The sequence below is a fragment of the Cryptomeria japonica genome, chromosome 9 (genome assembly GCF_030272615.1).
Source record: "Cryptomeria japonica chromosome 9, Sugi_1.0, whole genome shotgun sequence".
Lineage (NCBI taxonomy): Eukaryota > Viridiplantae > Streptophyta > Pinopsida > Cupressales > Cupressaceae > Cryptomeria > Cryptomeria japonica.
The window spans coordinates 602,120,246-602,192,334 of NC_081413.1; the positions used below are offsets into that span (position 1 = coordinate 602,120,246).

General features: G+C 36.4%; 2 protein-coding genes across 2 annotated transcripts; one reads left to right on the forward strand and one right to left on the reverse strand.

Moving 5' to 3' along the window:
* Positions 1-11,105: 11,105 nt before the first annotated feature.
* Positions 11,106-14,507, forward strand: LOC131074483 (laccase-12-like). The gene is made up of 6 exons (XM_058011103.2): positions 11,106-11,223; positions 11,436-11,587; positions 11,662-11,906; positions 12,941-13,069; positions 13,257-14,198; positions 14,302-14,507. Exons 1-6 carry the CDS (start codon positions 11,119-11,121, stop codon positions 14,430-14,432), a joined length of 1,704 nt encoding a protein of 567 aa, XP_057867086.2. The 5' UTR covers positions 11,106-11,118; the 3' UTR covers positions 14,433-14,507.
* Positions 14,508-30,072: 15,565 nt separating this feature from the next.
* Positions 30,073-55,938, reverse strand: LOC131042201 (receptor-like protein kinase At3g21340). The gene is made up of 12 exons (XM_059211823.1): positions 55,698-55,938; positions 38,480-38,741; positions 34,740-35,218; positions 34,308-34,440; positions 31,993-32,189; positions 31,611-31,831; positions 31,402-31,528; positions 31,236-31,304; positions 30,902-31,091; positions 30,681-30,816; positions 30,331-30,599; positions 30,073-30,214 (listed from the first exon to the last, which is right to left on the reverse strand). The coding sequence occupies exons 1-12, from the start codon at positions 55,936-55,938 to the stop codon at positions 30,073-30,075; spliced, it is 2,466 nt and encodes an 821-aa protein (XP_059067806.1).
* Between the last annotated feature and the right edge of the window lie 16,151 nt (positions 55,939-72,089).

Here is a 72,089-nt window from a genome sequence, read left to right on the forward strand (position 1 = left end):
CGATGCAGAGGATGCAGACGAAGAGGATGATGGCGACTTCGAAGCCGTGGTTGGGGTTGCCTATACCTTCTCTAGGTTGGTCGTTGGGGGTGCCTGCTTTCTAAAATTCTGTTGGTTCCGTCTGGGCGCCTTCTTTCTAGTTGCAGCTGGTTGTGTCGTTTTTCTTCGAGGCTTCCTAGGCGCGCTGAGACTAGGCCACGTTGGTTCTGCTTTTCTCAAGTGCGTGCATAGTGGGGGTGTTTGGGATCTAGGTGGAGTTGCTAGTGCTGTTTTATTTGCTGCCCCATCCGGTGTTTTTGTTTTCGGGTTTTCCTTTGAGCCTGGGGGTTTTTCTCTTCTTTTGGGTTCTGTTCTATTCGGAGATCCTCTGCTCAAGGTTTGGGTGCTGGTGCTGTTGGAGGCTTTCTCCCATGTTCTCCTCTTTTGGCGGCCTCTATTTTTTATGTTGGGGGTTTGTTTAGCCTTTCTCTCTCTACTTCAGGGTTGCTTCTGTCAGAGTGGATTGTTTGTTTTTTCCTTGGGCCCTTTGTGGTTTTGCTCTTTGTTGTGGGTTTTGGATCTGATTCTTCATTGGAGTAATTTTTTTATGATCTATTTTTTTATGCCTCTTGGAAGCCTTTTCTGTCTTTTTGGGTGCTCCCTTTTTGTGGTTTCTAGAGCTTTGGTTTGGCTTTTGGAGGGTGTGGTTTTCTATTGTTGTTTTCTCGCTTTCTCTCCTATTCTGTGTTGGCTTTCTATGAGGGGATGTTCGAGTGTTTTTATCCCCTTGTTGGTGTTTGGTGTTCCTTCCTTTTGGGTTGTTATGGCTATTTCTTTCTTTTTCGGCACTATTTTTGGCATCCTCCCTCTTTCTTATTTGTCGTTTGCCTTCTTGCTTCTGCCTTAGCTGCCTTGGTTTTCTCTGGTTCTTCCTATAGAGGTGGTCCTATCTTCTTTTGAGGTGGAGATGGATGGTGCTAGAGATAACCTTTCTCCTAGTTGGATTTGGGTGTTGTGATTGAGGCGGGGAGGTGCTGGTGGGAGGCTAATAGCATCCTATTTTTTATCTGTATGGGAACAGAGGATGGTTTTTTTATTGTTTTCTCTCCTTCATCACCTATTGAGGTGGTGATTGAGGGTTCGATGTTCTTAGCTATGTTCTTCCTCAAGTTCAAGGTTATGGGAGCCTATAAAAAACCCATTGTTAATGTTGGGGGTGCATGGAAAAACCCTATGGTTATGCTAGACCAAGATTTGTACGGAGCTAAGCTTTTTCTGCTAATGGTTTGTGTCTCTTCAGTCCATATAGAGGTGGGTTCCTGTTCTATTGAGGGGGAGAGGAGTTGGGCTGGATGGACGCTGACTTTTAGAAGGATTGCGTTTGTGGGCTTCATCTTGTTGGTTTTGGGAGCCACTTCAAATCCCAACATGAAGGTTTGGGGAGCTTTTGAAAAGCCCCTGGTATTAAATTATTAATATTTTTATTCATGGATCTGGTTGTTATGTTGTTAGGATCTTCGCTTTCAAAGTTTTAGGTTATGGGTGCTTGGAAAAACCCATGGTATTTGTTGAAGGTTAAGGGAGCCTTGGTAAAACCCTTGGACTTTCCTATTTAGTCTTATCTTGGCAAATGTTGTATGTGTAAGGATTTTGCCTACATTTCTTTTCAGCTGGCTCTTTAAATACTTTTCTTTAGTGTTTTGGCTAAAGTTGGGTTGCTGATTTTCTTTGGTTGTATCTTTTTAAAGTGTTGTTCTATGAGTTCTAGATCCTAGTAAAATCTGAGGGTTTCGGGTCCCTTCAAAACTTGTTGTAAGGGGTTTTGGGTCCCCTCAAAACCTGTTTTATCCTTAATCAAAAGTTATAATCATTGTATCGTAATTTAATTCATAATGAAGTCTCATACAAATAAAGTTCATTGTAAAGGTAAAATCAACTATAAACGAAATAAATCATGTTCATAGCTTATCATCGACTAAACTAACTAGTAAGAATAATGATCCACAACATAGCATTATCAAGATGTCCATAAAACAATTCATAAAGTTAACAACTCAAAGATGGTAACAATAGCATAAGGATGATATGGTATTGCTTCACAAAATGTAGGGTCTTGCACAAGATTTATTGGCTCATTAGGACACATCAAAATATTTTATAATAACTAATAATGCATTGGGTTAAGATATCAACATAAGGAAACATACAATATGAGTCTTAATAATATTATTATTTAGGGTGTCATTGTGCAAGTATTGCATTAATTTATTAAAAAAATATTTGGTGTGGATAATTTAATAATAGTGTAATAAGAATAAAACATATTGATCAAGTTTTGTCTAGGTGTCGAAATTCTTACAATTTAAAATTAAAACTAGGAATTATGTCTTGTCCTACAAAATGAATGGGAAAATTTAAAATACAATCAATATATCATCTTCTAAATCTTCCCATCTCAAAACTTACAAACCTCTCTACATTTTGTAATCCTAGGATAATCATGGATCTTTTACCAACTTTGCACGAAAGAAACCTAGACACAAAATTTATAAATAATTCTAAAATAAAGATCAACCAGCAGTATTTGTTGGAGAGGACCCCCCCCCCCCTGCCCGCTCGACATCGATTGGCTAAAATTGAATTTTGACAGGTCTTCCCATGGTAACTCGGGTCGAGTGGAAGGGGGGTGGCATGATCAAAGACTCATGTGGTGACTTAATCCTTGCCTATGTGGAAAAATTTGGTCTCCAAACATCTAGCGTGACTGAAGTGGATGCAGTGTTTCATAGGTTAGCTACTATAATGGAGAAGGGTCTGAAATAAATCATTGTTGAAGGAGACTCTTGTCATACAATTATGATGCTTAATTGGGTGGCTAAACTAGAATGGAAGATGACCTCTGTCATCGCCAAGTTTCATGCTCTCCTTCCTACTCTTGGCAACATCAAATCCTACCACGTGTGGTGTGAGGGCAACTATGTGGTAGATAAGCTGGCAGGATTTGGTGTGATGGTTAATAATGTTAAAATATGGTCTCACTTGCATGAAATCCTGATTGTGGCTCATGCCATGATCTGGAATAACTTACCTATTAATGATGCATAATCCCAAGATTGCCTTTTTGGTACTTTCTATTCTTGCCTTCTCCTTTCATTGTTGGATAAGGCGGTGGGACCTCAATATTGTTGGTACCTATTACTATAGCTATTAGTCCTAACACTTTCTCAATTCAGCTTTTGGTTTTTCAAGATGGGAGGTGATTTGAACTAGGTTGAACCTAATGATTGCTCTGAATTCAAGAACAATGGGGAGCTTTGGAGTAAGGTGATTCGGGGAAATTTGGACTCCTATGTGGAGGAGATGAGTGGCCATGATCCCAAACTTTCTACGGCTTGTGTTCAAGCCTCGGATAATAGAGTTGTTAAGATTAGGAGTGTTGCATTTGTGGTTTTTGAGGAGACAATAGTGAAAGTTATTGCGTTGGCCCTCAAAGGCATCTCCTTTCCAAAAAGGCCCCAAGGAAGATTTTGAGCGTTTCTTTGAACCCGGGGAAGGGGTTTCCAGGCTCCAAAGCGGCAACAATAGGGAAGAGCTTCCTAGTATCATGAAGGAGGTATCCCTTCTTCTAATGAAGTACTTCACTCTGGATGGAAGGAAGAGGAGATTCCACCTTCACCATAGAGTAAGAATGAATTTTCCCTATTGGGTTTTGTCTTATTTATCACAATATATTTCTAAATCTTGTGTTAAGGATAAACCCCCTCTTCATCAAGGTCTCATTCATAGGTTATATAACTTCCATTTGGCCTTAACCCACTCTCAGGGGATCCCCACTATTGATATTAGATGCTCTTATGACCCCAACTTATATGTTGATCTCATTGTCACCCCCTCCAATTTTGGTGAAGTGTCATATCCATGTTAAAAAATTCCTACAAGAAAGAACCCTACATGTATGGCCAAATTTAAAGCCATTTCTGCCACTAAAAAGAACCATGATGTGGAATCCCAGACTAAGATGCACAAAAATGTGGAGATTATTGAGGACTAGGGTTTTGATTCTATCTCCTCTGATGAATCAGATTACTTTGAAACCACAGGCTCAGATTGGTCTCCTTCCAATGATGTTAATGTTAATGATAACCCTAGCCTTCCTCCCACAAACCCTCCCACCTCTACAAATATCGAGCCCCCAAGCTCAATTATGGTCCTCACTAAAATTTTGAATGACCTGCATGATGATGTGCAAAGGTAGGATGACTTGTTAAAGTGTCTATTTGGATAGATGAATGTCACTATAAGGAAAATTAATCAGTTGGAGGCTACGATTGAAGCTAGGGATAATACCTGGCTAGACGATTTGGATGAAGACAGAGTGTGAAGATCTGCCAATGATCTTATTGGCCTCATGGGGTAGTGGCATAAGGTGAATGGGAAGATTGAAGATTTGGATGCCAAGCTCAAAGTGGCTTAGACCAAAATCAAGTAGGAAGAAATTAAGAAATCCTATGAGGTCCTCAAGAAGAAAATTGAGGAGGCTAATCTTGCTTGTAGGAATGCAGATAATATGCATAATGCCTCCCTGCAGGATATCCAAGCTATCCAAACTGAAATGAATAAGTTAAGGGAGAAGAAACGTAAACGCATAGAGGCCCTGATTGTGGGTTTAGGCCCCACAGAGTCCCTGGTTAAAGCGACCCCTAATTCCGCTTTCGTGTCCTCTGGCTCTAGGACCGAGTCTTGCAAAAAAGTGTCCTTTTCGGATAAAGTGTTAAGTTTGTGCCAAGATTGGTAGGATAAACATTCTCCCATGTAGTTGGCCATCTCTTTGTGCCTTTATTGGGTGGTTGTTCTAGTATTTTATGGTTTTCTGACTCTTTCTGTTTCTGTTGGTTATCTAGTTTTGTAGCTGGCTCTCAAGTTGCCCTGCTGGGTTTTTGCTTTGTTAAGGTGGGGGGTTATTTTGTTAGTTGTGTATCCCTCATGCGCTCTTGGTGTTTCTATGTCGATATGTAGCCATATGGTCATATTCCACTTTTATTAATCAAAATAGTATTGTTTGGAGAATACTTCAAATGGTAAGATATCAAGAAGTTTATTATATTATATTTTAACACTTACAACTAAACCTGTATACCAAAAAAACCCTAAATCCAACCCAGTTTACCAATACAACAATAGACATATAATATAAATTTGTTTGAATATTATTCCAAAACTAAAATAAATTCTTAAATTGATTAAATTCAATTAAAAACAAGAATGGCACATATATGAAAATAGACTACAATTAATAGTTTCTTTGAAGGATCAACTTAAGAATAGTATTTGAAAACTTGAATCACTCACTCAATAACCTTGTGCTTGTCTAAATAAGTTATAAGAAAGTAGATCATTTAAACAACCTCTCTTTTATCCAAAATCCCTCTCATCATAACTTTACATACATTTTTTGATTTTTTGATTTTCAAAAATGTATGTTTCCATATACTTTAACAAATATAAAACAATGCAAGCTTCAACGTATTAAGTATTGTGCTAGTTCTTGAATTCTAGACCTACTTGCCTACACTTTGCTTTGTCTCGAACTCTCTTTTGAACATCCCCCTTCTCATGCCTTCATGGGTGTCTTGAAATTGTGATAATGAGAAGAGGAGGGGAGCCATGCTTTCTTTAACATTCTTGATCCCCCTGATAAATTTTACTTGGTTTTTACTTATCTTACTGTCTACGTAATATTCAACATGAAATCAGGCTGCTCTAAGAAAGTGACAGTTATCTTGCACTACCATGACCTAGTGATATAATCCATGAAGTAGATTGATTTCTTTTACAAATGAATTGCCTTTCAAAAGGATAAAACGATCTTCTAACTTTATAGTCGAATGTGTTGAAACACTTTCCAACAAATTGTTCACGAAATATAATATACTCTGTTTCATGCCAATACCTATGTTTCACATTAGAATGCATATTCAAAACATTCTATGATTGGGTCAGCATATTTAGAACTACCTGTACAAAACAAGTAAAACATTTTAAATGTTTACACAAGACAACAGCATAAGACTAAATTTTCATTGCCTAAAGAATTCTAACTTCTTGTTACCACAATATAGGCCCACCACATTTTTTATTCAATGAATTACAATCACTTTGCTAACCGATCGAATACATCAGACAGTGGATGACAGAACGGAAGACAAATTTTGCACTCCAAGGTAGACGTATGATGCAATAATGGGCAGCCCTGCGAATAATTTATGTTTACTTTCATTTGCAGACTTCTTCCATGGGGGATAGATGGAATAAAAATGTTTTCTTACATGTGGCTATATAATATTTTTATTATTGTGCCTAATCAATTGTAGCTTATTGGTATTCCCAACATATCATTATCTGTAATAAAATAAAATGACAGGAACTGGAAACTATCGCATTGCCCAAAGCCATTAGCAAGTGGGAAGAAAAGTAGAAAAACATTGGAGTAAAACAGAATAAAAAAATATATTTTTGTTTCTTTCAAGATTTCAGTACTTGAGTCTGTCACTGAGTAGGGTTTTAAAAAATAATTTAACACTTATCTTAGGCATCATTAAATGCTAGCAATTAATTTGAGATTCATATTCAAAATAATATAAATAGACCTTAATTAGCAGTTGGGTTCCTGGGTTGGGTCTCTGGATATTTCATGATATCAAATAATAATAATAATAAATTTTCATTCAAATTATTCAGAAATTGTCAATATCAGAAACATCACAATCCAAAACTCAAAAACATAACCATCATACCAAATTGAGAACCAATACTGAAATACGATAGAATTAATAGATACCATTTGCCCCTATTAATTTATTGTTCATCATTAAAATATTATTGAAAAAATAGAATTACAAGAATTTTTCATTTTCTTAGAAATTTTCTTAACCTTGTATTCATCTTTACTTTTCTGAAAACTCAGTACTTTAAGAAATGTTAGAATGGAATTTTTGCATTCCAAATTCAATAAGGATTAAATGAATGTGAGAAAACAAGATCTCAATAACATTAAAACCACATTTGTCTAACTGTAAATTCAGTGTATGAGAGTGCAATTTTAGCTGCAATTTTGTGATTTCATTTAAACTGTTATTTGACAATTACTATATGAATGGTGGACCAATTGTACCTAATTATTTGCTATCGTGGATCAATTACTATAAGACCTTTTTCAAAATTTGAAGTGGAGGTAAATCTTAAATCACCACTTTTAAAAATTCTAAAATTTTCTTTCAAACTATTCACAAATTGTCAATATCACCGACATCACATTTCAAAACTCAAAACATAACCATCATATTAAATAGAAAATTGATACTAAAATATATTTAGATACCACTTAATCTTTTTAATTTATTGGTTATTATAAAAACATTATTAAAAAACAGAATTACAAGAATCTTTCAATATCTTTTAAGTTTTCTAAACTATGTATTCATTCACATTTACTTTTCTGAGTATTCACTATTCACTAAATGAAAAGTTAGAATATAATTTGTGTACTTTAAACTTTATAAGGATTAAATGAATCTGAGAAAACAAGATCTCAATAACATTAAAATCATGTTTGTCCACCTCTAATTTCATTGTATAAGAGTGCAATTTAGGTACAATTTTGTGAATTTATCAACTTTTTAAATTGTTATTTGAGAATTACTATATAAATAGTGTACCAATTGTACATAATTATTTACTACTGGTAAATCAATTACTATATGAATGGTACACCAATTTCAATGTTTACATTGTTGGGAATATGAAGCTCAATAGTCACATGACCATTCGTCTTCTCCAAACTCTTCATTTCAAACCTGAATGTGAATGTATATATATATATATATATATATATATATATATATATATATATATATATATATATATATATATATATATATATATATATATATATATATCTGTGTGTGTGTGTACAGTCATGTATTGCAGATTGATTAATAAATGATTCTCCCTACTTTCTGGTGGATGTAGCCAGTTTTGGTGAACCACGTAAATCTTGTTGTCTCGTGTTTTTTGTTTTGTGTCCATTATATGTTTTATCTGCTTGTTTAAACTTATGATTGGTATTAGAGCATAGGTGTAAGTCATTGAACAGAGATGAAAGAAGATGAATTGATTATGTCATCGAAGAATTTCTCAACAATTTAGACTCGGAAGGGAGTGAAATTGGGCAAGTGAAAGCTAAAACAATTCGCCATGTACATTGGTGGGATGGCCGGAAATATGGAGAAGAAGATGCCAAGTTTGTGGACAAGATCCAAGAATATGATGATGAAGAAAGAGGGAAAAGCGAAAGCAATCGTGAGAAATCACGAAGAAGGTCAAACTACAAACCTAGAGATGGTGGTTGCTGGTTTTGTGGCAAGCAAGGCCACACCAAAAAGAATTGTTGGAATTATAGGAAGATAATAGACCAATCAAATGAAGAGGAAGATGCTAGATTTTTTACTTTCTCGGCTCTTGAGATTTTTTACTTTCTCGGCTCTTGACGTAGCTATAGAAAATGGTTTGAGCAACCATGAATTTGTTGGCAAAGAAAATAAAATTAGTATCGAGAGTAAAAGGGAGGTTGAAAGTTGTAGGAAGAAGCCCAGAGTGGTTGTGGATGGGCAGGTGAAGTATCGTAAGGAGTGGGAGGCCTGTGATGTGAGCCTCTACAATGGCGACCTCCACGAGGGCAATTGTTTTTTCGTCAAATGCTGTGAGGATGAGGGTTTGGCAGTCGCGGGGAGTGCTAGTAATGTTGCTTGTGTGCTTGAAGGAAGTGAAGGCAGAGGTCTTGATGGTCAAGGTTCCCCACGTACAGGTTATGATGTCAATTTACCTCCTAGACTAGATTATAGTTCTGAAAAAGAGCATGTTGGTATTTCTTCTTGGGATGCAAGGAATGTGAAGCGTCGCGAGGATTCTGAATTTGAACAGTTGGAAGAAAATTTGACGACTTAAAAGGTAGAGGGATCTGTCGGTTCTTTGCAGCTATTGGTCTCGGTGTCAAGAGACAGAAAGGGAGTCTCGTGCGTGGAGAAGAGCTTAGGGTACCCCAAGGAATTCTTTAGACAGAAATGGATGATTTGCATCAACGGTGGTAGAGGCAGAGGTCTGGCGGCACTTCAAAGAGATGGGATCTCTGGACCATGAGTCGCTCGAGAGAACAGAGCGGGAAACTTTTCTTATTAACAAACTTGATGACAAGCTGTTTGTGTAGTGTGAGAAGTGTATGGAGTGGTCGGAGGCCATGGGCATACATTATCCCATAAAACCTTTTTTGTCTAGCAGCAATTATGGAGGTGCGCCTTACACAAGGAGCAGATCTAAAAAATAATGTTTGTAAAATACCAAGGACGAAGATAATACTAGCTATGATGAATGCATCGTGCCTGTAGAGAACATTGCGAATTTATACCATCGTTTGATGATTTTGACCAGTAGTTTCCTTGGTGGCACAGAAGGGAGCATTGAAGAAATGTTCGATTGCATTCTTGAGAAGGAATGTGTTGATGATCAATCGACAGTATTACCGACTATGGCTGGGGCTAAATTTGAGCACAAGAAAGTGGAGACTGAGGACGATTCTGAGACTTCAACAACACCGATTATGGAAGATGATGGTGGTGTTATTTTGACGAAGAAACCTCCGCTGTATGTAATGGATCAGGTGAAAATAGATCCAATAAATAAGATCGTTGTCCTTAGCATTGAGGTACAGTTTGTGGTGGGAACAAAGTGTAGAAGGGTGTTTGCTATGCATGCTGTGCTGATAGTCTGACGCAAGAGTTTCAGCAAGCAAGAACGGTATATGATTGCAAGAAGGCAACAAATAGTGAACAAGTGCAACGACTGCAGTTAATGAAGAAAGTGACCAATGGAGTGGAATTGGAGGAGCTGATCAAAGGAGATTTGGGGTGCTTGGCGAGGGAAGAGTGGACAGCAGAAGTGTTCATTTTTAAATTAATGAGGTGCCAGAATATTGAAGAGATGGTTCAATTGCAGCAAATTGTTGACTCCGACTTGGCATGGAGAAGATTAATCTGAAGTGTGGTGAGCAAGAGTTCGCAAAGCTTAAATCTTGCAATCTAGTTGTAATGTGAATTAGGAGTGGAAGCAGGGATGTCACTGTGCATGGCTATACTGGTTGGTCTTCACGGGGAAGATTGTTGGGAATATGAAGCCAAATGGTCACATGACCATTCGTCTTCTCCAGACTCTTCATTTCAAACCTGAATGTGAATGTATATATATAGATGTGTACAATCATGTATTGCAGATTGATTAATAAATGATTCTCCCTGCTTTCTGGTGGATGTAGCCAGTTTTGGTGAACCACGAAAATCTTGTTGTCTCATGTCTTTTGTTTTGTGTTCATTATATATTTTTGTCTGCTTGTTTAAACTTACATACATGACTCTTAAATTAAGATTTAACTTCTAATTTTGAATAAATCTGTCTTCATAAACTGAGATAATTAAATTCTACCAACATTTTTCAGTCAAATTTACTGATTGATGATAATAATTGTTCACAGAGATGAACAGTTTATAATTGAATTCTAATAACACATCTTTGAAAACATATCTCCTACTAATGATGACCCCTAAATTTTCTGGCCCACAATTGAAAATAGCAAGTTGCAGAAAAATACAAACTAGACATGGACAAGAACTGGCTGTTGAATATTTCGCATGACTAAAACCTGAAAAACTTTTCGTGCAAGAGTATAATTAGTATGAAGGTCCACTATATGTTGAAAAAAAACTAAAAGTTTACACTTAGCCATGGAATCGCCATCACACTATAAAATATTAAAAAGTCGACATTATTGCAATATGGCTTCCACCCATGTGATTTCTAATGTTAGATGATTGAAAGTAACATGTTAAGACATTATTCACAACATTACGAATCTTCTGTGATTAACATATTAAAATACCACGATTTTTTTTTTTGCGTGTTCGGCGTTGGAACATTTGCTGTTTCATTCCACTACTTTGTTTCGTTTGTGCTATATAAACCACCCAAGCAAGCAGCCTTGACACGTTAAAATTTAGTTTGAGCTTTCCATATTGAAAGAGTTTGCAGATTAAGATGATGTCAAACCTTCACCCGGCGACGTTTATGGTAGTGCTGTTTACATGCATTGTCTTACTTGATTCTCTAGCATGGGCGAACCTTCATACCTACAAATTCGTTGTGAGTAGATTTTTATATGATTGTGCTCTTCCATAAATTAAAAATTGATTATAATCTATTGAAGAATTTGATAATTCCTTTTACATGCTGTTTTTCATTCATTGATTATATGGAGAATCAAGGGGAGAGCTGTACACACAAGTACAATCCAAACCATATTTCTATTTAGGAGTTCTAACGCAAGAAACAAAATTTGTTATTGATTTTCACAGCTTGAAGAAACAAATATTACTCGGCTATGTGAGAATTATACCATAGTCACAGTGAATGGACAGCTTCCGGGTCCAACTCTGCATGTCCGAAATGGGGACACACTTAATGTTACAGTTTATAACAAAGCCAAGCACAACGCCACCATCCACTGGTATATATATTTCTTGTAGACTGTCAATTCCATTCCTGATTCAAAACTCTTTAACGAAGAACTTGATTTTTCAGGCATGGAGTGAGACAGATTCGCACCGCGTGGGCTGATGGACCTGGGTATATTACGCAGTGCCCCATCCAATCAGGGGGGAAATTTACGTACACTTTCACCATTATTGATCAGGAAGGAACGTTATGGTGGCATGCCCATGTGTCATGGCTACGTGCAACAGTTCATGGAGCTATGGTTATCTATCCAAAGAGGGGAAGCCCTTATCCGTTTACCCACCCACATGCAGAGTTTCCTATAGTGTTAGGTAATGGAAAGTAGAACCTTACAAGATATTTCTTTTAAAGTTTCTGGATTAGATTGTGTGTACAAGATATTTCTTTTAAAGTTTCGAATTACATTCCGTGATTCATTATCACGATGAGAAAGAGTTCAAAGGAGATGAAAAATGTCAAGTTGCAGATCTATACTGAATATGAATCATGGATCTGCAACTTGGCATTTTTCCTCTCCTTGGAACACTTTCTCATCCTGATGATGAATCATGCAATGTGATTGGAAACATTGATGCTAAAAATTTGTAGGACACAATCTAATCCAGAAGCTTTACAAGAAATATAATATGAATTGTGGAAATCTAATAGCATTAACCTTACAAGATATCATATTTATTCATCAATCTAGCTTACATGAATCTCTTAATCATATTATAAAAATATTAAACCAAAAAATTATTTTTAATGTGCTAAAGTAACACCATTTACTACAAAATCATAATAAAAAATATTTATAATTGAATGAATTTTTTTAACATATTCTTCATCTTATTTTTTAATATGAAAACAATTTAAAAATCTATACACCATAAAAATTAATGACCTGTACCATTTTCAAACCTAAACACCTTTATTCCCTCCACACCTAATTTCCATTTGAACTTAATATTACAATACTATCACTCCGATAGCTCATGGAATCATTAGTGTAGGTTACTTTATACCAACTCATATGCATTCCATTTCCGAATGTTATGATTATACGATGCATAACTGCTTTTGAAATTTTTTTTTTTATTATTATTCTTTAAAAAGTATGCTTAATATTTTACCAAATGGAATCTTGATATAGGTTACGCTAACTACAAGTTTAGAATTGAAATAACAATGCTTTCAGCTGTACTTAGCACTGATTATCTGTAAAACGTAGGTGATTTTGAATAGGAAATGTGATTATGATTCAAAGTTTTCCATCTTTTAGACTTTTCTCTTGTATGTTCATACTGGATTGTCCTTGAATTCATAATGACTCTAATCGATTGACTTAAATAATCAAATTGAACAGGGGAGTGGTGGAACAGTGATCCCATCGAAGTCGAAGAGGAAGCGAAACTGAGTGGAGGTGCACCGAATGTTTCAGACGCTTTCACTGTAAATGGACAGCCAGTAGACCTCTATAACTGCTCAAGCTCAGGTACCAATTTTTCTTTTGGATTCTGAGTGGATGGGTAACCCATTAGTAAGACTCAATCGATTAAAAACAAATAATCCTAGGCAGTTAAATCCAGAAACGGGCACCATGAATATAACTAACCCAATTCCGTTTCTCACTAATCAAAATCAAGACTGCAATCGACTTTACTGAAACTTTTTGTATGCAGAAACAACAAAGTTCTCTGTACGGAAAGGAAAAACCTATCTTCTTCGCATCGTCAATGCTGCAGTCAATAATCACCTCTTTTTCAAGATCGCGTCACACAATGTGACAGTGGTAGCCGTGGATGCCTCCTACACAAAGCCATATACAACAGACATTCTGGTTTTATCATCTGGTCAGACTGCAGACGTTCTTCTCACAGCCAATCAGGCCAAAGCCAAATACTATATGGCAGCCAAATTATACACCACTCAATCTTTAGCAAATATTGATAACACCACAACAACCGCCATTCTAAGCTACAGGGGCTCTAGTTCATCTGCCACTCCAATCCTTCCAGACCTTCCAGAATACAACGACACTGCAACTGTGACCAACTTTAGCCAAGCCTTGCGAAGCTTGGCTTCACAGGAGCATCCGGTGGACGTTCCCCAAACCATAGACGACAGTAGCCTGATAACCGTAGGACTCGGTTTAATTCCTTGTGAAACAAGTGGTAACTGTAGCGGCCCTAACAATACCAGATTGAGTGCCAGTATGAACAATATATCTTTTGTGCTGCCAGATATCGCCGTTCTGCAAGCTTATTACTTCAACATATCAGATGTCTATACCACCGACTTTCTTTCCAATCCACCCATTGAGTATAATTATAACGGCGATGTAGACAAAATTCTGTGGGCTCCTATTTCTGGAACAAGGATGAAAGTGATTGAATATAATGCCACAGTTCAGATTGTGTTCCAGGCAACGAATATCTTCCAAGCAGACAACCATCCAATGCATATTCATGGTTATGACTTTTATGTGGTAGGAGAGGGTTTCGCTAATTATGACAATGAAACAGATCCGAGCTCTTTCAATCTGGTCGATCCGCCTCAACGAAATACTGTAGGGGTTCCTGTCAATGGATGGAGTGCTATCAGATTCAAAGCTAACAATCCAGGTAATAAACATAGTGATAATCCTGTTATGATTCTAGATATTATGTATGGTTTGAAATTGAAATCTGGGAAATGGAGTAATGAATGATTGTTGGATTTCTGCAGGTGTTTGGTTCGTACATTGTCACTTTGATGATCATGTAACTTGGGGGCTGAGCATGGTGTTTCTAGTGAAGAACGGTCCCAGTGAGTCCGAAAGTTTGAAGGCACCTCCTAATAACCTCCCGGAATGCTAGAGAAAGTTATAGTATCAGAAATTTATTTCTGGTGTTGGTCACCATAGTATATGGATTTTCTTTAGAGATGATGTGTTGGGACATTATGCTTTTGTTTTTCTTCTGTATATCCGAGTTGAATCGGTCCATCCTTACGATTTAGTAAGTGATGCTTGGTATTAAAGAGAAGGATAAAGGCTATCCTTTTATTTAGTTGAAATCTATTATCTAGTGAGAATATTTTGTTTGCAGTTTTTAAGATTATAAAATACAATTATGGTAATCAATGGTGATTTACTATCTTATAATGGCCCAACATAAGGAGCTTTAACGGGTGATAAAAATAAGTGAAATTTCAAAGAAGTCTGAAAATGTGAAAGGCAAAAAATACCGCGAAATCAATCATAGGGTTTTTTAGTCATTCCTTCCTTTGCCACAAAACCAAATAGGATTCCACTCGAAGTTGACAACATAGATAGGAAAAAGTCCATGAAAACAAGACCTCGGCAAGAAAACAAAGCAACAAACAACAATGTAACATTTGGCATCAAAGGATGGAAGGGTAATTGGCATTGGGGAGCTAGGGCTAATGATAAAAAATGTTTCAAGCTAGAATAGATAAATTCTAGGCTTGGGAGGGGCAGAAAACAAAATACAAAATTCGACAAGGATCTGGATGGGAGTCAAGAAAGAATAAGCCTTGCAAAGCTTGCATCGCAAAATCCAAGGTCCTTGTGCTAACTTGCGCTCAGCTGCAAAGTTGTGCATTCTTTGTTAAATGTTGTGGTGGAAGTTGTTCGGCTGACCATCTTGCGGAATGGTGCATTGAGCATTCATACCTTCAATGGTCGTGTAAGAATCAGACCTTAAAAATTATGTATGGAAAACCACTTTTTTAAGGGTTTTAGTTTCTACATGGATCAAATAAGCACATCATCAAGAAATTTTCTACATGGATCAAATTAAAAAAATCTACCTATGGAGTACTGGATTATCGAAGCCCTAAGAAGAATTGTGGAAGAATGGGGATCATTCATTGGGGTGGATGAAGATATTTTTCTTTTCACAAGTGTTGTGAGGTAAGGAAAGCGTCTATTCTTGGTTATGGGAGTTGCTATGTTGAACATGCATTGCATTTGGCAAGATGACCATGTTGGGTGAGATAGGTGTTAGTGCTTTGGAAAGTTGATATGCATAAGGTGTCATGTAAATGGTAATTATGTTATTTTGACACAAATTACCTCTTCAATGTTGAAGTTGGTTTTGGAAACCATGATAGCCTACTACTTTTTGTTGAGCTCTATAAATATGCGGTGTCTTGTCTTATTATTTATGAGAGGTTGAAGATTTTGAGAGAAATCGTTATGTTGTCAAAATTATTTCTAAATCCTATTATAGTGTGAAGACTCCTGAAGAGCATAGCTAAGAGATTTATTGTAACCGTTGTTGCTATTGATTAATACAATTGAGCTGAGTGTTTGGAGTGTGGGTTTTTTCCCGAAAGAGTTTTCTCACATATATGCTATGTTACAAGTTTATTTTGTTTTGAATATCTGTTAATATTTATTTAGATGTACATCTGAATATGTAATTGTTAAAGAGTTTGGAAATCTTTTTTCATTCACTCTCCTAATAGTTCGGTGTAGGAAGTTGTATTTCACTACCTGGTTTCCTTTTAGTTGGTATCAGAGCCTGATCACCTTTGATCTCAGTTGTAGGTACTGATGGGTTTTTTGTACTAATCTAAGTTTCAATGGGAGTTTTGTAGAAGTGATTTTCTTGATATCTTATTGTAGAAAAAGATGGCAAGCACATCTGGAAGGATTGAGATGGAGAATGGTTATTTTGGTGAAGCATTGGTTGTAGCTTTGACAATGTAAGCATATGAAGATGTGTGGCTAATAAACTCTAGGTTATCTTTTCACATGATGTCACATAGATATTGGTTCTCAAAATATGAAGAATTTGATAGTGGAAAGGTGTATCTCGGTGATGATTCCTATCTAGAAATAGTTGGTCGTGGAAGATTCCGAATTAAACACCCCAATGGTAGAGTGAAGAGAATTGATGGTGTGTTGCATATCCCTAGATTGGCATGAAACCTCCTTTCAGTGAGTAAATTGAATGATGTGGGTGTGCAAGTTTTCTTCTCGAGTGGAGGATGTAAGATGACTAGAGGAGCTATGGTTTTGGCTAAAGGAGTTTGGATAGGAACCTTGTTCAACCTAGATGCATGCACTATTTAGTGCAATAGTTCTTTTGATAAGTCAAAGAAGAAAAATCTTTAAATTATTCATCCTCACCATTGGATAAATAAAGCAATGAAGAAATTTGTTGCATCTATTTCTAGTGGTCGTGCTTTTTGGGTACCTAGGGTGCTCATTCTTTGGAAATGAACCTTCTAGTAAAGAAGACAATGTTATGGCACTAGAGACTTGGCCATATTGGTGAGAAGGGTCTCCAAACCTTAAAATCTAAGAGTCTTGTAGAAGGCCTTGAAGACTGCAATCTCAAGTTAGATTTCTATGAACATTGTATCTTTGGTAAACAAAAGCGTGTGCAATTTTATAAAAGTTCTCATAAGTTTGAATTGGGGTGTTGGACTACATTCATGCTTATGTGTTTGGTCCTAGAAATGTTCCTTTGTTATCAAAATCTGTACATTTTGTATATTTCATAGATGATTACAGTAGGACATTTGTTTATTTCCTTAGGAGTAATGTTGAAGTCTTTAGTCAGTTTAAGGAGTTTAAATCTTTTGTTGAAAATTAGACTAATAGAAAGATTAAATGTTTGAGAACTAACAATGGTGGTGAGATTTGTTCTACAGAGTTTGATAAATTTTATAAAGAGCACATGATTTAAAGATATAAGACAAATCCATACACCCCTCAACAAAATGGAGTTGTAGAGAGAATGAACAAGAGGTTGATGGAGAGGGCTAGGAGTATGTTGAGTGGTGTTGGCCTTAAGTAGAATTTTTGGGCTGAAGTTGTAGCCACTACATGTTATCTAATTAATAGATCTCCTACATCATCTCTTGTTGATAAGACACCTATGGAGGCATGGTCTGGTAAAAATCCTTCATTAAGGCATCTCAAAGTATTTGGTTGTGAGGCATATGCACATGTGCCTAGTGAGAAGACTTCTAAGTTGGAAAACAGGGCAATTAAATGTATCTTCATTGGCTATGGTGTCGGTGTGAAGGGTACAAGCTTTGGGATATAGCTAAAAAGAAGTTTCTCTATAGCAGAAGTGTACTTTTCAAAGAGATGAAGCCTTCCACTATATTATTGCAGCTAGAGAAAAAGGAGGAAAGGAAGGAGGTAGTTCAAATTCCACCCACTCTGGCGAGAGATGAACTACGCACTCCTGATGGACCTAATGATGAGGAGAGTTTTTCTAGAAGCTCTGAGCATTTTGAAGAAGGTGAAGAACCTCAACTTCAATAATTGAGGAGGTATATGCGTGATAGGCGACAACCAGATAGATTTGGTTATTCACCAGAAAGGTTTAGTTATTCGTTGTTGGATTCAAATTGTGTTTTTGCTTTGATTGCTAACAATGATGAGCCTAGGATTGTTAGAGAGGCTATGGGTATGGATGATGCAGATTCATGGAAGAAAGCCATTGAAGAAGAGATGGCTTCTTTGAATAAAAATGATACTTGGGATCTAGTACCTTTGCTTGATAGACATAAATCTGTTGGTTGTAAATGGGTGTTCAAGAAGAAATTAGGTCTTGATGGAACTTATGAAAAGAATAAGGCAAGGTTGGTCACGAAGGGATATTCACAGAAGGAGGGAATTGACTTTGGTGGGATTTTCTCTCCTATAGCAAAGCCGACATCCATTCATTTTGTGTTACCACTGATGGTAGCATATGATTTAAAAATTGAGAAAATAGATGTGAAGACAACTTCCCTTCATGGTGATTTGGAGGAAAAGATTAATATGTCACAACCTGAGCATTTTGTAGTTGAAGGTAAAGAACATATGGTATGTAAGTTGAAAAATATCTATATGGTTTGAAGCAATCTCCTAGGATGTGGTACCAAAAATTTGACACCTATGTGTTGAGTTTGGGATTTCAAAGATTTAAATCTAACCATTGTGTGTATTTCAAAACTGAAAATGGTTGCATTCTCATTATTACATATATGTAGATGATATGTTGTTTTTTTGGGGAATGGTAATATGATTTCAGATTTGAAGTTTCAGTTGTCAACATAGTTTGATATGAAATATTTGCGTGTAGCGAGGTATATCTTGGGGATGGAGATCAAAAGAAATAGAACTACTAGAAAGCTTTGATTAAATGAGAGAATGTATGTGAACTCGATGTTGGAGAGATTCAACAATTCATCTTGCAAATCCTTGGTAGTTTTTGTTTTGTAAGGAATGAAGTTATCAGTTGAGGATTGTCCAAAATCTCTTGTTGAGATAGACGACATGACCAAAGTACCGTATGCAAGTGTTGTAGGAAGTTTGATGTATGCCATAGTATGTACTAGGCCAAACATTGCCCAAGAAGTGGGAGTCCTAAGTTGGTTTATGTCTAATCCTGGATGAGTAAATTGGGATGTAGTGAAGAGAGTGTTTAGATATTTGCACGGTACTTCTGAGTATTCCCAATGTTTTCATGGTTATCCTTTTGGACCTCGACATTTAGTTTGTATTCATGGGTTTGTGGATTTAGATTGGGCAGGTGACATTTGACAATAGGAGATTCACCAGTGAATATGTTTTCACGATGTTTGGTGGTGCTATCAGTTGGATGAGTAAGCAACAAACTGTAGTTGCTTTGTCCACAACAGAAGCAGTTTACATGGTAGCTACTCATTCTTGTAAGGAAATCATTTGGCTTAAGAGTTTGTGTTTTGATATTAGATTTGATGCAAGACATATCGCTATATATTATGACAACTAGAGTCATTTTCTCGGCAAAGAATCCCACTTTCCATGCCAGAACAAAGCATATTGATGTACAATTTCATTTTGACTGTGATGTGGTAGAAGATGGAAAGGTGAAGTTGGAGAAGGTTTATACTTTACCGAATGTTGCATATGCATTGACAAAGCCAATGAACACTGAGAAGTTCAGATGGTGTGTCAATTCGATGAGCCTTGGGACCTGAGCAGATTATGATGTAGACTCTTGATAGGTCTTCGACAAGTGGGAGAATGTTGGGATAAGGTGTCTCAACCTTTGAGTCCTAACATTGGTTATTTAATTATTGATTTATTCCATTTTTTTAATTTCTTAAATTGCCATTCACTTTTGGGTCCTCTTGGTGAGGTGGCATCCTACAAGGCAGTCATGAGATCTGACATAATCATGTTCTTGGGAAATTGGTATCCACTTGGAAGCTTCTACATTTTGGGAAGGTGTTGTCATATATTTCCAATTTGAAGTGGAAATTGAAATGGCAATTTCCTATGTTGACTAAAGAGTCTTGGCGTGTGTTTTCTATTATGGATTGCAGTTGTATTTGAGTAGCTAATATTTAAGGTGGAGTTCACTTTTAACAAGTGGTGTGAGGTAAGGAAAGCGCCTATTCTTAGTTATGGGAGTTATTATGTTGAACATGCATTGCATTTGGCAAGATGACCGTATTGGGTGATATAGGTGTTAGTGCTTTGGAAAGTTGCTATGCGTAACGTGTCATGGAAATGGTAATTATGTTATTTTAACACAACTTACCTCTTTAGTGTTGAAGTTGGTTTTGGAAACCATGACAACCTACTACTTTGTGTTGAGCTCTATAAATATGTGATGCCTTGGCTTATTATTTATGAGAGCTTGAATATTTTGAGAGACATCGTTATGCTACCAAAATTATTCCTAAATCTTGTAATAGTGTGAAGACTCCTGAAGAGTAGAGCTATGAGATTGTATTGTAATTGTTGTTATTGATTAATACAATTGAGCTAAGTGTTTGGAGTGTGAGTTTTTTCCCGAAAGAGTTTTCCCACGTATATGTTGTGTTATGAGTTTATTTTCTTTTGAATATTTGTTAATGTTTATTTAGATGTACATCTGAATCTATAATTGTTAAAGGGTGGAATTTTTGTTTTTTTGCATTCACTCTCCTGATAGTTCAATGTAGGAAGCTATATTTCACTACCTGGTTTCCTTTCACCCCAAACCATAGGTGACAGTAGCATCATAACCGGAGGACTCAATTTACTTCCTTGTGCCACCAGCACTACCTATAGCAGCCCTAACAATACCAGAGTGACATCCAATATGAACAATGTATCCTTTGTGGTGCCAGAATTTCCCATCCTGAAAGCTTATCACTTCGGTGTTAATGGAGTATTTACCATCGACTTTCCTTCACACCCACTTGTTGTGTATAATTATAGTGGTGGTTTACCCTAAACTCTATGGGCGCCAATTCTGGAATGAGTGTGAAAGTGATTGAATATAATGCCACAGTTCATATTGTGTTCTAGGGAACCAGCATCTTCCAAGAAGACAATCATCCAATGCATCTTCCAAGGAGAGGGTTTTGGTAACTATAATAATGTAACAGATCCACTCTCTTTCAACCTGGTTGATCCACCGCAACAAGATACTATGGGAACTCCTGTCAATTGATGGATAGCTATCAGGTTCAAAGCTAGCAATCCAGGTAATGAACAGAGTGACAATTCTATCATGATTCTAGATATTATATATGGCTTGAAATTGAAATTTGGAAAATATATATAGAGTACTGAAGGATTTGGAAAATATATATAGAGTACTGAAGGATTGTTCGATTTGTGCAGCTATTTGGTTCGTACACTGTCACTTTGATGATCATGTAACATGGGGGTTAGTGAAGAACGGTCCCAGTGAGTCTGAAAGTTTTGTTGAACTAAATAATAATTTCTCCCTTCACCGTCATTTGTAGACTAACTTTGTAGAAATATAATTTATGCTTATCTTGTCCTGCTGTGCATAGTATCTGATTTTTGACTTATCTTGTTTTACTCTGACGTAATATCAGATTTTTTACATACAATAATATTTATGTTTATCTTTTCATGTTCTGCAAAAAACCTGATCTGTGCTTATCAATGTGCTTGGGTAAAAATTTGATAGAGTTTTTGTCTTATCTTAAACTTGCCATGTATTGCAAGTTTCCAAACCACCTCTCTTCACCGACTACTGCAGGAAACATTTGCTATAAATGTATTTGTAATGTGCAAGTCAGAGATAATTTTTTATTTAGGGGAACAAAGCACAGAGATTTCTGAGAACTCAGAAGAGCTTAATAATTATATTTTGTTATTATCCATTAATACAATTGTTGTTTTGTGTGTTGCAGCATACAATATTTGAAATACTTTGTTCAATTACATGCTCTATTTAGTTTAAGCTTATATTCTTTTCTCTATTTCATTATACTTTGTTTTACTGTATTTCTGCTGCTTCCTACAAATTGGTATCGGAGCATAAGAAGAGCTACACTCAGTGTGAGTGATTCAAAGACAGTGTGAGTGAGTTGATTGACTGTTGTGTAAAGAGTCTTTATCTTTCATCTGAATATTATAGCTATTTGAAATCTGAACTAAGATGGCTACAAACACTATGGTTCAATCACAGGTTCCCATTTTGACTGAGAAAAATTATGATTCTTAGTCTATCAGAATGAGAACATTACTTCGAGCTCATTATCTTTGGGGATTTGTCAGTGATGGATATCCGGAACCTATTGATCAGGCAGCAAAGTTGCCCCTATCAAATGCTAACCGAAATCTATTGAAGGAGAACAGAAAGAAAGATAATAAAGCTCTTGGCCTTATTTAGCAAGGCTTAGATGACACCATATTTCCAAAGGTTTCTAGTGCAAAGTCTTCAAAGAAAGCTCGGGACACTCTTAAAACTTGTTACCAGGGTGTGTCCAAGGTGAATAGTGTGTCCAAGGTGAATAATGTCAAGTTAAAGAACTTGAGGAGAGATTTTGAGAACCTGAAAATGAAGGACCGTGAGATCATGGATAGCTTTATGACTCAAGTCATGAATATTGTTAATCGGTTGAGACAATATGGAGATGACATCTCCGATAATAGAGTGATTGAGAAAGTTGTCAGATGTTTGTCAAATAAATTTGAAGTCATAGTTGTGCCCATAGAAGAGTTTAAAGACATCAGTCAAATGCAAATTGATGAATTAACCGGCTCTCTTATTGCACATGAGTCTAGGTTGACTAGATATGATGATAATCCATTGGAGAATACCTTCAAAACTCAGCTGCAATTTACTAGAGGTAGAGGCAGAGGTAGAGGAAGGTCTAGTAATAATGGAAGAGGAGGAAAACTTACTAATCAAAGAGACACTAGAATAGATTCAGAATCTGAAGATAAATCTCAAAGGAACCCTTCTAACTTGAGGGGGAGTAACAATAGAAATTGGCAACAAGGAAACTAGAGGTTTGATAAATCAAAAGTTCAATGCTATTATTGTAAAAAGTATGGTCATTTTGCTAACAAGTGTTGGAAGAAGCAAGCTGATCTTGGCAAGCAGTCTGCACACATCACAGAGGAATCTGAAGATAATTAAAAACCCGTGTTTTTTACTTGTAATGTGACTCAAGAAAGTTCAAATGATATTTGGTTTTTGGATAGTGGAGCAAACAATCATATGACTGGAAATAAAGAGTTGTTTACTAGTCTAGACTCTAATATTCACTCTGAGGTGAAGCTTGATAATGATAATAAGGCGAGTGTTAATGGTAAAGGAGTGGTTGTTGTGTATACCAAGAATGGTGAAAGGAGAACCATTGGTGATGTGTATTATGTGCCTAGTTTAAAATGTAATCTATTGAGCATTGGGCAACTGATAAAGAAAAGGTATAGAGTTTCCTTTAAGAACAATGTATGTACTATCATTGATAAGTATCCAAGTAAACAACTGATTGCAAAAGTAGAGATGAGTAAGAATAGGATGTTTCCACTTACTATAAGAAATGAATTATCTAACTCTTTGAATGCTTATAACATTAAGAGTTCAGATGAATCCTGGTTATGGCACTTAAGGTATGGCCATTTACACTTTGGTGGTCTAGATTAGTTGCAGAAGAAGTAGATGGTGAAAGGGTTGCCCAGTATTCAACAACCAACAAGCTCATGTGAAAGTTGTATACTTGCAAAGCATCACAAAGAGAAATTTGTTTCTAGAGTTTCATACAGAGCAAAATCCCCATTGGAGATTATGCACACTGATTTGTGTGGACCAATGCAAACACCATCATTGGCTGATAATATTTACTTTTTAACTTTTATAGATGATTATAGTCAGAGAACTTGGGTTTATCTTCAGAAGCAGAAGTCTATAACCTTTGATATATTCAAAAAGTTTAAAGCTATGGTTGAAAAGGAGAGTGGCAAATATATTAAAGTTTTAAGATCTGATAGAGGAGACGAGTATATGCTAAATGATTTCATGGCATTTTACCAAGATTGTGGAATCAAGAGATAATTTACTACTCGTTTTACTTTAACAAAATGGAGTAGCCGAAAAGAAGAACCGAACCATTATAACATGACTTGGAGTATGCTAAAAGAGAAGCATTTATCAAATGAATATTGGGGAGCAACAATTATTTGTTCAGTTTATATCTTAAATAGGAGTTTGACTAAGAGTGTGAAGTACCATGTTCCCCAAGAAGCTTGGAGTGGTAGGAGTTGCAGGGTATCTCATTTGAGGATTTTTTAGTGTGTGGCTTATGCACATGTACCTCAAGAGGTGAGAAGGTAGCTAGATGACAAAAGTGAGAAGTGTATTTTTATTGGATACATTGAGGAGTCTAAGTCACATAGACTCTATAATCCCATCACCAAGAAGTATATTATCAACAGAGATGTTGAGTTCATGGAAAATGAGGCTTGGGATGGAAGCATAGATAAATCCGTTGTTGAGGAAGCTATATTATCTCATGGAGATGATGGTGGAAATGAGTTAGGCATACAAGACGGACAGTTGGTTCCATAGGCACATATACCTCCAGTGAGTACTCCAAGAAGACAATCTCTAGGAGTTAGCTCATCACAACTTAGAACTCCTAGAACTAAAGAGCGTGGTAAACCATCGAGTTATGGTGGAAAACAAACAACAGAATTAGAGGTTAGTAACGAATCAAATCCCACTTTAGCTACATTAAGGAATAGAATTAAAGGTCAGAAGACTAGAAGCTTAAGAGAATTATATGAGCCAAATGATGAAATAGATCAAGTTTCAAATTTTGTATTGATTGCATATGATCCTGTAAATTTTGAAGAAGTTGTTAAAGAAGAAGTTTGGGTAAAAACTTTGGATGAATAGATTGATGCCATAGAGAGGAATGCCACTTGGAATCTTGTAGATTTACCTGAAGGTAAAAATAGTATAGGTGTTAAATGGATTTATAAGACCAAGTTAAATGTTGAAGGTAAGGTTGAGAAACACAAAGCAAGACTTGTAGCTCAAGGGTTCAGTCAACATCCCAACATTGATTATAATGAAACCTTTGCACCTGTTGCCAGACTTGACATGGTGAGAACGGTGTTGGCTACTGTGACACAAAATAAATGGAAAATGTACCAGATGAACGTAAAATCTGCATTTTTAAATGGATATTTGGAAGAAGAGGTTTATGTGAAACAACCTCCATGAAATTGAAGGACAAGAAGATAAGGTCTACAAGTTAAATAAGGTATTATACGGATTGAAACAAGCTCTGAGAGTATGGTATACCAAGATTGATTAATACTTGAATAGTAGAGGATTCAGTAGGAGTCGAATTGAACCAACCTTTTATACAAAGGTAAATCAAGAAGGAAAATTTTTGATAGTATCCTTGTATGTTGATGATTTGATTTTTGCTTGAGATCTCTCTATAGATGACTTTAAGACAGCTATGAAAACTGAGTTTAATATGACTGATCTAGGACTAATGAAGTATTTTCTTGGCATTGAAATTTCTCAATCTGAAGATGGTATTTTTATTGGCCAATCTAAATATGCAAAAGATTTTTTAAAAGGTTTAAGATGGTGAATTGCAAGCCAGCTGCAACACCAATGACAACTGGTACAAAGCTTGGTAAGAAAGATCAAGGGTCAAGTGTAGATCCGACTTTATATAAGAAATTGGTTGGAAGTCTCATGTATTTGACAACATCAAGGTCCGATATAATGTTATCAGTAAGTTTAATTTCTAGATTTATGGAATCTCCCATCAGCACCCATTGGCAGGATGGAAAAAGGATCTTACGATATATTGTTGGAACAACAAATTTTGGCATTTTGTATACATCAATTTCAGATTTTAAGTTGTCCGGATATTCTAATAGTGATTTTGCAAGCAGTACTGGTGATAGCAAAAGCACGTCTGGGTATGTGTTTAGATTTGGATTGGGTGCAGTAGCATGGGCATCAAAGAAGAAGACCATTGTCACTTTATCATCGGCTAAGGCAGAGAATGTAGCAATGATAGTAGCAGCTTGTCAGACTATTTGGATGAGAAGGATTTTGACTGAGGTGCTACATGAACAAGAAGAATCAACTCGGATTTATTGTGATAACAAATCCGCCATTGCATTAGCAAAGAATCATGTTTTCCATAAGAAAAGTAAGCATATTGATACTAGGTATCATTTCATTCAAAAATTGGTAAACATTAATAAAATTTGTATGGAGTTATGCAGAGAGGATCAATTTGCAGATATATTTACAAAACACTTGGCAAAGGAGTTGTTTGAAATTTACAGACACCGACAATTTTTAGAAGCATATATGATGGAAATTAACTGAGTTACCGGGTTCTCCTCTGGACCCCCGTGGTTCAGGTTCTGGTTCGAACCAGTTCGTGGTTCTGGGCCTAGTTCAACTGGGTTCAACCAGGGTTCTTAAAACCCAGAAGTGGTTCATCCTAGTTCGAACCCAGGTGAACCCAAGTCAAACCAAAAAGAACCACAGAGAACCCAAAGTGAACCCGGGCGTCTAGGCGGCCCAAAAAGTGATTTTTTATGCCAAATTTAATTTTTTTTTCAATTCCGCTTAGGTGGTTCGTCCTCTTTTTACTGTTTGTACAAAATTTTCCATCAGTCATGTGTATCTACGCATGGCACACATGCGATAATTCCTCAAACTTCACTAATGGCAGCACCTATTCCACAATCACTAATTTCATTTCAAAACTAGATAATAAAAGAATTCTCTTGGTGAACATGATGGATATTACTAAAAGTAGAGATGCTTTCGAGAACACAACCAATAGCCTTCTGTCAAATCTGTCTGAGAAATCTTACATCCCTGCAAATAAGCGTTTCGCTGCTAGAACAACCAAATATAATGCTAGTGGAACATTATATGGTTTAGTTCATGTTAATGCATGATAGCCTCGGTAAGATAAATGATTGAATGAGAGATAAATGAAGTCATTCATTCAAACATTTATTATCGTGAGGGGCCACGATCAAGTGATGTCTTGATCGACGATGTCCAAAAGACATGGCCAGTCAAGGCATCGCTTGACCGTACCCAGCCCACTACATATACCAAATGAAATGTGTGAGAATGGACATTGAAATAAAAATGCTCCTCCTCTCCTGCAACATATAAGAAGACAATCAGATTTATACAACAATTCAGTGATAGATAATACATAGAAGAAGATAAATTTTAATTCAGATTCACAAAATCAACATGGTATCAGAGCCAGGTCTAGGCTAGGAGCTCCAAGCACACGAGAGGTGTGGCTTAAGGGGGGGTGTTGGTGTTGGAAATAAGCCACACCCAGACCAATGATGGACTGGTCCAAGAGGGGCGAGTAGCTCAATGGTAGAGCACTCCAGCAGCGTATGGAAGGTCCTAGGTTCAAGTCCTAGCTAGTCCATGTATTAACATGGTATCAGAGCCAGGTTTCCTTCTATAAAGCCTAACCGCCTGAAGGAAGATCCAATTAAGATCAGATTGATATCTCCTTGAAAGTCTTGAATATGGCCACATTGCAAGAACTTGTCCTCTCAAACTTAAACTACAAGCATTCCTTGCTGAAGTCAGAAATTCAGACATATGTTCAAAAAAATATGTTCTCTAGAAGAAACTCAAGATACCTTGTGATTGAGAGGGAGCTTACTAATCAAGATTGAGCACTTCTGAGGTAAAAATTGTAAATATTGATTATTATTATTAATACTAATAATTATTTTATGGGCCCTGTGTAAATCATAAGGAAGTGACGACTTCCAAATGATTTCCACTTGTATTTTTGAGGTTATTGGAAGGTGACGATCTTACAATAACTCAAGATTATGGATAGAATCGCCGACTGAGGCAATCCACATAAAAGCTTGTGGATAGAATCGCCAACAAAGGCAATCCACACAAGAGCTCATGGATAGAATCGCTGACAGAGACAATCTACGTAAGAGCTCATGGATAGAATCATCGACTGAGGCAATCCATGTAAGAGCTTGTGGATAGAATCACCGACTGGGGCAATCCACACAAGAGCTCATGGATAGAATCGCCGACTGAGGCAATCCACGTAAGAGCTCATGGATAGAATCGTCGACTAAGGCAATTCATGTGAGAGCTTATGGATAGAATCGCTGACTGAGGCAATCCACACAAGAGCTTATGGATGGAATCGCCGACAGAGGCAATCCACTCAAGAGTTTGTGAATAGAATAGCCGATAGAGGCAATTCACATCTTGAAACTATGGTCCCAAGATAAGCATCATACGATTTATGAATATTGCTCCCAATACCTTTTACATTTATCTTACCTAGCTAAGAGGGAGTGTTAATGCATGATAGCCTCGGTAAGATAAATGATTGAATGAGAGATAAATGAAGTCATTCATTCAAACATTTATTATCGTGAGGGGGCATGATCAAGTGATGTCTTGATCGGCCATGTCCAAAAGACATGGTCGGTCAAGGCGTCGCTTGACCGTACCTAGCCCACTACATATACCAAATGAAATGTGTGAGAATGGACATTGAAATAAAAATGCTCCTCCTCTCCTGCAACATAAAAGAAGACAATAAGATTTATACAATAATTTAGTGATAGATAATACATAGAAGAAGATAAATTTTAATTCTGATCCACAAAATCACCATGGTATCAGAGCCAGGTCCAGGCTAGGAGCCCCAAGCACACAAGAGGTGTGGCTTAAGGGGGGGTGTTGATGTTGGAAATAAGCCACACCCGGACCAACGATGGACTGGTCCAAGAGGGGCCAGTAGCTCAATGGTAGAGCACTCCAGCAGCGTATGGAAGGTCCTAGGTTTGAGTCCTAGCTGGTCCATGTCTCAACAGTTCAGTGTTGGAAAGATATATCAGTTCTACAAAACAAGGACCCCAGTTTCTGAGCGCGAGCTGCAGGGCAAGATATGAGATCTACCTAATTGAAACCTAATATTGAGATAGGGATACTTGAATATTTTGTCATTTTGAACCCGAACCGGCAAGCTAAGAAATTAAGGGGAGTGTTGAAATAAACAATAATTTCTCCCTTCACCATCATTTTTAACCGACTGTCCAAAACCGACTTTGTAGAAATCTGATTTATGCTTAGCATGTCCTGCTGTGCATAGTATCTGATTTTTTACTTATCTTGTTTTACTCTGATGTAAGATCAGATTTTTGACAAAAAAATCAGATTTATGTTTATCTTGTCATGTTCTGCAGAAAATCCGATTTGAAAATCTAATCTGTGATTATCAATGTGCTTGGGTAAAAATCTGATTAAGTTTTTGTCTTATCTTAAACTTGCCGTGTATTGCAACTTTCCAAACCGCCTCTCTTCACCGATTGCTCCAGGAAACATTTGCTATAAATGTATTTGTAATATGCAACTCAGAGATAATTTTTATTTAGAGGAACAGAGCACAGAGAGTACAGAGATTTCTGAGAACCGATAAGAGTTCAATATTTGTATTCTGTTATTATCCATTAATACAATTGCTGTTCTGTATGCTGTAGCATACAATATTTGAAATACTACTCTCTTCAGTTACATGCTCTGTTTAGTTTAAGCTTATATTCTTTGCTCTATTTCATTATACTCTGTTTTACGGTGTTTCCCCTGCTTCCTACAAGTTTGAAGGCTCCTCCCAATGACCTACCGGAATGCTAAAGCAAATTATAGTATCATAAATTTTTGTTTTGGTGTTGTTCACCATAATGTACTGTGGATATCCTTTAGAATCGATGTGTTAAGGACATGCAACTTTTTGTCCTTTTTACTTCCGGGTTGACTTAGTTCTCCTCAGGATTTAGTTACTGATGTTAGGTATTAAACAATGGATAAAGCTGAGCCTTAGTTTAAACGTAATATTGATAATGTTTGTGTTTGGTAAGCTATTAAAAATGTCCATAGAATTGCACTAACAAAAAGACTCCGTTAACTAAAACAACGTCATCTTTCTTTGTATAAGATACCAATTGTAATTATCTAATTTACCATTCTAAATGTAGATTAATTAATCTGATATATCTACCTATATATATGTATAGATATAGAACTCTATTGATTAAAATTAATTGCATTTGTTATAATCACAACTTCAAAGAATCCTACAATTCAAACTGTCAGTATCTAAAGTTTTATTTTATATTTTGTTAAAAAATGCCTACTTCAATCTTTAAAATCAGGCCACGCACGTTTAATTCTAGGCTTAATCGATACTAAAATGGAAACATGCACGCAGACCTAATTTATCAGTGGAAATGCCCACGCCAAAAATATCAATAAGTGGCACATTACAAACAGCTGCAGTAACAAAATAAATATGTCTGAATGAATCATTGCAAACCACGCTGTCACAGCTCAGAAGACTTTACTCAAAACAGTCTATCTTCCTTACGTTCCCAACAAGAGGAACTTTCATTTGTGATTTCTCCTCGAACATTATCTTGGCCTGGGATTTAACAACGATAGGTATGGATCTTCACGTGAAGGAGAAAGATTAGTTGGGGATCTCCACTGTGGAAGCTCTGAGCTTGGATTCGAGTGGGATGACGATACCATCGATTCCTTCAACTCCACCACCACCTCACTCATTGTCGGCCTCTGAACTGAGTGGTTTGAGCAACATGCCATTGCTAACTCTGCTAATTTCCATAAGCCCTCTATCTTATACTTCTTTTCCATAGCAGGATCTGCAATGCTCTCTATATCTCCCCTCAACATGAATTCCCTTGTCTGCGATTAAACAAAACATAAATCAATCTTTAATCATTTCATAGTAAATTCAACAGCATTTGATTTCTCCGACTACATTACCCAGCTAGTGATGTGAGCTGCTTCTCCATCTGAGGACTCAAGAACCACAGGATGCTGTCCAGAAATAATTTCTAATAGAATAACCCCAAAGCTATATACATCACTTTTTTCTGTCAGTCGATGAAGAATGTAATATCTGCAAAACATAAATAAACAACAAAGTGGTCAGTATCCCTGTAATAAAATTTCAAATTCAGTAATAACGTGTAGAAAAGAATTACTCTGGATCTATATATCCCATGGTGCCTTTCACTACTGTAGAAATGTGAGTAGCTCCTTCCAAAGGAGCAATTCTTGATAATCCGAAATCTGCTACTTTTGCCTCCATGCGATCATTGAGTAGGATATTTGAGCTCTTCACATCTCTGTGAATAATGCATGGATTGCAGCCATGATGTAAATACTCTAAACCTGCTTGCAAAATCTAAGCTCTGTCACTTTCATAATAATAACTGATTATGAAGGGAAGGCTTAACAAACAGTGGTTGACTATAACCCAAACAAAAGCTATGTTAGCTATTCACTGTAAGGCTATTGGAATGATGCTTCACTAACCTTGAGCAGCATCCAATGCAATATTGACCCTTGTTTCCCAATCGAGGTATTTTCCAGATAAATTTTGACCTGAATGCACATTTTACACATTCTTACCTCCAATATTAGATCAAAATGCATGTATATATATAGTTCAATTGAGCAGGAGCTTTGTTATGCATTTTACCATTGAGAGAGTGTCGCAGGTCTCCATTGGACATAAATTCGTAAATTAGAATCATATTCTCTTCCTCAATGCAGTAGCCAATGAATTTTACCAAATTCTTATGGTGTACTCTAGAGAGCATATCCACCTGAACAGTACTACAAGTTATGGGTGTCCATTTTACTGAAGATGATGTCAAATTATTCATATGGAAAAACAATTATGTGCACCTCAGTAGAAAATTCTTTCGGACCCTGATGCGACTTATCAGATAATACTTTGACTGCTACTTCCTTGCCTTGAAGCCAACCTATGTAAACTGGTCCATATCCTCCTTTTCCGATCTGCTTGTGGAAATCATCGGTCATCTCTATCACCTCTTGGTAACTGTATGATCGACATCCTTCCAATTTTACAAGAGCTAACTGCGTAGATTTTTCTTCTGTCTTACCTGATAAGTTTTTTCATTTATTAATAATCACTTAAGCTTTTCATATTTTTGAAAATCAGATATACTGGCAGTTGACTACTTTTTGCCAGTGAAGAAAAAAGTAGTCTGAGAATATACGGTGAATAAGTGCCCCAATATCATGGGGGAAGAAGATGACTTACTTGTTGTGCTCACTGCTAATGGAGTAGTCTTCTTTGACTTGAAACTTTTTATGAACACCACTAATGCTGCACTGAAAATTGCAACTGCTACAACTCCAGCTATGGTCCCCCACACAACTACGGTTTTCTTGCTCTTATTTTTAGCAGGAGGATTATTGCAACCATTGGATTGGCAATCCATATTATTCCCATAAACACTACAATATCAAACAAAAGCATTTCAACCAGGCCTGCAATTTGACGGTCTATATGACCGTTTTTGTATTTTTAGATCATATATGACAACTAATAAAGTTAGTGGATCGTATGTATTAACAGGCTACTTTTTCCAAAATTCATATATATGACACTTAAAATTATTGATAAACTGTAAAAAATTCATAATAGGTAATATATATTATATATTATTATAATTTATAATATTGATATATATTGTTTTACAAAGTTTATTATAAATATATAAATTCATTGTTTTTTGTGAAGCTTACAGCCTTACAGTATTTATTTTAATTAGCTTGAATTGGTGAAGCTTAAAGTATTTATTTATTGTAGCTTCAATTTGCGAAGCTTAAAGCTTTAAAGTAGTATTTGTTTTACTATAACTTCAATCTATGAAACTTAACGTATTGATTTTGCTGTAGGTTCACTATTTATTTTGTAAGAGTTGAAACTTAAGGTGTTTATTTTGTGAGTACTTTTTTGATGCAGGTGAGCAACTCCCTTTAATTACCATATTTCCTTGAATTATTTTACTCCAACCCTTCTCTATCTTGCATTTGCAATTTTTGTAAGTCTTGTCTAACATAGTGTTTAGATATAAAAGAATTTATATTAAATTGATTAAATTGATAAAAATGTTTAGATATAAAAGTCTCTATATTAAACTATTCACAAATTTTAAAAAAATTGACACTTAATATTTTTCTTAAAACATAAAAAGAAAGACATTAGAATGACTAAACCGTCTTAAAAAAATCATATAACAGACGGGGTGGCCGTCAAATTTCAGGCCTGATTTCAACACATGCGCAGAAGATAGTAATAATATTCCCTAAATGCAGGTACAAAATTGTTGAATAAGGAAACTCCACCTTAAATTCAGCTTTTCATTTCACTGTTTATTAGCCAGACCCTCCGGGATGGATCCAGTTAGCTTATTGTTTGCCAAATTCATAAAATTCAAAGAGAAAATCATAAGTTGCAGTTGATTTGAACACAAAATGTCTACCCACATTATAAAAGCATCATATAACAGAGTTTCCAATAGTAAGAAAGCAAATGTTGTAACTTACAATTCGTTTAGATTGGATAACTGGCTAAGCTCTTCTGGTATTGAAAAACTAAAGTTATTGTTTGATAAATCCCTGAAAATAAAAATTAGAGCTTTGCTATTATACAAATAGCTCGGGGAAATCGAACATTGAAACAGCAATGTATGTAGTAAACGCTGAAAATTACTTACAATTTAACAAGAGCAGAGAGATCACCGAAACTGGCAGGTATCGTGCCTTCTGCGTGTAATATAATAATTGGCTGATGTTTAAATTAAATATATCATATGACGGCACACAATTATTTCTGTTTGGTGAATTAGCACAGAAGTTGTGTTAAAAACTACTAAAAACCTGTATTCTTAGTTTAAACCAAAAAAATTGAATTGCGCATTGTTTCATTAAAAAATGAGAATGTTGAGGTCATAGTAATATTCAACAATAACATTTCATTAAAGGTTTGAACTTCCATGAAAAGATTTACAACATTACAATTTAATCATCACATTATATCATTATGTATTAAATCTTTAATTAATTATATTACTAATATATATATATATATATATATATATATATATATTTATTTATTTTATAATTAATTATTTTTATTTCAGAATAAATATTTCTGAATTGTAATTAACTATACCTTGTCAATTTAATTAACAATAGAAAATTTATGTACTCATTCATCAATCTATACATGTTGGTTGCATCACTTTTTAAAAAATGAAGAGAATATTTCACATTTGTATTCACTACATCTATTATTCTAATGAAGAACTTTATTGATTACTCTATATTATTTATAGGGGTATGTTGTAATTAAATACTTAACTCTTCTATAGAGTCTCATCATTAATAAATCAAAGATGTATGATTGATCTTAATAAATGAAAGAGTAATCAATAATAATTCAAATAAATGTCAACCACACAAGCTAGTATATAACCTTGATAAATTAAGTTTAATCTATAATAGAATAAATTATCCTCATTCTATTTATAAAGATTTATTGATTTTTTATTATAAAAAAAGACCTACACTGCAATAATTCTGGGTGAAGAATCTGTGCTGCAATTTATCCAATTCCAAGAATATTGTTTTGGTATGCAAAGGTCACCTGTCCAATCCTTTTCTAAATTAAAGTATCTTACAATATCAACAACTGCAACCACTGCATAACATTAAAATGGTTAATTCTTAATAAGACTTTTCTTTCAAATTTCACATAACTAAAAACAAATAAGTTAACAATTAATATTTTATAATCAATTGTTTATATAAAAAACTACTCTATATTATAAACTACCACAATTACAACATTCCAATTCTTTCCAAGTTTCTTAATTGCATTGTCTTTTAAAAGCAATAATTGATTAGATAGAAAATCGAATGTTTTTTTTATAATTATACAACTATTCTCTGATGGTTTTGATTAAGATAAACATTTCTGATGAAAGCTGTGAACCTTACCATCATCTACGTAAGTGCCATTGAGAAGAACGGAGCTAAGGCGATAGGCTTCCCAGGCATTGATTAGAGGTGGCAACGTGGACCGGGCGGTCGCATTCAGCGAAAAGTTCAATGGTCCCGGTTTAGACATTGGGTAGCTTGGATCTGAATAAATGGTCTCATCTTCGTATGTAAGGCGTAGGTTGTTTTTATACCATAGCTTGCCACCTATGCTAATACTGAACTCGCGGATGTCATTGGGTTTCAATTCCTGAATCTCCAGGAAGTACATGGCAAAATGGTATTCACCAGATGGGTCAAAATTTCTAGTCCACGAGAGTCGTAAGAATGAAATGTTGAGGGGAACCACGGCAGTGCTCATCACAGAAGCTGGTGCACCTGTAACTTTGGTTTCGACCTTATTAGACGTGTTGATGGGAATTACATTCGATCCACTTACTCCTGCTGTCCAGATCCTATCGTATTCATCGTCAGGATATCTGCATCGGGTGCAACATTTTGAAAGAAATATAAAATTGTAACACTTGTTTTAAAGAGATCAGAAGAACTATTAGATCAAATGATTAAAATCAGATTAACAAATTACACAAGTTTTATCATATAGAGGTCTTAATTAATCATATAAGGTCTTAATACTAATTAATCAGTCTGCTCGAATAATCCATGGGGATTCTAGTTGCTTATTCTAATGTTTTATTATTGGTCAAGAGTGTTACAATATGTAAATTTATTATAGAATGGTTTAAACCACACACATTAAGTTTACACTTTTAGGTTTAAAAGTGTTAACATTCAGAGTTGACTGACATTTTTAGACTTAATATGTTGCTTAATGTATGTGGTCACATTAAGAATATACTTCTAAGCTTAAAAATGTTAAAACACTAAAAGTTGACTAACATACTCTAGACTTTATTATGCTTTGTCTGCACAAAGCAATCAATAGAAACTTTCCACTGTCTCTTATAGAGCATCTAGTAACGATGCCATTAACTTTAACTTGGACCTAATCTTATCTTCCTGATCTGTCCACCTGTCCACTCTTATGAATTCACAATGTATTATTCTATAAACTGAATGAATAGAAATGCAATCTCAGAACTCATATTTTAGCTTCTCCTCCAATCCATGTTTGTACATGGTATCAGAGCCAATGGTAGATGTTTTTGGAGATCTTGGAGAGCCAGAAGAAACTGGTGAAGTGTAGAAGAGGCATTTAAAGGTGCAAAGCAAGCCATAAGGAGATCACTGCTAGATGAAGAAATTTGGAGTTGTTGCTAGCTAAATGAAATTGTGCCAGCCCAAGGAGTTAGGAGGGAAGCTGTCTACCTAGATCGCTACCATTAATAGAATATTGGAAGTTGTTGATTTGAGAGGAAAGTCACAAGGCAACTGCACCCAATGAAGAGAGAGAAATTCTCCGTGTATTGAGCCGCCTCCTCAAGGACTATATCAGTCTGGGAAGAAATTACCACCTCAGACTCTGAATTATACTGCTGTTGAAGAAACAGCCACAAGGATTGCCAAGTGAAGACAAGAAGATGCTGATTGAAGCCGCCAGTCAAAGACAGAAGAAGCTATAGCTGTCATTTAAATGTTTGAAGAATGCCGTCCAATTCATCAAGGAGTTTGACAGCTCTATTTGGCAGTCAAAGCTAGGCGCTACAAGGAGGATTGAAAATCTATTTAAAGCCGTTGAGGAGAAGCAGCAGACCCATGCCAAGAACGAATCTGCTCAGAGATGTACTTTGTGAGCATATGTTCGGGTTGCACTTTGGTAGTCTTTGTTTGTTGTGAGAATTTTTCTTAGATTATTATTCTTTGTTTTCTATTTTTGATGGGAAATTGCAAAAGGATCTCGTGGTTAGTCCTTTTGTGTTCATTGTTTTGGAATGTGCTACTGACCATAGTACAGCAGTCAATAGTTTAAAAGAAAAATCGTTAGAGGGAAGTGTTTGATGTTTTCTAAGAGATTCCAATCGCATCATCAATACCAAAGAAATAAAAAGCATATTGTTGCAATCATTGGTGAAAGTTGTGCACAAAGTGAAAGCCAATTGTTGAAGAATGTGCCACCTAAAAGGAAGTGAATGGGTTACCACCATCAAAAGGAGTTGACGATCATTGTCGGCAAAAAATGGAGATTGAAAGAAGAAAGGTCACTAGCTTGTAAGGAAGATCACAAATTGTTGAAATTTTCAGATTGGAGGTAAGATCTGCAAAAGTTTGAGTTGATCTAGAAGAGCCAATTGTAGTTGAAGTCAAAGAGATTGTGAAGATTATTGAAGTGTATAAATCTGTTAAAAATCACCAAGGTATTATTGAGATCACCGCAAATAAGGAGAAAAAATTTAAAACAAAGATACTCCATAGTACTGAGATGTAAATGGGCTTAAGTAATGGATTTGTATTTTTGTGAAAATGATTGAAATGTGAATCACCTTTGTTAAGAGGCAAAACAGAAATATGTATTGTATTTGAGTTGTTGTAAGGGGTGCACGATCGGTTGTAAACAATGCCCCAATATTGTTATAGGAGAGTTTATATTGGTGAACCATGTATCTAGAAATGATTCCTATAGAACTAGAGAGCACAACGATTGGTTACCCATGTGTCTCAGTAGATGGATTGCTTTTGATATGGACTCGGTAATCAATACAGGTACAAAAGAAGATGCCCACAATGATGATTAGAAAGTGGGTGCATTATCATTTAGTTTCCCTGTCATGATGGTTTGTGATCAGCCAAAACCACATGAGTGTAGAGTTCATGGTTAGCTAGAAACCATTTGAGTACTAGTAATGATGCCATTAACTCAGAACTTATCTTCTCAATTTGTCCAACCTTATCCTCAAGTGATCAGAGAATTCATTATGTATTATTCTATAGATTGAATGAATAGGAATGCAATCTCAGAGCTCATATTTGAGCTTCTCCTCTGATCCATGTTTTACAAAGAGTCTCTACAATTCTATGGGGGTTTATTAATTAACGTTATTAATTTCCTGCTCCTTGCCCCCCCATAAAATTGTAGGGGGATGGGAGATTCTAGTAGGTTAATAAAATAGGAGGGCTAATAGATTGATTAATTTAAAATGGAGGAAGAAGTTAAAGGGTGTTCCTTCCCTCCCAAATTCTAGTTGTGGGGGGTTTAAATTGGTTTGCCTGAAATCTCCCTATTCAGACTAACATGGCCCATAGCTAAACTCAATTTTCTTGAGGTTTAAATGTAGGGTGGGACTTATAGCTCTTGAAGAAACTGTGTTGAAAACTAAGGGTGCGAAAACAGCTATAATAAAAACCAAAGAGGAATGGATAAAAGAAAGACATATTACTTAATATATAAAGATCTTAAATACATCTAAAAATTCGAAAATTACTAAATATTACAAACACATCTTTTATCAAATAGAAAACACTAGTTACCTAGCTTATTACTAATTTCTGTAAAAAAAATTACAAACCTTATCGACGAGCCCTCTTTGGCTCCCCAGTCTTCGCGAATGACGCGAAACAAAGAAAAAACAAGATTTGCCCCAGGGTAGATGGATGGCTTCATGGGGCGAAGCTCCAGCGAAGAAATGAAGGGGGTGTCAGTGCCGCTGCGCCCCAAACATACTCCAATTGATGTCGTCCTCGCCATCATGATCGCTTCCTTCACAATAATATCTCGCACATCGTTTATCATAACAGTGTCCCATGGGTTGGCATCTATAAGCAACTCGAATTATGGCTCCAACTGAAGGCCGTCGTAGTTGCCGTAAAGAAAAGAGGCACGGATTAGGTATTTGGTTCCCTGGTTTGCAGGTAAGGCGTAGCAATTTCGTTTCCCTTGGGGAAAACTGCGGAGATGTTGCAGTTGATAATCAAGATCAGTCCCGAGTGTATTTGAGGGTGTGTTGCTTTCTCCAGATTTGATGTAGAGATTATCCGACGTCCAACTTATGCTGTGGCTATCATTATAAACTGGGTCTCTTCCTCCACAGGCAAGGCTGATGAATCCTGTCAAACCAAATGCAAAGATTTGAGAACCTAGATTAAGAATAAAATCTATAGTGATGATGAAAAATATCACATATAGTTCAAAATCAGAAATGAAAAAAATTAATTTTATAGATTTTTAAAATCTATATTATGATAAATCTTGTTGGAATCACATATCAATGGTGGACTGATTTTAAAAGAGAGTAATTTATTGGTAGAGTACTCCAACCATAAATGCAAGGTTTTACGTTTTTGAGTTTTAATTCGTCCATTGAAACCTTCACATGATATCAGTGTCAAACCAGATTAAGAGCCACAAACCCTTGTACAGAATGATTTAGAGAAGACCCAAATCAAAATTGGATTGATTCTAAAAATTTAATAACTAAATGATAAAACACTCGCACAACAAATAAAAATCCTAAATTTTAATCGTATTCATTTATGAAAATGAATTCCATGCAAATATTATCACTAATAAAGCTTGCTGGGACTTGAATTTCTCACCTAGTTGAGCATACACACCACATATCCAGAAACCCAACACCAGAAAGGTCGAGGCTTTTAAATTTAGATTCATACTCATTTCCTCCATGTCCAGCTCTTACTCGGCAAGCACGGTTTTCTTTTTTACACCTTCCTCCCACTTTATCTTTCTGTGTGAAATGCAATTTAGCTATATTTTCCTTCTGACTTTGTTGAGCATCTACAAGTTTTCTATCAATATGGAAGGGATAGAAAGCGCTATGGCTCTGTATGGTTCGTAGAAGATACAAGTGATGATTTGGAAGAGGTCTATTGTCCAATAAAATTATTAAACGTAAACGTCATAACAGTTGTATATACAATTAAAAAGTCTCCCATTGAAAAAAATAAAATAAAATGAAAGTTAAAAAACAAAATTGTTGAACACCGTTTCGAACTTTTACTTTCGTGTCGTCTGCGGCCAGAGGTATTAAAGATACCTTTTATGGTAATGCTCCGCTCATTATTATAATCATCCAAGAGAATAGGTCAAACATTGTTCTATTGCAATAAGATTGTACACTCATAAGCAGAAGAAGCTTTGATAGCACCGGTTGATTAAGTAGATTCTAGTGACTCGGTTGAACCAGGCGTTGATCCATAAGTATATCCTGCAGAGGCATAGGTACCTAAAGCATAGTCACAGATAGCTTCAGAAGTAGTTTACCTTGACATTGACTTAGTACTCACCCAAAGACGCCGATACGGTAGTTTAACCAGTTGATCAAGTTTTAATATATTACAAGGTAATACTTATCTTTTTCTAGAACAAATTATTTATTATTTTTTAAGGGTTAGGTTAGATGTCAACAATGAAAGTGTTTGAATATTTGTATATTGGTAAATGAATTAGATGCTTAATTTGGAATACAATGTTGATTGTTTTAAAGATAGTGAATATCAATATCGATAAGAAGGAGAGAATTTACATCATGCTTAGATGAATTAGGATATAAATATCAATTTTTAAAATTTTGTTGAGATTACATTTTGTATATTTTGTAAATATTTTATATTATTATAATTAATTAATTATTATAACAATAATTATAATGTATTGTAAATATTGCATTTTCATAGAATAAAGTGTATCTATTAAAGAAATTATTAGAGCTCTTTATCATGGTTGTTGTAAGAAGTTGTATAGAAGGGATTCGTAGTGGAATAGTCAAGGTATTTTTGATCAATTAATTTAGTCATATAAGATTAATAGTCTTCATGAGAGGAGTTATTACTCTAGGAGAAGTGTCACTTGGAGTGGGCAAATGGGTCCAATTTCGAAGTTAGTGGAAGGCAAGGATCATGGTGTTGATTTTAGTTTAATAATCTTGTCATTGATGTGAAAAGAATATGTCTTTGAGACATAGAGTTGATGTGCACTTTCAAGTAGAACAAACAGTTTGTGTGCAGAAGGGAATAGACTATGCGAGTAATTGTCTTGACCATTTATCCCACATTGTTGATGCTATAAGGCTATCATCTTTTTATATAGCCCAATGTGAGGTTGGTAAGTGAGCAATGGCTCGTATGTCTTTTTTCGTCTCACTCGAGTGTGCATCATGCTGACATGAAGTGTTAGGCACAAGATCGCAGCAGTTAGGATAGATCGCTAAGTGAAGGTTGCAATGTTGCAATGAACCGTTAGGCACATGATCGCAACGGTTAGGGGTAACCACCAAAGGGGGTTGTGATGTTGCGATCAAATGTAAATAGTCCTGGAAAAAGTTGAGTCGCATCCTCGTGGCTTGGAGATAACACTATAATATTAGCCTGCAATGTGGAGAGAAACTACCACGTGTCGTGTAGGGGACCACAGAGCTAGAAGGATAGAAGAGAACACAGTTTCAAATGGAGAAGTAATGACATCAAGAAAGGCTTGCGATGAAGCAAACAATTGCCATGTGTCCAAGAAGTGAAGAAAGCATTGGGTCGTAGGGTTTGATGATGTATGATGATGTCATGTCACGTTCTTGTGATCCATTGTGTGTCCCTAACAATTAATCTCCTACATGACATAGATAAAGACTTGGGGAGATTGTGTTGACAGTAATGTGACATGGAGTGTGAAACTGGCACGATGACAATAATCACCAAATATTTTTCGTCAAATCATGAGGATCAATGGTCCAGATTTAAAGATTGAGAAGAACTTGTTTTGGCATGATAATAGAGAGGTCTGGGAACTTGCACAATTTGACTTAAATAGTTATTTATTGAATGTAATTAGACAATTACAAAATGGGGTAGATTCTCTATGATGTGATGATAAGAACAAGAATGCAAACCGACTAAGTGAATGATCCTAATGCAACATAGAAAGTTGTATAGATCATGGTGTATGATAATGATGCAAAGTATGTTCTGTTTCATCTATGATGAACTATGTTTTGGCAAACCTTATGGAGGTGAAAAAAGAGCATGCTGTAGACGTATAAAAGTGACCATATTCCTAAATGAATATTTTATGTTCATTTCTATGTTTAATTAAATCTAATTTAATTAAATTATCTGCATTCCTCTATTTAATTAAGTAAATTACTCAATTAAATTCACTATACCATTTAATAGGATAATTCATTTTATTCAATTAAAGCCCCTATCCACTTTTTAATTAAATTCAAATTTAATTAAAATAGTTATCATAAATTAAATAAATCTAATTTATTTAATTGCAACCAAATTGAAATAAAGCAATTTATTTTAATAAAACCTATTTTCCCTCACCCACTTGCAAAATCCTACACCTCCCACTTGCATCCTAAATCCTATTCCTAATTCTTCTAGAATCCATCTAATCCTAATCAATTAACCCAAAACCCATCCATTATCCCTTTCCCCTAAATTTGAGGAGGTCACTTCTCAAATTTGGAGCAAAGTCTTCAAAATGCATTAAAGCCTTTATCCATTCAACAAGCTAACTTGTTGAATGCCCCCAAATTTGGAAGGACTCTTACAAAGTTATCCACAAAGTCTTCATAACCATTAATGGTTAACTCAAACCCTCTTACATGGTTAAAAAATTTCCATAAAATCAACCTCCATCTAACCCAAGGGTCTCATCAAGCATTTATTGCTTTGACCATGGTTATCCTTAAACCTTTGCACAAGAGTTTATCCTTTGGGTAAAAGCTTTATCCAATGGATAACCTTAACCTAGCCTTAACCCTTAACCCCTAGGGTAACCATGAGGTCTTCTCAAGCATTTAATGCTTCTTACACCTCCTCACAACCAACCTTATGTTGACAATTGTCACCATTTCATTGGTGCCAATTGCAAACATGGATTCCCAACTTTCAAACTTGGCCCTTGATTAAACCTTTCAATCCTAGCCATCCATTGCCCTATTTTTGCTATAAATAGAGCTCTCATTCCTCCATTTTAAGAGATCCAAGACTTTAGCATCTCACTTATACTCAAATCCATTCAAGCTTTCATATTTTATATGCTCATCATTTAGCTTCTCTTTTAAATCAGGAATTAATCTAAATATGCTAATTTAGAGTATGTTCCATATCATATAGCTTAAATCATGAACTAATATAGCATGCTAGGATAGTTTTGTTTACTAACCCTGTCATCTTATAGCTAGTTTATTGCATTTGTAGCATCATGCATAGCATAGGATGCATCTCATATTAAAATCAAACAAAGCATCCCTCATTCTTGCATTTGTCATCCCTAAACCACTTTGCTCAGTGATCTGAGAGCAAAGACATTGCTTTGAGGGACCGTGCAAGATAGAGAACCATGGAACCAACCTTGGGAAGCTGAGTCATGCTTCGTGACTCCATAGCTTGCACCAAGAAGTCCTGTGGGTGTGTGAGCAAGGCTCCATAGAGCTCCATTTTTCACATTTTGAGTTCTATCGAATCACTTTTCCCGCATACATTTCTGGTGCCCACCATGGGGCATCACCCCATATATCTAATCGGTTTTGAAATATAACCACTTTTGCAGGTCTGCGGAAAACGAGAATCAGCGAGTGGGAATCATTCCCTAGCGCATCTGGTTAACAGCCTAGCGCATCCAGTTCACTGTTCAGCGCGTTGGGTCCTTCATCTAGAGCATCAAGTCCGTTTATTAGCGCATAAGAATATCAAACTTTTCCTGTAGGTCTCGACGTGGGAGAAAACCAGAGCAGCGCTTTCGGAACACGGAGTAGCGCATCCAGAGAACAGCGTAGCGTGTCACCACTTTATTTTAGTGCATCGTGGATGTTTTGTAGTGCATACAGTTTGTTCTGTAGCGCATCAAAAATAGATAGAAATCAAAGTTTTAAAATCTGTAACCGGGAGTAAAAAAAAAAAAGACTTGTTGAAGTCCACCAACCATCTAACATTTTCAACTTGTTTTCTTGCAGGATTCTAACAAATCTGTTGCAGATGGGAGCTTAAATTTTAAAAATATTTAGATAGTTAGGATTTTCACTAACTTAGTTAAGTTAGTTTAAATTTTTAAACTTCTTCTATTCTTAAAAATTGAACTCACTTATTTCCTTTGGGCTATAAAAAGAACCACTAAACAGAACATTTCTTTCTTTCATAGGAGAAAACCTATTTTTGGGCTCTAAAAAGAACAAGACAAGCATTCCTTTTTTGCAAAAATAGCTATAAAAAGAACCTCACCATCCTTTGGTGTATAAAAGGATTCATTTTCAATTTTTTTTGCAAAGGAAAGAACCTCACCTAAAAGATTTGTCACAATCAAAGAGGGACGTTATTCCCCTTTTGTTTACTGATTTTTCTTTTGTTGACCAAATCGAACCTTTTGCTTTGTTGACTCGGTTATTTCCTTAGATTAAATAATCACTGATTTGGGGAAGTAAAATTAACACCATGTTTTTTTGGAGCAACATCTGCCAATAGAGGTTAGCAAATCATTTATCTTGAAAGGCTAAAAGGAAAAAATTGTTTGCCTTGTCTCGAAAGTGGAAGGAATATGCTCTCCCCTTAACTAGGTGATCAAAAATCCAGACCACTATTAAAAGCTTTCTTTACTTCAAGCAGTAAATCCTTTAGTAGGCCAGCCTTCCCGAGGAGTTGGAATCAACTCTTAAAATCATTTATGGCCGGTGTTAAGGGAACGACCTAAGTGGGAAATGGCTTTGATGCCAAGTGTTCCAACCCACTATAATCAAAAGTGGAAAGTGACGAAAGTCCTTTTCAACGGTTGCACGCAGCAATTAGCCTTCCCCCAGTATCCTCAAGATACGTAAAGCCTTTGTTCTAAAGGTTGGGAAGCCTCCTGAGGGAGTTTATCACTGACGGTCGAACAGGAAGCCTGATTACAAACCATAGAAATAGAAACTTTGAACCGAGTCAGTAACCAGACATTTATAACATCATAGTGCAAGGGTGGGGAAGAATCCGCCCCCAATATTACTCACCATACATCTCCCAAGATAACTACTCAATTGTGAAGCGATTCGCTTTGAGTTAATTTCTGGCAAAAGGCAAAAAAATGGGCGCCCTCTAGGGGGTGACACGGCTATTTGAGCTGACGGAGTATCGAGACTAGTGGGCTATGATGTTATTTATGACCTTTGAATGAAGAGTCTTTCTGAAGTGTATTTTTCGTATCCAAGCCTGTTAAAACATTGAGAATTTGAACACATCCTCGCAGAACATACACTTTTTGTTAGATTAGGCAAAAATGGTTGTCTTCTTTGTGTTGTGCTTGCATTTACTACTTCAAAAAATCATCCATCAAAGCTGAAAAACTCACAATCAAATCCGAAAATTCCAAAGAAACCAACCAAAGGAAAAATCAGGGCAGATTAGCACGTGGGAACAACTCCTTAGCACGTAGGGTACTTCTGTTAGTGCATCCAAGCATCAAGTTAGCGCATCTGATCAAAACAGTAGCATTTTATCCAAATTTCAAAACAGTGTTAAATAATTAGCGCATCGGGAAAATAGTCTAGCACGTTGAAGCATTGGCTTAGCGCGTGAAAGCCAAACTTTAGTGCGTAGGGTTTAACAGTTAGCGTGTCACATACCCATACTAGCACATAGCCTTTCAAAACAGACGGAAAACAAAATTTTAAACAGTCAAAAATTTAGCACGTGGTTGGGGGTAGCCTAGCGCATGTGGTTATTCTTTTAGCACGTGAAGTAAATTTAGTAGCGCATCTTGTCTCTATTTTAGCGCGTGACCAAAAGCAAAAAGACAGGGGGCATTCTTGCCCGACGAGTGTATCACTTATAACACACCCCGACCTGAACCACCAACCCCCGAGCAACATATCGAAGAGGATTTTGTCCCCTTCATCACTGAAAGTTTCTACTAAAATGCCTATTACTCGCTCTCAACAAAACCAACAAAGTGAGACGCAAGCAGAGTCTAGTATGAATCGAAGGTTGTCAAATCCTTTTGAAGGTCCACACCTAGAGGATACTGAAATTTCTGAAGAGCTTCTTCAGGAATGTCAGGAAAGCGCTTCATTCCAAAGGCTTGTAGAAAGGCTCATGGAAAATGACAAAGAAAAATATTTGCTCATGCTCACAAGTAAAGGAGTAAAACTCCCTGAAAACCTTGACGCAGATGTGTTTAGAATGCAACGTCAACATTACGAATATCAAGAACGACAACGGGAAAGGGAAGCACACGATCCTGAACAAGATATCCCTAATCAAAACATACCAGAACAACATATGCCAAGACAAAACATCCTAGATCAAAACATACCGGAGCAACATACACCAAGACAATACATTCCTGGGCAAAACATACCGTTCCATACACCGTTTCAACCCAGAATCAATACAAGGGAATAACCTTTCCCTCAGCAAAACAAGGCACCTTTGGTTGCCCTTACTCAACAAATGCAAATCTTACAAAGACAAATGCAAGACATGCAACAAGGGACAACAGTGCGGTACTCATTAAACGAAATCTATCCTTATCCTTTTGACAAAAGATTGCACATGATCCCTTTTCCTCCAAACTCAGACGTGCCTAAATTTGACAAGTACGATGGAAAAAGTGATCCCCGTGATCATGTCAGAGAATTATGTACCATGAGTCTTGAGTTTGCTCATGATGACACCTATCTGATGAGGTTATTCCCAAGAAGCTTGGGAGGGCAAACAATGGAATGGTTATCCAAAATTATGCCACCTGTCAGATTGTTTGATGAATTGGTTAACAAGTTCATAACACAATACTCCTACAACATTCAACATGCTATAACCATGCTGGACGTCTGTAACACCAAACAAAAGAACAACGAAATGTTCATGATATTCCTTCAACGTTGGCGATGTATGGTATCACGATATCCTCGAGATATTCCTAAAAAGGAGAAAATGGAAATCTTCATCGACAACTTGAATAGTGAAGGGTGAACTCACAAAGCTGGTTCCCACTTTTTGGTACGTCCTGATTTTTGCTGAAATCATACATTTTTAAAAAATATAATGATTTAAGCTTTAAGAGGTCCCATTTGAAGTAATTAATTGAAGAGAGTTAAATCAAAGGCTCTTAGATCAAAATTTCTTGGATAGAATCTCTCTACTTCTAAATCATACTTGCAATGGAGTCTCCTTTGCATCTATCAAATGCTGATAAAAAAACCAATTTTACATTAGCTTTTGAGGGGTCAAATTAATTCATTTAAAAGTTTTATTTTTTTAAGTATTTAGTCCTTATTATTAGCTTTCCAAATAATATAACTTTTAATATATTTAATTTCATTAATATACTTTTATTTTATTTCTTATGAATGTAGGTTTTTCACCGAACATGAACTTCTTTGTTCAATGCATTGGGAAAAATAGTAAACTAATTCAAAAAAATTCTGAAAAATATCTATGCACTAGGTATTGGTGTTTTCTTTCTAACAAAAAAAATAAAATTGAATTTTGATATATATAGAACAAGTTATGTGTTCAAACATACACCTATATCCAAATTATAATTAGTCGAACTTCAAAACTTAATAAAATAAAAAATATTCAACATGTCACTATCAAACCAAGTGCATGCCCTGAGTATTAATGTTACAAACCAAAATTCAAAATAATTAAGTTTTTATCATTTATAGAAAAAAAATTATGCGTTTCGGGATACACATCACTCTTAAAAAATGTTGTTTGCTGTAAACAACTACTTTTTGAGGGAGATGGAAAAATCAATAAAATTTTATTCAAACAAATTTGAAAAAAATATATTTAGAATCTACAAACAAGATGTTAAAAATCACTAGTTTATATCATCTTCAAATTCTAAATGGTTTAAAAGTTATAGGTGTCAGAAAGTGAAGGTTTTTATCAAAATATTCATCTAAGTGTCAAAGTTGGTCAAAAAGTGGTAACCAGTATTGCGAGTTCACCCTGAAATGAGTTACAGGCTCAAACTCCAATTCATACCGTCTTTCGCTAAATTGATTGAAAATGGCATTCAAGTAGAGGAAGCATGTGTTAAAAAGGGAACGCTCAAATTCTTCAAAGAAGGAACAAACTCATCAAACTACAATAACCAAAACAACAGCAACTTGGACAAGTCTCGATTCTAGACTCGAAACAAAAATGAAGGCAACAATGAATTGCACGATCCAAAATCCAAGCAACCAGTGCTCGCATTATCCAGAAATCCTCAAGCTATGAAAAATCCTAAAGGTGCTAATTCGAATGCTAACACATATGCACCAAACACCAATCAAGGACAACCCAACACAAACAACACCAATGATACTCAAAACAAAACCACGAATCGAGGACCTAACAACAATTCACGCGACAATGCTAACAATTTCCAAAAGCGTGTCTTCACACCACTAGGGCAATCACTAGAATCAACATTCAGAGAACTTTTGGCAAACAAGATTCTCTCTTTGCCTGCAATCAGCAACTATGAACCCCAAATCAAACCACCTTGGTGGAATGATTCACACTATTGTGATTTCCATCGTAACAAGGGTCATCGGACGAACGATTGCATGAGATTGAAAAACATTGTTCAAGACATGATTGATCGAGGTGACTTAATGGTAGATGGTCTCAAAACAAATGGTGACCACGGAGCCTTTAAAAATCCTCTTCCAATTTACAACAAAGATGGAGCTTCAACCTCAAACAATACACGTGGAGCTCGTATCAACCATATGTACAATAGCACCATCAATCACATATCAGCTGAAGATCATTAGGTAAACGTCATCACCACCTGAGACCAGCATGATCATGAATCTGTCAATGTAATGACCCGAACTCAGAAATATGTCTTGAAAGGACATACCGCGCCTACAACTACTACACCAAAGATCCAATATGATTTGGTCAGCCAACTACGCAAAACTTCAGCTTAGATATCTATACTAGAATTGCTGAAACTGTCACCCAAACACAAAAACATATTGGAACAAGCGCTATTGGAAACTAATGTACCTCAAGATCTGGATGCAGACAGATTTCAAGCCATGGTCACCCATATGACAGGGCCTCATAATCTCACCTTCTCAGAGCATGATAATACTTCCTTGAGTCATCCGCATAACACTCCTCTCCATATTGAAGTCATCGTTTGTAAACACCGAGTAAAAAGAGTCTTAATAGATGGAGGAGTTGGACTTAATATATATACTTTAAAGCTTATCCGTGCATTAGGCTTCTCAGAAGAGTCTATTGATCCCTGTAAAAAGATTACCATAAAGGCATATGATGATGAGGAAAGGTCATCTAAAGCAACCGTGATGTTACCCATTCAAGTTGGACCAATGCAAAAAGATACCATGTGTCAGGTTTTAGATATAGATCTCACCTACAATATTTTGTTAGGTCAACCCTGGATACATGAAATGCAAGCAGTGCCTTCTACGTATCACCAGTGTGTCAAATTTCTCTATAAGGGCCAAGAGATCTCCATATCTGCTGATCACAATCCATTTCAATGTTGTAATGCAATGGGAGCAGCCCAGGACAGTTTAGTTCCTCATAGTAGAGAAAAGCAGCGATCCTCAACATCAGATCTACAGACAGGAAGGCCTGAATCATTATCTAGAGATTTCAAGCAGAAAATGCAAGTCAAAGACCAAGGTATGGGAGAATACTATTTGGAACCCCTGTGTTTGGCCAAATTACCAACATCACCTAGATCTCATGGATTGCCTACTACATCAACGCATCTGGTAACTCAGCCCATCACCAAATTTGATGGTACCTTCATCCAATTGGGCACTCTAGCACATGAATCAGAAGATAAGGACATTCTTAGCTGGTTATACAAAGATGAGGAAGAAGATAACAGAGCAACTACTCTAGACATAGTTCTACTGACATGCCTATATGGAAAGGGATACTTAATCATGCAACAGATGGGTTATGACGGTAAAGGACCTATTGGAAAACGCAAAGAAGGAGTCATTGAACCCATAGATCTTCCTTCACAGCCCAGTAGAGACAAAACAGGATTGGGTTGTAAACTCACTTTCCTATTAAGAAAGATGCCACACATAACTGTAAAACCTCAATGGAAAGCAAAGAAGAAGTACAAAGAAGAATCCTGGCAGGAAGCACTATTTGAGTCAGCAGAAACAATCTGCAAGGCACGTGAACATCAAGAACAGAAGTTACATCAGGAAAAGCTCCTAAGCCATAAGAAGGCCATATCTGTAGCAGTAGCTTATATTCAAAAACCAATATCTCAAGAACTGATAATATCATCTCCTAATACCATTGTTCCTCCCCAAGGAGGCACAGTCTATGAACAAATACAGAAAGTAGAAGCAGGATCTGACACCAAATCAACAAAAACTATCAAAATGGTATCCATCATCAAAGATCTATTTTCACCATACAACATACCTATTCACAGCACTAATAGAATCTGGGATGATGCCTCAGAGACTGATTCCAATGAATATGAATGGGGTAGCTACTCAAATGCTTCCATAGATATCCCTAATAATACTGGCACCATACCCCTTTCTCTGGAAGAGCATAACGCAGAAGATAGACCTCTTGAATTTGGACTGCAAAATATCTATGACACCAAGGAAAGCGAACAGAAGCATTATGAACAAGTCTATACGGAAGATAATACCATTGAAGACCTCGACGAAATCCTTGACTTCTTTAAAACCAAGACCAATCACGATGAAACCTCTGTCTTGACACTTACAGTAGCAGAACTTGATCCACTGAACGATTCCTTATAGCTTGTCTTTTTTGACCTCATTGACTGGGACGAACCCGAAATACATGATATACCAATTTTCTCAAATGATGAATCTATTATCCATTACCTATGTACCGTTAAACTGGAAACAGGCTCTACCAGCGAAAAAAGTAACAATATTTGCAAACCAGGGAGTGCCAAGTCTCTCAGTGGCAAAAATGAACCAAGTAAAATATCTGATGCTGAAAACCAGTCAATGGCAGCTCTAGATCACAAAAAAGTAAAAATAAAGGATGCATCTGAGGGTGAAAACCTTTTCAAGGCACCTAAAGATGAGAGACTTGACACTCTTCCAGAACACTTTCATGAGCGATCACCCATATTGATTGAGCCCACTCAATCAATCAACATTGGTACCACAAAAGCAGTCAAAAACATACACCTTGCAAAATCTCTGACAGAGGAGGAAAGATCGACATTTATCATTTTCTTTAAAGAAAAGCAAATTAACTTTGCTTGGTCATATGCCAATATGCCCGGAGTAGATCCACACTTAATCATGCATCACTTGTCCATCTCTCCAGGAGTTAAGCCAGTCAAACAAAAGCTACGAAAGATGAATCCATAGGTGGCACTCATGGTCAAAGCTGAACTAAAGAAACTATTAGATGTCGGATTCATCTGACCCATCGACTATGCAGGCTGGATCTCCAACATAGTGCTAGTATCAAAACCAGATGGCAGTATCAGAATCTGCACTGATTTCAGAGATGTCAACAAAGCCTGTCCAAAAGACGACTTTCCTTTATCCAGCATCGACATAATTGTAGACCTCACAACGGGCCATGCAATGCTCTCACTAATGGATGGTTTCTTAGGCTATAATCAGATCAAAATAGCCCCGAAAGATCAAGATAAAACAACATTCACCTCTCCTTGGGGAACGTACTATTGGAATGTTATGCCTTTTGGCTTAAAGAATGCAGGGGCTACCTATCAAAGAGAAATGACAACAATCTTTCATGACATGATGCACACATTCATGGAAGATTATGTGGATGATTTACTAGCTAAACCCTTCACTAGAGCAGAACATCTCGGCATCCTAACAAAGATCTTTGATCAATTGGAGAAATTTCAAGTCAGACTCAACCCTAAGAAGTGTGTCTTCAGGGTTACATCAGGAAAGTTACTAGGATACATTGTCTCAGCTAAAGGTATTGAAGTAGATCCAGCAAAGGTACAAGCCATTATGGACATGCCACCACCAAAGAATATCAGTCAACTTAGATCTCTACAAGGACGACTTCAATCAATTAGGCGATTCATCACTTAATTAGCTGATAAAAGTCTACCATTCAATCATTTGCTCCATAAGAATGTACCTTTCAGATGGGAGACCAAGTGTGCAGAATCTTTTTATCAAATCAAACAGTATCTAATGAATCCACCCATTCTAGTACCACCAGTCATAGGAAAGCCCCTTATTCTATATATCTCAACAACAGATATATCACTGGGGGCACTATTAGCACAAGAGGGTCAACAAGGAAAGGAACGAGCCATATACTACATCAGCAGGACATTGAATGGCTATGAACTCAACTACACATTCATTGAGAAGGCTTGTCTAACAGTGGTCTTTGCATCTCAGAAGTTCCGACATTATATGCTAGCACACACAATTAAGCTAGTAGCAAAAATTGATCCTCTCAAATACCTACTCAGCAAAGCAGCTCTTACTGGATGATTGGCTAAATGGGTCATGATTCTCAGTGAATTTGACATCCAATACACAGAAAGAAGAGCCATCAAAGGACAAGCAATTGCAGATCAACTAGCTGAAGCACCGTTGCCAGGAAAACAAACTATGGAGATTGAATTTCCGGACAGGGATGTTCTTGCTATTTCTACCACGCAATGGACTCTATACTTTGACGGATCGTACACACAACATGGTTTAGGTGCTGGCATTCTTTTCATCACTCCTGAAGGACACATGATACCAAGATCATATAGGCTTATGTTCCCATGCATGAATAATGTGGCTGAATATGAGCCATTGGTTATAGGCATCAAAATGGCCGTAGAATGGAAAATCACAGAGTTAATGGTCTATGGAGATTCACAACTAGTCGTCAATCAGATCAATAATGACTATCAAACAAAGGATGACAAGCTACTACCCTACAAACGAATGGTGGATGACTTCAAACAGTATTTTGTACACATCACCTTTGAGCAGATACCAAGGTTGAACAACAAAGCAATCAATGCCATGGCTACTATCGCTTCATTACTACAAATTCCAGAGCAATAGAGTCATTACGAGTTCCTAGTAGAGCAACTGTTCTCCCTAGCCTATGACCACTCTGAATCCCATGTCATCTATGCCTTAACTGGTTCAGATTCTCCTTTATATGGACCGATCTATGATTATCTAAAGAACAACATCTTACCCATTGACCAATCCCGTAACCAAAAATGTAATTTTATCTGACAAGCCGCCCGGTATACCCTTACTGTTGATACTTTGTACCGTCGAGGTCTAGATGGTACTCTTCTTCGTTGCCTTGATCGAAATGAATCTGATTCTGCTTTACACGAGCTTCACGAAGGTATTTGTGGCACATATTCAAGTGGGAATACTCTTGCTAAAAAGCTCCTAAGGATGGGATACTACTGGCCTACAATGGAGAAAGATTCTTACCACTTCGCCAAGAAGTGTCCTAAATGCCAGATCCATGGCAATCTAATACATGTGCCAGCATAGGAACTGCAGCCATTTACAACATCCTAGCCCTTTTGTCAGTGGGGATTAGACTTAGTTGGCAAAATTCATCCTTCATCTTCAAATGGACACAAGTTCATTATAACCGCAACAGAATACTTTACCAAGTGGATAGAAGCAGTCCCAATGACCACAGTAACTAGAAAGCAAATTGCGTCTTTTATCCTAAACTATCTGATCTGCAAATATGGCATTCCAAGTTCCTTCATTACTGATAATGGACGACCATTCAAAAATCAAGATGTCCGAGAACTATGTGAACAATTCAAAATACAACATCGGTTCTCTACACCATACTACCCCCAGGGGAATGGTCAAGTAGAAGCATCCAACAAAACAATACTGAAGATTCTCAAGAAAATAGTAAATGATGCAGGCAAAGATTGGCATATCCAACTCAATCCAGCACTTTGGGCATATAGAACCAGCATCCGTACACCTACACGAGCAACACCTTTCTCATTGGTCTATGGATCCAAAGCTATTTTACCACTGGAGGTTGAAATTTCATCTCTCAGAGTCTCTCTAAAAGGCTTAATCCCAAATGAAGAGTATTGGGTCAACCGATTGCAAGAACTAGAACTATTAGATGAATGACATCAGCATGCTTACACTCATCTCAAAGCATATCGGCAACACATGTGCAGGAGCTACAATCACAAGGTCATCCCTCGCAACTTCAAAGTTGGTGATCTAGTCCTCAAAGAAAATCTAAGAAATCAACAAGATCGAGAAAAGAAAGGGAAGTTTGAACCTAACTGGTTGGGTCCCTATGTCATCATATCAGTCTATGGATCAGATGCTTATTAGCTCACAACCTCAGAAGGAGATGCGCTCGAAGAACCAACTAACAACATTCATTTGAAGAAATACTACACTTGAGTAGTCTAAATACACGAAAAAAGCAAAAACAAGCAAAAAAATTAAAAAATCCAGAAAAAGCAAATAAAAGGGTACAATAAAAGCAACTGGTGAAAACCTGGTAACAGGCGCTATTGTGAAAGGACAACTCCTCTATCTATATCCACATCCTTATCTTCGTAGTAAAGCACTATCAGCCATCGCTCGACACTTAGCAAATATCCATTTAGGACATACTTAGCGTAGTCACTATCCTGGTCTATCCATATATATCCTCTTACCACATTCCACCATGGCTTGGAAATCACTGTACATATTCACGTCAAGAGGCACACTCAGCTAGGGGCAATAAATCGTCAAAACTTGCAACACATTCAAGACATCAAAACTATTTACAAAACTCAGAAACATCGCATCCAATGACCAAAACTAAACTTCATTGCAAAAACAAAACAAAGCATCACAGAAATACCAAAGATGGATGATTTTCTGAAGTACTAAATGTTGCATTATAGCATAAAATCTTGACTATTTTTGCATTTTGAACTTTTTAAATTATTGGATTCTTTGCATTTTCTCACTAAAAGCTTCAAAGCTAGAGATCATGTGGCAACTCCAATATTTTCTTAGTCTTCTATCTGGGAGGCGATCATTTGTACTATGTAAATACTTGTCTCGAGACGTGATACATTGAGTATCACTGAAGACATGATTCCACTTTACGCATACAAATGGTTTAATCTTGTCTGTTTATAATCAATCCACACTCTGGTCGTCCTGGTTCAATTATACCTTGACGCTTGTGCTATCTTGCAAAATCAAACATCAGGTAAAATTTTCTCAGGTCATTATGGTTCAATTATACCATTATGCTTGTATAAATTTTCAACATATCCCCAAAAAATCAAAGCTCAATGATGATACTTATCTAGAAATCAAATAACATATGGTTATATCAGGATGGCAAATGCAGAATGAGGATGCTCCAAAAACATAGTTGCATATCATTTTAACATAGTTGCATATCATTTTAAAAGTAGTTACATATCATTTTGCATATCATTATCATACATCTCATTTTCAAGATACATCTCACAACATATCATTATCATACATCTCATTTTCAAGATACATCTCACATCATTATCATTATCATACATCTCATTTTCAAGATACATCTCACATCATTATCATTATCATACATCTCATTTTCAAGACACAACTCACAACATATCAAAGCATACATCATACATATACATCATGCATCATATCATCTATCTAAGAATTGCATCATCATAAAGTAAAGAAAGAGCACATAGAACATGCATCCATATAACACATCACATGATCAAAGAAAATGGTGCTATATATATATATCTCAAAAATGATCAAAATGTACAAAATCTGTCATGTTTGTGCCTAGTACAAGTAAAACAATGATCTAAAAATACAATAGAGACATCGTCTCTCAGGTATGACTATCTCCTGAGGGGGATGGTCTCGCAGTTGATGTCCCAGCTCCTCGATCTCCAAGAGGTTCCTGTCTCAAAGGCCCCGTCATGCCTTTGCTCTCTAACTACGTCCCCGTCTCTCGAGATCGACTCGATCTTGCCTGCGTGAAGCTCTGTACTCTATGCTCTCTAGGCATGACATCCTCGTAATGGCGTTTATAATACTCCACCTCCCTCACTCTCAAGGATATGTCCCTCATGATATCCCTCATCGGCCCCCCTGCTGCCACTCTCTGAATGCTCGCTACCAACTCCTCCGCCCGACCGCGCTGCTGCATCTCTGTATCTCTCTCTAGCGTCAGCTAGGCAATCTGATGTTGTTGCGCCAGTACCTGTGCCTATAGCTGCTGAACTGTCAACTGTAGGGTCCTGATCTGTGCATCCCCCACATGCGTCAGGACTCAGACCCATAGGGGCACCTATGAAGGGTTACCCCCTATCCCTCTGCCTGTCCTAGTTGCTGCAGGAGGTAACTCGTCAGTCCTCCTTCTCTGTGCTGGCCGCCTCCACTCATCTGTCCCTCCCACCGTTGCCATCACCTCTCCCACTCTCCTCTCCTCCCCTACTCCTATGACCAACCCTCCTCTCCCCCTGTCCATCACAGCTCGCCGAACTACTCTCTCCACTCGACCTCCATCATCCCTACCCTTGTCTCCTCTCCTCCCCATATATCCTCTCCCCCATCGTCCACCTCTACCTCCATCATCCCCATCATCGCCATCTCCCCCAATATCCTCCTCATCATCGTCAAAAGCTGGTTGCATCTCCTGAGGATCTGATACCCTGGCAAGAGCACGTGCTGCGAAAAAACCCACGAACTCATGGGTCATCCCTGCGTCCAGTACCTCGGGAGCATAGTCCCATATCTAAGCTACTAGGCTCATGAACTCCTCTACGGCTGCCCCGCTGTCAATAGTGGGACCCCAATCAGATACATCCTATCTACGCCACGCATACAAGCAGGTCCCCTGTGGTATACCTTGCTGCCGACCATACTACCTCAACACCCTGCCCACCTGGAATCTCTCTATCACAAAGGGCATCCGCCCTATCAGAAACTGGCTCATAAATACGAATGGAATCTCCAACCCATCCTCTACCTAGACCTCGCAGCCTGTATACGATCGCCAAACGATCGTATCTATGTCATCCAAGACCCTCCTCCAATGCTCCAGTTTGCCCAGCTTATGCTGGACAACTAGACCCCTGTAACCATAAGCATATGCCTGCCTAGCAGGCCTGTCTCTATCTACCAATGGTCTCGCTGCTGGAATGTGCTCCCAACACCATACCTATAAAAGTGTCACGCCAGCTGACAAACTATCATAACCCAAATACACCACCTCATGCAGGTCCCTGTACAAGTGGGCTAACATGGCTGATCCCCAAGTGAACCTACGGCCATGGGTCACCATCTCCTCTAGAACCAATCCCCAACCCATAGAGAGTCACTTTGATCTGCGATCAGGACAAAGGAATCCACCGATAAACCCTGCTAGTACTGACGGGAGGGGGGCATAATCTAAATCCAAGAACTCCTGCCATGGGATCTCATACCCACATACCGTCTCATCATGGAAAATGTGCCGCAGCGCCTCAGTACCACCCTCCTCTATCTGCTCATAGGGCAATAAATCACCTGCTACTGGAATCCGTAAGATCCTATAACAGTCCTCTGGAGTGACTGTCATCTCGCCCGTAGCAAAGTGAAAGGTGTTCGTGTCACTATGCCACCTCTCAGCAAGCGCTGTCAGTAGACCCCGGTTCACAGTGAACCGCAACATCTCTAGCAAGGATGATAGGCCACATTTGTCAATCACATCTAGGTCAGCCTGTGCCAATCATGGTATCAGTGCCCAAGGTTTGGGAAACCACTCCCGCGACTGCAACACTCCCAATCGCTCCTATCCAAACGCAAAATGAGTCCAATATCAGTTTCCACATCCAAACAAAGATATCAAAAATCAAAATCACATCAAAAAAATGAAACAATTTGCTCATCTACATCAAGTTCAAGATCATATCATTCCATATCAACTTGTAAAACAACTCAAGTTATCAAAAACCATATCAAAACTTGTAAAATAACTCAAGTCTCCACATCACATAAAATTGTAAAACAAATCAAGTTTCCCACCCATATCAGATTGTAAAACACCTCAAGTTTCCAACCCATATCAGCTTGTAAAACAACTCAAGTTTCCAACCCATATCAACTTGTAACACAAATCAGGCTCCACACATTGAACTTGAAACACAGTGCAAAAACAAATCATGGTTTGATCAAAACAACACATTCATATCTATATCAATAACTTGAAACAAATCACAACTTAAATCAAGTTGTATCAATGCTCATATTGGACACATTTTCAAAAACATGATAAAAAAAACCAAGCAAGTAACAAAAATCCATCCCCCGAGCGAAATGACCTTATCCTATGTAATTTTTCACCTTCAAAAAGTTACTAACTTTGGCAAAACCCGGCCAATGCGCTACAAAAACTTGGTTGTGTGCTAAAATACACCTATGCACTACGATGTTTTCTCGACGCGCTATTATGTCCACCCTATGCACTATACTGACTCTATGCGCTATTCTTTTTCCTCCATGCGCCACCCAACCTACCCTAGGCACTAAAACTGACCTATGCGCTAACCTATCCCATGCTAGCACTACCTTTTTGACCCTATGCACTAGGTCTAACCTACACGCTAAATCCCCCTACCCATGCGACCTCCTGCGTACTCTATGCACTAGGTTTAACCTATGCGCTACCCTTTTAGCCTGACGCTACCCTATGTTCATCATGCACTACTCTCGGACCATGCACTAGCCTAAAATTTATATGCACTACCCTATAAAATTTTGGATGCTACCCTAAAATTTATACCCTATGCGCTACCTAATTTATCGCATGCGCTAAACTACACCTTCTATGTGCTAAACCGTTAAACCGAATTTTAAAAATAAAAAACGGACCAAAAACGATCAAATGAAAAATAAAAAATGGGTCAAAAATGTTGACTTACTGGTGGTCCATATGCGGCAGGTCTCCAATACCTCCGAACGTGCTCAAAACGATGCCTAGAATAAGGAATGGGCATTTTGACTTCTCTCCAAAATCTCTTTCTCAAAAGTCAACAATGCACAAATGAATCAAATCAAAGCACTTTTTCCCTTTTATAGGAGAAAAATGAAATTAGGGTTAGGGCAATGAGCATGTAATTTGCTCGTGGTCTCCCTCATACCCTAAAACGCATCAATTATCGGGAGATGAATCAATTTAAACATTTCACCTAGCCAAAATCATACACACCAAACGCAAATTATTATATCAAATCAAATTTTTCAAAATATTGATTCATCTCCCAAGGGGGCATCACCATCAATTATCGAATCTGGGGCATCACGCATCAAATCTGGGGCACGACTTAAAAATCATAAAAATCATAAAAATGACATCAATCATAAAATCGCAACGACACTTCATTTTCTTTGAAATAATATGTGCACACACGTCACTTCAAAGAGGGGCAAACTGTAGACGTATAAAAATGACCATATTCCTAAATGAATATTTTATGTTCATTTCTATGTTTAATTAAATCCAATTTAATTAAATTATCCATATTCTTCTATTTAATTAAGTAAATTACTGAATTAAATTCACTATACCATTTAATAGAATAATTCATTTTATTCAATTAAAGCCCCTATCCACTTTTTAATTAAATTCAAATTCAATTAAAATAGTTATCATAAATTATATAAATCTAATTTATTTAATTGCAACCAAATTGAAATAAAGCAATTTATTTTAATAAAACCTATTTTCCCTCACCCACTTGCAAAATCCTACACCTCCCACTTGCATCCTAAATCCTATTCCTAATTCTTCTAGAATCCATCTAATCCTAATCAATTAACCCAAAACCCATCCATTATCCCTTTCCCCTAAATTTGAGGAGGTCACTTCTCAAATTTGGAGCAAAGTCTTCAAAATGCATTAAAGCCTTTATCCATTCAACAAGATAACTTGTTGAATGCCCCCAAATTTGGAAGGACTCTTACAAAGTTATCCACAAAGTCTTCATAACCATTAATGGTTAACTCAAACCCTCTTACATGGTTAAAGAATTTCCATAAAATCAACCTCCATCTAACCCAAGGGTCTCATCAAGCATTTATTGCTTTGACCATGGTTATCCTTAAACCTTTGCACAAGAGTTTATCCTTTGGGTAAAAGCTTTATCCAATGGATAACCTTAACCTAGCCTTAACCCTTAACCCCTAGGGTAACCACGAGGTCTTCTCAAGCATTTAATGCTTCTTACACCTCCTCACAACCAACCTTATGTTGACAATTGTCACCATTTCATTGGTGCCAATTGCAAACATGGATTCCCAACTTTCAAACTTGCCCCTTGATTAAACCTTTCAATCTTAGCCATCCATTGCCCTATTTTTGCTATAAATAGAGCTCTCATTCCTCCATTTTAAGAGATCCAAGACTTTAGCATCTCACTTATACTCAAATCCATTCAAGCTTTCATATTTTATATGCTCATCATTTAGCTTCTCTTTTAAACAAGGAATTAATCTAAATATGCTAATTTAGAATATGTTCCTTATCATATAGCTTAAATCATGAACTAATATAGCATGCTAGGATAGTTTTGTTTACTAACCCTATCATCTTATAGCTAGTTTATTGCATTTGTAGCATCATGCATAGCTTAGGATGCATCTCATATTAAAATCAAACAAAGCATCCCTCGTTCTTGCATTTGTCATCCCTAAACCACTTTGCTTAGTGATCTGAGAGCAAAGACATTGGTTTGAGGGACCGTGCAAGATAGAGAACCATGGAACCAACCTTGGGAAGCTTAGTCATGCTTTGTGACTCCATAGCTTGCACCAAGAAGTCCTGTGGGTGTGTGAGCAAGGCTCCATAGAGCTCCGTTTTTCACATTTTGAGTTCTATCGACTTGCTTTTCCCGCATACACATACAAATAGGATGTAAATTGGCATAGTTAGAGTGGATGTTGGATTAAGAAGAGAGTGAGCTGAAGAGTTGTAGGAGTGTAAACCAAACTTCTGAAGAGGCAAAGTAGAGCTATAGAGGTTCATATTTATTCATCGTATTACATTAAGGGTGTAGTCTTCTATGTTAGTATAGGGGATTGGTGTCTCCTGAAGGTTGGTGCCTTCAAATCAAGTGATTGTAAGGGGGTTGGTGCTCCTTTGGATTGGTGTCTATAAACTATAGGATTGATGCTCATTTGGATGAATGTCTATAAAATGTAGGGGTTGGTGCTTCTTTGGATTGGTGTCCATAAATTGTAGGGATTGGTGCTCTTTTGGATTGGGGTCACTTGAAGGTTGGTGCCTTCAAATTAATTCTAATCAATTGATACCTTTGAGAGGTTCGAATTGGATAGTAGCTTTAAGCAACATTTTCTCACTATGGTTTTTCCCATCTGGGGTTTTCCACATATAACCTAGTGTTGTCTGATGCATTACTGATCTTCATGTTATTATACATTATATAGTTAATTACTTGTATGTGCTGAAAAGAGGTTTCATAAGTATTAAAGTATACACTGATTCAAACCCCCCCTCTCTCAGTGTATTTGTGTGTTCAACAAATGGTATCAGAGTCTGGTTCCTTGGTACTGGCTTAATTGCTCAAGGTAGGTCTTGGTCTTGAACACATGGCTAGTAATGAAGGAGATTCATTTAACAAGGCATCATTGTTCAATGGAATAGACTATGTTTTCTGGAAGATCATAATGGAATCTTATATTTTATCTCTTGGATTTGATATTTGGCAGTCAATTGTGACTTGGTATACACCTCCTAACAATTACCTAACCACTCCAGATGAGAAGATGAATATGAGAGCAATGTTAAAGAAAAGAATGTCATATTGTGTAGACTATCAAACCCAGAATTTATCAAGGTAATGCACTATAAAACTGGAAAGGAGATTTGGGACAAAATTCATAGTATCTATGAAGGTGGTTGTGATGCATAAAAATAGAACTAAGTAAAAAAGACCTAATCCCACTCTCATGTATAGACAGTGGAATACAAAAGAGCCTAGGGAGATAGTTCACTTTAATTACTTGTAGGAAAGAGAGAGTCAAGGAATATCTCTTAGGGTTTCTATTACTTTGTTGTAAATGAGGAGTAGATGTGTAAGATGCAATACAACAATCAACTAATTAGGAGATAAGAAACAATGCACACTAGACTAAAAATTGTAGATCTGATACAAACTAAAACTAAGAGACAGAAAGAAGAGCTAGGAAATAAGTTCAGAGGTGCACCTACTATTGAAATTGATGCAGAATTGACAGATCCAGGGTGTTGGGCGCCCCTGTCCTTTTGTTCATAGAAAACTGATCTTCTGGATTGGGGGTCTTGAGGGTCTGATATGTAGATCTGTCATCTGGAACTGAAAAAACCATGGGGACCATGATAAGCGGTAGATAACTGAGAGAGGGGGTGAATTAGTTGTCAACAGATTATATCAATCAAATCACTTAACAACTTTTAACCGAAGCACATAAACATTGAATACCGGAATAGCAGAAATAGATACCAATAGAAACAAATACTGGTAAGCAATAAAACTTATGAATGAAACAAATAGTCAACATAATGCAACCATACCACATAACACCATGGTTTGTACATGGAAAACCTGGTAACGGGAAAAACCACGGTGGGAAGCATACCCACAGTCAAATGATACTTCTGCAGAAAGTATGTGATACAATGAGGGGCCTGCACATGCAGGAAGGCACATTCCCTAGAGCTTACAACTCATTACAAAAGAGTCTCATTGACTACAGAGAGATTATAACCACCTCAAGATAATTGGACAACAATCTAGAAGAATGAACTACCAGAGATAGCATCTACCATGCCTGATTACAGTCCCAATTAAGCTTAATACCAGAGGTCTTTGACCTCTTACATAAACCCAATTTGATCTTCAATAATCGACCGAATCCTCTGCCTGAATGATATTACATTATTCGCACATTACATTCCCATGCCACAATCTACAATGAGATCTTACATCAATTTATACCAACCCTAAGTCCTAAACCAATTAAGTCGGCCATGCAAAAGATATTACAATAAGATCATTACATACATCCATATTACAATGATATGCCATGTTGGCTTTAGACAAAAAAAATATTAACCAGTTCATCAATCATCCTGGTAAAGTGTATAAAACATGTTAACATGATACCAGTCCATAACCTAGATAGGTACCAGACCTATTCTGGGTCCACCACGCAAAAGCGATGTCTCCAACAAATCGAGGAATGATCAAGGATCACCTTCTGCATCCTAAATTCCATCTAGAAGCTACACCAACATCACTTATGCACCCTGTCAAAGATTCTTAGTAAAAGCTCTACCGGTAAAACCTTAAACCCTTACCGGTATAGGCTTACTAGAGAGTATGATAGCATCTGATCACCAAGTCAATACCAATTGACAAAAAAAAATTCTCCAGGAACATGTAACACATAAAACCAAATATACTCCATTGATCCAAACATGTCGGAAGTGTCCAACAGATAGTCCCTTCTATCGGTAACACTAGATCTTCTGCCGACAACCAACCATAATAGATATTGTTGACATCAATGACAAAACATCAATGCAACACATAATCAATTCCTCCACATTGCCAACATAGGGTGCCATGCCCTGGTCCTATCCCAGGGTGTCATGCCCCTGTCTCTGATGTCTGAGATCAGATTTATGCCCTGAGACTATCTCTATGTTTTCCATCGGTCCTGAAATTCATGTGGCCTTCGGATTTCTGTACCTACACCTACAACTTGAAAAAGGGTGTCTAGGTGGCTATATAGGGTTTTTCCTTAGTCAAACCCCTTATTTTGGTGATTTCCACCAAACCCTAAGGGAGAGGTACAAGCCAATTGTTAGTCGGTGATCTCCTATTATTCTCGAATGTCTTCAAATCTCTTAGGGAATGTTGAATTTTTTTGATGTAGACTTGATGGATGCTTGATTTGTTGTTGTAGGCCTCATAAAACCTGCACTTTCACTGTATAAGAAGCTCCTCAAATCTCTAGATCTTAGATCTTTAAATGAGGAAAGAAAAGGGTTTATGTAGAAAACCCTAACTTTGTTTTGAGTCATAGGCCTACTTAGGAATGATATTTTTTGACAATCTCTTGGATTTGAATATTAAAATACTACCAAAACATGCTTCCAAAATTTGGGGAGAAAAAGTTAGGACCATGTTGGTATCAACATGGTCCAAACACACGGTCTGACTAACGTTTAGCCAAATTTTTGGGGAAGCAAGATATTATGATTTTAAAGAGAATTCGAGGAGTATGTAGAAATTTGAGATGTTATGATATGTGAAATTGAGCCTTGAAGATAAAAATCAGACATAATTAGGGTATTTGATGAAATGATCAATTGGGAGAATAAAATAAAAAGGGGCACACTTAGAGTAAAGGGCCCAATTTTATGATTTGTAGAGGGATAAGAGGAGGCTTTAGATTTAATTAGATTAATTAATTAAATTCTTAAAGGGAATTTTAAAATCCAAGATTCAAACACACTAAGGCGCGTTCTAGCCTAAGCATGGAATTGTACCACCAAATTAAGGGTGTACAATTTACAATGCTACAATGGTGTCATAGTTAAGCAAGCAAAATTACAGGCTTGTAGAGCTCAATTTGAAGGATTGAAGATGGAGGAAGATGAACAAATTACAAAATATTCTCTCAAAGTGGATGAAGTTGTTAATGCTATCAGAGGACTCGATGAAGAGGTTAAGGATGTTGTGATTATGAAGAAGGTGTTAAGATCTCTACCCTCTAGGTATGACTCAAAAGTCTCTGTTATTGAAGGAGCTAAGGATCTAGATAAACTTACTATGGATGAATTGTTTGGATCCCTTTCTACATATGAAATGAGAATAGGAAAAGGTGATATATCAAAGAGAGAAGAAACTTTCAAGATTGTTGAGGTGGAAGATTCTAAGATTGATAATGAAGAGGTCCAATTTGTAAGGAGATTAAAACGAGGTTCAAGAAAGTACAAAGAAAAGCTACCATTCAAATGTTTTGAATGTGGTAAAGTAGGATATTATGCATCCCAATGTAGAAACACAAAGGAAATTATAAATCAATCAAAATTTACTAATTATAATAAAGGAAAGAACTAGAATAGTCTATATTTCAAAGAAGATAGTGGTACGTCTGATGTAGAAAGTGATACAGAAGATGTCATTGAACCTAGAAATGGACAACATTTAATCATGGAAATTGCTAAGGTTGAGTTTGAAAAAAATAGGTAATGATGAAGAGAAATAAGATGAGGTTGATCTGGAAGGGGAACTCATTTCTACCTTAAGTGAACTAGACCTTGCAAGAACAAAGAATCAAAAATAAAAAAAGAAGATTGAGGAATCTGAAGCACTAATCATCAGTCTATAAACAAAAATTAAAGAAGTAAAGAAGATAGAGGATACTCTAATAGAAAAATTATAGGCCAAAGAAAAATAATGTGAGCTACTTGAGGCTAGGATAGTACATCTAAAGAAATATGAAAAAAGAACTAAATCCTTGGATAAGATGTTGAGTAAACAATGAAAATCTAATATCTTGACTGGACAAGGCTATGAGAAGGGATAGTGTTCTAATAGCACTATGACAGAAAAGAAAAAACGCAAAGACAAAATCAGTGATGTCTTTGTAGAATTTGAAGATAATGGGAAAGGTGAAGAGAAGATTCAATTAGCTGTAGAAAAAGAGGATATGACAACTGACAAGAAATTTGAAAATAAGGAAACTGAGGGATTTATTGATTTTATCAGTAAGAAGAAAAAATCTACAAGATCACCTCATGTCAGGAAACAACAAGCATTTAGAAGATCCACAAGATCAACTCCTATCAGGCAAAACCAAGTGTTCAAGTTCAATAACTCTTTTCTTGGCTATTGTTTCTCTTGTAATAAGTTTTGTCATAAGGCAGTAAATTTCAAACTTAATATGAGAAGAAATACTTTCATAAGTCAGAATTCATTTGCATCTCCTGTTGATTTTATAGCAGTATGCTATAAATGTAACAACCTTTGTCATATAGAAATTTTATGTAGAAGTGGTATTATGTCTCCCAAACAAGAAATGAAACTGAATACTCATGAAAAAAGAGACAAGGAAATTAGATCTGATACAAATCAGAAGAAAGAAACTAAAAGGGAATGGAAGGTGAAGAAGGAAGAGAAAAACGTAGAGAAGTATCTTCTTGTACATGTTATGTTCCATGCACAAGATGAGAATGATACATGGTATGTTGACGACGACTTCTCAAATCATATGACAAGTGATAAGAGTAAATTTCTCTCATTAAAAGAGAACTACAAAGGAATAGTAAGATTTGGCTCAAATGACATTTCTACCATAGTTGGAAAAGGTTCAAATAGTTTTGATAATGGAAGGACAACAACGCAAAATGTCTTCTATGTTAAAGGCCTCAGACATAATTTGCTTAGTGTCAGTCAAATGTGTGATAATGGATACAATGTTGTATTCCATAAGAAAGGATGTGATATCAAGAAAAATGGAAGAGTAATTGTTGATTCACATAGAACAGATGTAAATTTATATATTGTTGAAAAGATAAAGGAAAGGAATTGATCCAAATATCTCAAGAGTCAAAAGGATGAAATCTGGCTATGGTATAAAAGGTTGGGACATATGAACTTTGACAGTCTTGTCAAAATTAGTTCAAAGAAGGCTGTAAGAGGTATGATTGCTATCACAAAGCCATCAAACACTATATGTAGACATTGTCAAATTTGCAAGCAAACAAAGGTGACCTGCAAGACTAGAGAGTACTCAAATACAAGACCACTTGAGCTGATACACACTAATTTATGTGGACCCATGAGAATAAAAGGTTAGAATGGTAAAAGATATTTCATGTTGTTCATAGAAGACTTCACTAGAATGACTTGGGTGTGCCTCTTGAAATAAAAATCAAAAGCATTTGATAAATTTAGAACTTTTAGGCCTGTGTTTGAAAATGAGATGAATATACAATTGAAACGTTTAAGGTCTGACAAAGGTGAAGAATTCACATCTAATGAATTTGAGGATTACTATGAAAAACATAGTATAAAAAGACAATTCTCTGTAGCAAGAACCTTGTTGAATGAGTAAAAAAAAAACTGATAGATTTTGGAAGGATGTTGTTCATACAACAATTTACATTTTGAATAGAGCACAATTGAGACCAAATGGCTCCAAAACTCCTTATGAGTTATGGACATGAAGGAAAACTTCAGTTAGTCATTTTAGAGTGTTTGGAAATAAGTGTGACATAAAGTGCGATAATGACAATCTTGGCAAATTTGATGCTAGATCAGATGAAGGATACTCTATTGGATATTTCTCAACAACCAAGGCATATAAATGCTATAATATGAGGCTGTGTGGAATTGTGGAAAGCATACATGTAAAGTTTGATGAGGATTCACTTTGTACTCCAACAACTGATGATGAATCAGATGAATCTAAACCAAATCATATTGAGCCAATAGTCCAAGAACCAAAAAGGAAAGACACAAAGGTACTTTAAAAAGTTGTACAAAGAGACCATCCAGAAGAGCATATTATTGGTGATAAGAATGTAGTGTTCAGACAACGAGAAATATTGTAATGAGAACACAAGAAGATCAATCTAAAAATGATACTCAACTTGAAAGTTTTTCTTTACTTTCCTTTGTTGAACTCAAGAACTGCATAGAATCAAGTCAATATGAGAATTGGGTTGGTGTTATAAAATAAGAACTCAATCAGATTGAGAAGAATGGAACATGGTAGATTGTCCCTAGACCTAAGGATAAGAATGTAACTAGAACCAAGTGGATATTCAGAAATAAATTAAATGAAGAAGGTAAAGTTGTTAGAAATAATGCTATACTTGTGTGCAAGGATTATGTATAGGTTGAGGTCATACACTTTGAAGAAACATTTTCACCTGTGGCACATTTGGAAGCAATCAGATTGTTTCTTGCATTCTCAGTCTACAAGAACTTCAAATTATATTAGGTGGATGTCATATCTGAATTTATAAATAGTAAACTTGAAGAGGAAGTATATAATGAGCAACCATAAGGTTGGATGTCAAAGAAATGTCATAATTTTGTATGTAGACTTAAGAAAGATTTGTATGGGCTGAAGCAAGCTCTTAGAGCTTAGTATGCAAGATAGGATTCATACATACAACAAAAAGGGTTTAGAAAAGGTGTTACAAATAGTCATTTATATGTTAGGTCTATAGAAGATCATCAATTTATTACGGTTGTGTATGTTGATGACATAATCTTTGGGGGACGTAGTGATGAGATTTGTAAAGTATTTGTTGAAGCTATGCAAAATGAATTTGAAATATCCATGTTAGGTGAATTGTCATTCTTTCTTGGTTTGTAGATCACCTAGACTAACAAAAGAATTTTTATTTGTCAAACCAAGTATGTGAGGGAAATTTTGAAGAATTTTCAGATGAAAGATTGCAATCTAGCTGACACACCCATGGTAAGAGGGTTTAAATTAATAAAAAATGATGACTCTCCATTGTCAGATAAAACAAGGTATAGATGAATGATTGGAAGCTCGTTGTATTTAACTACTTCAAGGACTGATATAATGTATGTTGTGTGCATGGTTGCAAGGTTTCAGTCTTCTCCAAAGGAAACTCATGTGAAGGCAGCCATAAGGATCTTCAAGTATCTACAACATATAAAAGACTATGGTTTATGGTACCCTAAAGGAAAAGACTTTATCTTACATGCCTATACATATGTTGATTGGGTAGGGTGTGTTGATTATAGAAAGATAAATAGTGGCGGTATATTCTTTCTTGGGAATAAATTGGTTTTTCGGCACAACAAGAAACAAGACTATGTGTCATTGTCAATTGTAGAGGTGGAATATATAGTTATGGCTTCATGTTGCACTCAACTATTATGGATGAAACAAACCTTGAAGGAAATCAAGGTAGATTATGAAAAGACAATACCAAACTTGTGTGACAATACTAGTGCTATTAATAAATCAAAGAATCGTATGATGCATTCCAGAATGAATCATATAGCTATCAAGCACCATTTCTTGAGGGCAAAGATTGCAAATCAAGAAATTCAACTAGAGTATGTGGCCACAAAGGACCAGGTTGCAAATATTTTTACAAAGGCACTTCCCAAGGAGACATTTGTGTTTCTAAGACAAAAGTTGGGGGTTTTACCCCTTTCTTCCTTGTGAGCTGTTTCTAGAAAGAGAGAGCTTTTGCTTAGGGGGAATGTTTATCCTTGTAGGAACATTTCAGTCTTCCCTTTCTCATTGATGACAAAGGGGAAGAAAATTTTTAGCTAATCGTGGGAGTATTGGAAGATAAAGTAAGTGAGGAAAGATCAAAGCGGGAGTACAAGATCAAATGGGGAGTTCATTGTATAGAACAGTGAACAGTGAGTTGATCGAGTTGAGTTTTTTCATCAGTGACAAAGGGGGAGATTGTTTATTTTGGTTTAATAATATTTTTATTGATGTCAAAAGGATATGTCTTTGAGATGCAGAGTTGATGTGCACTTTCAATCAGAATAGACAATTTGTGTGTGGAAGGGAACAAACTATGTGGGTAATGGTCTTGACCATTTATCCAACATTATTGATTTTCTAAGGCTATTGACTATTTATATAGCCCGATGTGAGATTGGTAAGCGAGAAATGGCTCACATGTATTTTATCGTCTGACTTGTAGCATGTGTCATGGTGACATGAAGCGGGAAGATTGCAGTGGTGAGGATAGATCACTAGGTGAAGGTTGTGATTTTGCGATGTTGCGATGTGTTGGAAACAATGCACCAAACTGGGTGGGTGAATCAGTTTGCACAAAAAATTACTCCAACTTAAACCACAAATCAGATCTGCTAGTTAGTAGTTAAAGCATGAAACAACACCACATCAATAACACACATAACACCAAGATTTTTGACGTGGAAAACTTGTTTAAGGGAAAAACCATAGTGGGAACGTACCCAAAATAATACCCTATTAGGAGTAAATGTAAATTTTACAATGGTAATGCACATGCATTCAGGCACACTGCCTAGAGATCACTACTCAAATAAGAAACCCGAAAAGGCTACAACCTTTAGGGAAGTTTCACTGCCTTATAGGAAGTCTCACTAACATAAAAAAAATTCAGACTACAATCCGAATTATATGAACTGTGAAAACATAGCATCTTCATATGCTTGAGTATAGTCTCGGTTAAGTACACAGTCTGCTTTTCAACACTTCTCTTCTCCTTTATACTTCTGAAAGATCAAATCACTTGTTCGCACAAATCGATCGTACATACTCTCAAGGATCATAGACACTCACAAACATCCATCTTAAATAATTATTTGCTTAATTTTTATAAACCCTCAACCTATATTTCAAGGTTTGCCAAACCCTTAATACAAATTACAAAATAATATCCTCACATACTAAAACAATACACGCAGACTAAAATGATGTCGGCTAAGATATAGTCTGGACCTAAATCAATACCACAAACACATAGTACCTCCAAAAATTACGGCTCGATCATCCGCAACATGCTACAATCACCAAGATTATCGCATAACATAAAGAACATCATTTGACAAAGAAATTCTGCAATAATGTGTACAATAATCAATGTGGATCATCGATACACATAGAACACAATCTAGAGATAGTTACAAGTAACGTGAATTACACCATAACAACTGCAATAACTCAGATCACTAAAATCATCATCATTTCTCTATCGAAGCTCAAGAACATCAACATAACTGACTGTCAAACTGAAAGATTTTCTTGCGGACCTCCAAATCATGAACCACTCAAACTAAGGACACACATCAACATCTATAACACATCCCACATATCCATAACTAAAGATATAACAGTTATGGAGCAATATGAAGCACAAACTAGAATACCAAATAACACAAACAATTGAATAACATCCTCAATACCGGGTCTCATAACTCGATCACAACAGAATGCAGACCTCTAAAAATGGAATTGAACCATCTATAGACAATATACCAAATACACTTTAATCTACATCAACTCATTTGCAAAACCAACTCATTAAACCAAATTGTAATAATGGAATACATAGAAGAATATATTGACATCAATGACAACACATCATTCTAGCAATCTTCTCAGCAACATCCAAAAATATCCCCCTTTGGGATTGATGGCAACATATGAATGTGAAAAACTCAATGCAAAGTAAGAAATCAACTCACAACAATATCCCTCAAAATTACAAGGATCGGCTCCTACTTAGACAAACAAATCAAATCTCAAAATTCTCTACTCTCCTCATAGAGTTTTTCACATGCTTCTCCCCCCTTTGACATCAATGATAAAGGCATGGGAATCCCAATTTTCTCCCCCTTGAATTAGCTTCACAAATTTGAACATCTGAATCACCAATACTGACTACTCCCCTAAGTAGCAACATCACTCATCAATCTAGAGCATAAAATATCTTTATGAAGTTCATCAGACTCATGCAAATCCATGCATCTTAGTTCTTATCAGGAGGGATAATCACCCCTAATTCTCTTTGAGATACCCAAAAGTATCTGTAGGAAAGGCTTCATAAAGATATTTGCAATCCATTCCTTTGTAGATATATACTCCAATCTGACTTCCTTCTAATTCACCTTCTCTCTCAAGAAATGAAATCTCTCTCAAGAAATGAAACTTGATTGATATATGCTTTGTCTTGGAATGAAACAATGGATTATTTGAAATATTGATAGCACTTGAATTATCATAGTATATGTAAATAGGCTCATCATAGATAATTCCTATATCCTTCAACATCTGTTTCATCTAGATTACCTGAGTACAATTGCTGGAAGCAACAATGTATTCAACCTCTACAGTAGATAAAGAACTAACATTCTGCTTCTTACTTGCCCAGGAAACCAACTTCTCACCCAAAAAGAATACACCACCTGTAGTACTTTTTTAGTCATCAACATCACCTTCCCAATCAACATCTATATGAGCACTGAAAGTAAAGTCATCATTCTTAGAATACCATAAACCAAAATCAACTATCCCTTTCAAGTATTTGAATATCCTTTTTATAGCAGTAAAATGAGATTTTGTAGGATCAGCCTGAAATATAGCAACATGACACAACATTCTTTATATCAAGTCTATTATGAGTCAAATACAACAAACTACCAATCATAGATCTATATCTAGCCCAATTAGCTTTCAGAGAATAATCATCTTTTACTAGCTTACATCTGGTCACCATAGGTCTACCCACAGGTTTAGAGTTTTCAAAACTAAATTTCTTCAACAATTCCTTCACATACTTAGACTAAGATATGAAAACACCTTTATCTAATTGAGTAATTTGCAATCCCATAAATAATTTCATTTCACCAATAATAGACATCTCAAATTCATTTTGCAT

Bases quoted from the DNA above. Each gene is read 5' to 3' on its own strand.
- LOC131042201 (XM_059211823.1), bottom strand. From the start codon at position 55,938: ATGGGTCTGAGTCCTGACGCATGTGGGGGATGCACAGATCAGGACCCT. The intron at 31,529-31,610 runs GTGCACATAATT...AGTACTGTTCAG, and splicing joins CGAAAGAATTTTCTACTGAG to GTGGATATGCTCTCTAGAGT. The intron at 30,600-30,680 runs GTAATGTAGTCG...GTTTAATCGCAG, and splicing joins CAGCTCACATCACTAGCTGG to ACAAGGGAATTCATGTTGAG.
- LOC131074483 (XM_058011103.2), top strand. From the start codon at position 11,119: ATGATGTCAAACCTTCACCCGGCGACGTTTATGGTAGTGCTGTTTACA. The intron at 11,907-12,940 runs GTAATGGAAAGT...CAAATTGAACAG, and splicing joins AGAGTTTCCTATAGTGTTAG to GGGAGTGGTGGAACAGTGAT. The intron at 14,199-14,301 runs GTAATAAACATA...GGATTTCTGCAG, and splicing joins ATTCAAAGCTAACAATCCAG to GTGTTTGGTTCGTACATTGT.